Source organism: Lissotriton vulgaris, chromosome 5 (assembly GCF_964263255.1).
Source record: "Lissotriton vulgaris chromosome 5, aLisVul1.2, whole genome shotgun sequence".
Lineage (NCBI taxonomy): Eukaryota > Metazoa > Chordata > Amphibia > Caudata > Salamandridae > Lissotriton > Lissotriton vulgaris.
The window spans coordinates 321,159,295-321,231,383 of record NC_141693.1 but is presented as its reverse complement, the minus strand read 5'-3'; positions in this window follow the sequence as shown (position 1 = coordinate 321,231,383).

The following is a 72,089-nucleotide window of genomic DNA, read 5'->3' as shown; positions in this document are numbered from 1 at the left end:
ATACGTGACAGCATCACATAATTTGGTATAAAGAAACATTAATATTGAATTATTTGCAAAGACGTCCAAGCTCAACGGAATTTGGAATGAAAAACACCTTCAGAGTCGTGATAAGAAAATGCTGTACACAGCAAAGAAACGTCTCTAGAGATGAGGGTATTTCGCACACAAGAGACATATACACGCACAGTAAATTCCTTTAATTTATGTTTTAGTGCAAAGCGCACATAAATCCTGTTTACAAATCCTGCTGAGCCCCAGTGTTGTTTTTAAGAGGTTGACAACTATTTAAAGAGTGATTTGTTTACAGGCCGTTGCTTATGGGACTGTGCATGTTCTAGGTTAGCACATTTTTATTATTGGTCTCAGTTCATTAACACATGCACAACCCCCTTCTTCGCTGGCAGTTGACTTCCAAGTGCACATTACGCCGTTCTTGGGGAGATTTGTTCCCTGGCTCGCGCGCGGGACTTAAAAAAAAGATATATATTATATGATATTTCTGGCATTCCGTCTTCTGGATGTGTTGCAACTCATGGTGCAGGCATTTGGGACTTACCGGATATTGTGCCTCATTTTCTGTAGTTTTGGGAATGGACATAAGTCTGTATTTTGATGCAGTGTTTACGGTGGTCCAGGGCACTATTGATATGCAGTGCATGGGCAGGACTTTTAATCATTTTGTCTCCTGAAACCGTGACTGTACTCCTCTTTAGAGCCCCAGGCTGCCGGTTCTTTATGTTTGTCCCTTTAAATGTTATGCGTTGTTAAGGCAAAACGTACCTTCTTTGCTACGCTATGGTGGTGATCCTGTAGTACATCTAGCCTTGGACTTCTTCCACTTTCTGGTAAAATCTGATAAAAGCAGTAGATGCAACAGGAGGGAGTGTAATATCCAGTAGCGGCTGCTGCGGCAGTAGTAGCCGCGACCGCTGCAGGTAAGAGCGGCGGGGCCGGCTGGCGGGTATTTCGAGAGACGACCACGAGGGAAAATTAATTATTTATCTAATTTTCCTTTTGGTCGTCTCTCGAACCCCCACCCTCCTCCCCCCACCAGCGTCACCGTTCTTACCTGCAGCAGCAGCAACTGGGGAGTAGTGGTGAGGCAAGATTAAAAAAAAAAAAAAATAAAAGAAAAAGAAAATTTCACTTACCTGTCAGCCGCCGCCTCTCCTCCGTCCTTTTCAGTCGACTCAGGAAGCACACAGGCTCCCAGACTCCCCTAAGCCAATCATGGCGCTGCTGTCATCAGCGTGATAGCAGCATCGTGATTGATCTGAGCGGCCTGGTTCAGCGCTCAGACCGGTAGTATGAGCCTGTTCATGTGCTCTACCTAGCTGTGCAATGCAGCCAGGTGGAGCACATGCTAAGTGAGCATGCATGTTTGGCTGGCCCAAGATCACTGGCCAAACAGTCATGCTCACTTAGAAAGTGCCCACCACTCCTCCCCCTGCTCTGTAGGCAGCCCAGCCCTACCCCGCACCTCCAGAGCCAGTACAGAAAAAATAGAATGATAATAACATGGTGTTATTATCAATTTTTTTTTTCTTGTTGGGCGACGTTTCTTCACCTTAGCGAAGAAGCTCCCGCTGGTAATATAACTTTTATTCTTATACATGAGCAGAGGAACTTCATGACTTGGCTGTGACTGTGCTCGTGGTGAACATGGCACTCCCTTACCAAGCAGGGAATAAGAGTCTGTTGATACACTGCTGACAGGTGCCTTATTGAGAAAAAATGTGTCCAATATTTTTCTTCTTTTATCTTACCCTCCATCGTCTTACTTATTCTTCCGATTCTCTTGTATTTTCTCCCATCTCATTGATCATTTTATTATTTTCTTCCTTCTTCTTATGTCTTTTTTTCTCTTTCCCTTTTGTTCTTTTTATTCATTTATTTCCATCTTTATATTCCTTTCTCATTTAATTTTCTCCCGTTTGTAGTTCACTATCATGCTGCACAAGTAGGACCTGAATCCATATGCTTACGGGATAGAATGTGGGACAGAACCAGTGCACAGAATACTTCATGAGTATGCTATGCATGTCCTTAGGTTATTAGTGGTCCTCGTTCAACTATTTGCAAAATTGGTGAGATTTTGGAAGTTTGTGGATCCTGGTGAGAATTCATCAAGGTTGAGGGTATCAAGGGTTTCAGGTGATGAGTTTCACAATAGAGATTAGTGAGAAGATCTGTAATTGTGCAAAGATATCTGACTGCAGTGGACATAGTGAACATGTGATGTATGTTGCGTAGCCAACTAAGGCAGTTCAATGTAAGATGGGTGAAGAATGGACTTTTACTTACAACTCCACTGAAACCCCATGTGGTTACCTGATAAATAGCTGAATATGATCTTTAATTTTGCACCTTCTGCAGTATGAGGGTTACACCTCTAGTGTTAAATATATTTTTTATAGCTTTGTGTTTTCTAAACACTCGGCCTTGCATTCTAATGCATGTAAGCAGATGTTGGGTTCTATTCACAAAGACATTTTAGTGCATGTAAATCAGTACTCGTGTAGTACTCTTTTACATACTTGTATGTGTTTTTGTGAATTGGCCCCAAAACATCTAAAATGGGAATATGCAGAGAAAATTTGCAATTATTACAGCCATAAAGGACTATGTCTCTTTGCACTTTAGGTAGCAGGGAGTAAGGCACTGAACGGGCGTTAGGAGCATTTAAAAGAGTACTCTGGTAGTACCACTTCCTGTACTTTTAAGTGCTTTGTGAATCAAAACCTAAGTGATGCACAACAACTCAAGGAAGCAGACTGACTGCCAAATGAGATGCTCAGTCTAGTCTGTCCTTGGTGGTTAACCTGTAGGAAATGGCTGGCTGAGAGCAACCTCAGACACTTTGTCTCTTGATCAAGTGAAACAAGTTTATTATTTTTTCATTAACCCTTTCCATGCGGCCGCGATTCCGCTGGTGTGCTGTAAACAACACGAACAGGGGCGGGCTGTGACGAACCCCAGCAGTCATCAGCACACGAGCACCGTAGTGCATGACGGCTGGGGTTCGTCATCAGCATGGAAGGGGTTCATTTCGCTAGTTATTAATAGAACTGTGTATTTGTGCATCTGTTGTTCCTTTTGTGAAATCAACAGTTGTGTTCCATCCTCTCATTATCATATTTTGAAGCTTTGTATCAGTGTAATAAACATATGTCGATCAATCAATCAGGATTTATAAATCACGGCTAATCACCCAATAGAGTATCCAGGCGCTTGCAGGTCCCAGAGACTTATTAGAATAGTCAGGTCTTGAGGGCCATTCAGAATTCAAAAGGGAGGTGTTGGTCTGGGGGTGCGTGGGGAGGCCGTTCCAGGTCTTTGCTGTGATGTGGGTGAAGGAGCGTCCTCCATATCTGCTTTGGTAGATGAGGGGAGTATGGGCAAGTGAAAGGGAGTCGGAGCATAATCGTCTCAACGGTTGGTGGAAGTTTAGGTGGTGGTTAACTCCATGGCTGCTAAGGCAATTCCCCTCCTGTGCTGGGAAATTGCTATTTTCATTGTTTTATGACGAGCTGGGCTCGTCATCAGTGTATGAGGAGGCTACACCATGACGAGCCCAGCTCGTCATGAGTGTGGAAGGGGTTAATGTATGTTGGTCCTTGGTTGTGTAGAGCCTTGTGTGCATGGTTCAGCAGCTTGAATTGGCTTCTCTTCTGTATGGGGAGCCAGCTGGTGATAAGGGTGTGTGTCACGTTGTGACGCATGTGTAGGTGTAGCCACTTGATAAGTTATGTATTAGTCTTGGAGGGATGGAAGGCTGAGTCAGGAAAGCTAAGCTGCCAAGCAGGATGAACGATATCTTAGCAGCAAGCACGTAACTCGTTTAAGAAAGCCTGGTATGAAGTCTTCCAGTGTCCAAGGTAATAATAGGCCCTTGGACCCATGTTTACACTGAACAGTGTAATTTATATCTTTGGCCCCAGGGCAGCTATGCTGCAAGGTTCTTCCAGTTACGGCTCCTCCGCTGAGCCAGAGGAGCGACACTCCACTGCTTCACAACAGTGAAGCAAATGAAATACAAAATGATAATAGCTGACGTTATTATCATTTTATGTTTCCTTCTGCTGCAGTAGCTTTCGGGGCAAGCGGGGCTGCTCCGACTACAGAGGAGCAGGGGAGGAGTGGTTTGCCCATTACTACGTAAACATGACTGTTTGGGAAGCCCTCCCGACACGGCCAAACGTTCATGCACACTTCGCATCTTCTGCATGCAGGCTGCATTACAGCCTGTTTGGAGAACATGCCCAGGCCCCAATTCCCTGGTTTAGCGCCGATCCACAGTGCTCGGACCAATCACAACACTGTGCTGCAGCTTTGTGATTGGCTATCGGGAAGCTGGGAGGGTGCTTCCTGCATTCTGCTGCAGACGTGCAGGAGTGGCAGCATCCAGCTGGGCGTCCAGGTATGTGTTTTAAAAAAAGCTTTTTTCGTCCCCCCTGCACCCACCCCCACCCCACCTACTCGGTTTTTCAAAGATCCAGGCAAAATGAAATTTTGCATTTTTGACTCTTTCTTCCCCATGGGATTGTATTTTGTTGGACATTTTTGTGCACTCTGTCCTCCTCTTGCGGTAGCAGCTCACTTTTGAAGCCTTTTTTAGTGCTGACTATGTTTGTGGTGCTAGGATTCCCCTTCTGTTGTCGAGGAATGAATTTGAGGACCCCCACACCTCCCAGTTTTCCAGGAGACCTGGCTCCATATTACATATACAGTGCACTTTCCCTGTTTGTGCCATGGCGCACCTTTAATTAGGTGCACCATGAGCAAACAAGGAAGTGGGCCCTATTACAGTGAATGCGCTGCCCCCAGGGCAGCCGCAAACTCATGCTGGACTGGACGAGGAACATTGAAATGAAATACAAAGGGGTTGCTTCAAAGCCATTCCGTGTTCCACTGTGGAGGCAGCAACCCATTTTTACTTTTAAAAGTGATTATAGGGCCCCTTGCGGGTGGGTGCAGTGATGGACTGCACCCACCTGCAAGGGGATGTATGGGGGCTTTCATGGGCCCTTGTTGCCCCTACAGAGGCCTGTCATCAGGTGAACACTGACAGCGCACCACCTTTTGTGGTGCACTTTTAGTGAGGCTCCTGACAGCTTCCTTGCCTTTGCGCGCATATCCATAATCGAGCATTTGCACAAAGACAAAGATATTTCTCTATTTCATGGGGCCATGACCCCATACAAATAAAGGAACACCCTCATGAGAGAGCACTGATGCTACATGTGCACTTGTGCTATTTGTATTTCAGAAATGGCCGCCCAAGCATCCGCTGCCTCTTCTGTAATACCAAAATAACTCAGTGGTGCACAAAGCAGGCACACATGCCCGTTGTGCACTCTGGGCACTTTTATAATATGGCCCTTTACATATATGCCAGCAGCACCCCTCAAAATGACACCAGCAGCATGCTGGGCTTATTCGAGCAGCTCCTCCATTCTGTCAAAAAATAAACGTGTCAGTGGAACCAACAGTGTGAAGTCACTGTTCTCTTCTGAAACTAGTGGAACTATGTGTTTTTTTCATATATTCTTAGCCGATCTTTGGAGTACTTTTCACTGTATTTTGGTTAGTTACTTCATTTTATTATCCCCCGCGTCTCTGTGTAAGTTGGAAATCCCTTCACTTCCTTATACAAAACAAACTCCCAAAGTGGAGTTTGTTTTTGAAAAACATTCAATGCCCTTTTCTATCTGAACATCCGGCTATTGATTGATTTCCCTAATCTGTACTGCCAATTTACAGAAGTTTACCCTCTCTGCCAAACTCTAAAGGCCAGATGTAGGTAGCCCTTTACCGATCGGAATCGGCCGAAAATACAGATTTTCGGCCGTTTCCGACCGGTAAAGGGCTATGGAGATGTAGGGGCACCAAAAATGGACATATTCAGTAATTTTACCGAATCGGTATTCTTACCGAATCGGTAAAATTACAGAATCGGTAAATTTACCGAATCTGTAAATTTTACCGATTCGGTAAATTTACCATTCGGTAAAAATACCGAATATGTAATTTGAGATGTAGGTAGCATGTCTAACAGTGCTACAGGGCATTAAGAATTCGGTATTTACCATGCAATACAATTGCATGGAAAATTACGAATTCATGTGTACATGCACATCTGTGCATGTACACCTGTGCCATGTGGCACACAGACATGCCCTAAGGGCATGTCTGTGTGCCACATGGCGCAAAAGCCAGTTACAGGGGTGCAACAGGGTGTCAAAGTGACACCCTGTCCCCCTTAGCAATTCGGTATTTTTACCGATTCGGTAAATACCGAATCGGTATTTGCTATTGAATCCTATATACCGAATTTTTCCCTACATGTCATTTACCGATTTTTGAATACCGAATCGGTAAAGTTTGGTATTTAAAAATCGGTAAATCACATCTGTCCTACAACCTCGGCTCGGCGCATCTAAGGCTCAGAGCTGGGTGTGGTGGCCCCACAGCCTCATCGGACCCAACATGGCGGGCAAGGGCGACCCGGACAAGACATCGAATAAAGGCGTTCGTGGCAAGTCCCAAGTGCAGCAGAACAGGATTCATAGGTATGCTCAGCTGCGCACCTCGCCTGCACCGGGGGCCTCCACCAAAGACTTCTCCTCTTCGGGCTCGCCAGATGGGTCCGAGCCCACCCTCAGTGACATTATGGGTGCCATCTCGGGCATACGAGCCGAAATACAGAAGCAACACGAGGTTTTGACCCACAAAGTGGACACGTTGGCAGTGGATCTCACCCTTATCAGAGCTGACCTGGGTAAAACCAACGATCGGGTGAAATCGTTGGACTTAAAAACTTCGAGCCTCACCACCGACGTCTCGGACCTGCAAACCGAGGTCCAGACTCTACGGCTCACTTCTGACCAATTCTCCAGGAGACTGGACGACTATGAAGGTCGTGCCAGGCGACAGAATGTCCGTATCATTGGCGTTCCGGAAGGGTCAGAAGAGGCATCGGCAGACCTGTTCGTTGAGGACCTGATACAGAACCATCTTACTCCCCCCGGGTTGAGCAAATTCTTCTCGGTGGAACGAGCACATCGGGTACCAGGTGGCCCGCCGAAGTCGGGCGTGGCACCTAGACCCATCATTGCCAGGTTCCTCAACTTCAGGGATCGGGACGCAATCTTACAGGCGTCCAGGAGGCATGGACCGCTGCAGTACCAGAACTCTGAGGTGCACTTCTATCCTGACTTTACAAGGGCGGTACAGAGACAACGCCAGAGCTACGCGGGAGTGAAACGGCGACTGAGGGACATGGGACTCAAGTATTCGATGATGTTCCCGGCCAAGCTTCGGATTGAGCACGAAGGCCGTGCCCTGTTTTTTGACTTTCCGGACAACGTAAGCGAATGGCTAGACACCCTACCACAGCGTAGCGACGGCCGGGAGGACAGCGAAAGGGGCGCTGCTGGTGGCGCTGATTTGTGAGAACTGGCTCTACTACGAGAACATTGGCGGTTGGTGGTCCTGCAATATGTGACTATCGTCCTTTTTCCAGTGTAATAGTAATTGGATCTCCTGTCGTTTCATGGTGGGCGGCGGGAGGTGTCCGCAGGGAATCCTTACTCCTTTTGGGGCTTTTTGTAGACTAGTTAATGGGGCGACAGGCACACTGCTGGTTGGGGGGGCTTTTTAGTCTGATGCAGGGGTGCAGGGTGGGGGGTGTTTTGGGACAAGTTCAAGTGTCTCTTAGTGTGATCTTGTTTTCTTTCTTTCGGCAATGGGTAGTGTATATTGTTGCACTTTTGATTCTGCAAGGGTTTTTCGGGTCGGGCTGGGGAGGGAGTCACGATGATGGGGGGTAGGAAATTAAAAGTGATCAGCTGGAATGTCAATGGGTTGGGTGACCGAATCAAAAGAGGGATTGTGCTTCAAATGCTCAAGCGTCACATGCCTGATGTGGTTTTTCTACAGGAAACACACTTGATTGGGAACTCCTGTAAAGCGCTCAATCGCAAAGGGTACAAGATGGTGGCACACTCGGGGTTCTCTTCGGGCTCTCGGGGGGTGGGCGTTCTTGTCCGGACATCCCTTCCGCTGGAGATTGACGTCACCACGATAGATGATAGAGGGCGCTATGCAGCGGTGGCTGGGCGGTGGGAGGGGAGGGCCCTCATCCTACTTTCAGTTTACGTCCCGCCTGGCCTACAGACCATTACGTTCCAGGACCTTGGTGGCGCCATTTTAGCTCTGCCTGACGGCTTGCTTATTGTTGGGGGTGACTTCAATTCGGTCTGCTCTGGCTCCCTAGACCGACATCCGTCTAGGGACCTTCGCCACTCTCAATTGTGGTTGCCCTCGTTCATAGACTCATTGGGCCTTGTGGATAGTTGGAGACTCCTGCACCCCACGCTTCGTCAGTTCTCCTTTCTGTCCAGTGCGCATGGCAGCCTGTCCCGCATAGACTACGTTCTTACCTTGGCAGCTCACGCTACGGCCGTGTCCGAGGCCCGTTTCCTGGCGCGAGGAGTTTCTGACCACTCGCCGCTCCTGGTCTCTTTTGACTTCGATATCGCCCTGTCGGAGCGACCGGCAACAGTCAATCCCTGGTACTTTTGGAACCCAAAGACCCGCGCTCTTCTGGCCAAGGCTATAGACCTCTACTTCTCTGAAAATGAGGGTTCGGTTGGGTCGTCCGCGACCCTGTGGGAGGCATTCAAGACCGTCCTAAGGGGCGAGGCATTTACCTTAATAGCGGAGGCCCGTAGGAATAGAGATGCCGATCTACTCTGTATCGAGGAAGAGATTTTAAACCTCGACGCCCAGCTGGACCCCGAACCCACCCCAGACCTCCTCCACGCGCTCTCCCTAAAGCAATTGGAATACCGAGATCTCGCTACGAATGCCGCCCAGACCATGGCTAGGGAACAGCAGGGCCGTATCTACGATGTGGGAGACAAGGCCGGCAAGCTGTTGGCCTGGTTGGACAGGAGGGAGTTGGCCAGTCGGGTGGTACCTGAGATCCTGGGGGCAGACGGGACCCCTGTCACTGACCCTTCCGCCATTGCCGAGTCCTTTGCCGACTACTTCAGGGGTGTTTACACCTCCACTTCTGACTGCTCCGAGGCCGACTCGGCTGAACTTCTCTCGACCGTGGATCTTCCCTGTCTCTCTGAGGCGGATCGCGATGATCTGGACAGAGACATATCTGCTGATGAGATTGCCCTCACGATCCGCTCCTTGAGATCTGGCAAGGCGCCGGGTCCCAACGGCATCCCAGCTGAGCTCTACAAGATACGACCTGATGTGGTTTCCCCGCACCTCCGTACTATGTTCCTGGAGGCGCGAGACGTCGGCATTCTTCCCCTTGACCAGAGGATGGCCACTATTGTGGTCATCCACAAAGACGGTAAACCAAGGGATATGTGTCGGTCATATCGGCCTATTTCCCTCCTGAACACCGAACCCAAGGTCCCCGCCAAATTGCTTGCCAACCGACTGGTTGGGGTCATTGGCGACTTGGTGCACCCGGACCAGTCGGGCTTTATTCCGCACCGCAACACTGCCCTCAATTTGAGACGACTCCACGGCGCCCTGGCCAGGGTGCACACTCTTGCGGAGCCGGCAGTGCTGGCATCCCTCGATGCCACCATGGCGTTTGACTCCATCGAGTGGAACTACCTCTGGGCAGTGTTAGCTAAGCTTGGCTTTGGCCCGGTCTTTCTCAGCTGGGTAAAACTTCTTTACGCCAGCCCAATGGCTAATGTATCTGTGAATGGTCGTCTATCGACGTCGTTGTCCTTCAAAGAGGTACCAGGCAGGGCTGCCCCTTGTCGCCTCTCCTTTTTGCTCTGGCTCTCGAGCCCCTAGCGGCCACGCTGCGTTTCCACCCCGACCTCCATGGCATCACCTGGGCACCTGACTTTGAGGACCGAATCTCCCTGTACGCTGACGACATCCTCTTATATCTGACATCCCCGTACAAGTCTCTCATTGTTGCCTGTGACGTTCTTAGACACTTTGGGAGATACTCCGGCCTGATTATCAACTGGGCCAAGTCCTCCCTCTACGTTTTGAAAGGGGACACACCGCGCCTCCCCAGAGGCTGCAACATTCAGGTGGCCACACAGGGCTTTAAGTACCTAGGGATCTACATCTCTGAGAACCCGAAGGTTCGATACGACCAGAACTTACTCCCCCCACTACAGCGTCTTCGGCGCGACGTGGAGGGTTGGCGTAAGCTCCCACTCTCCCTGCTTGGCCGAGCGGCCCTGTTTAAAATGATGTCCTTGCCCAGGTTCCTGTATGCCTTACAAAACACCCAAGACCCGGTACCGGCCCGATATTTCAGGGAAATTGAGGGTCTTCAGCGGGCCCTGCTTTGGGATGGCCGCCCCCGGGTGGCGATCACGAAGCTTACGCTCCCGTGGTACGACGGGGGCATAGCACTGCCGGATGTTCGTAGGTATTACTGGGCCTCCCAGCTCGCAGCCCTCAATCACGGGTTTTATGGCCCGGTGAATAGCCCCGGCTACGCCATGGACAGGTGGCTCATGGGTGGTGGTAACTATTACCGAGCCCTGTACTCCAGGTCTCTTAATCGGCGCATGTCTGGTCCCACGAGGACGGCAGTCTCTATTTGGCGTACGATCACTAAGGTGCAGGGATGGCAGGGCAGACTGACCAGCTTCACTCCTCTGTATGAATCCGACATGTTGGGCAGACTATGGCACACCAAGGGCTTCGACAAATGGGACCTCATTGGCATCTCTAGAGTGGGAGACATGATTTCCAAAGGGACTATCAAGACCTTCCCCCAGTTACAGACTGAGTACCAGCTGGGTGCCTCGGAGTTCTTCCGATATGCCCAGCTGAGACATGCCTTGCTTTCTGCTATGGCCCCCGGGGAGGATGTCCCGGAGAGCTCACCGCTGGAGGACAGAGTGCTGGACGGCCATATGCCCGACAGCGCTATCTCATTGTCTTACAAAAAACTAATTAATGTCCGCACTGACCTTCTCCTTGGGTTGCGCGACCAGTGGGTGGCGGATGGCCTGGAAATCGACGATGAGGACTGGCAGAGTGCAGTGTCTTCCCCTAAGGAGGTTGCCATCTCCTCTCGGCTTCGACTGGTCCAATTTAAAATCCTACACAGGGTATACGTCACTGGCCCCCGCCTTATACACATGGGTTACTCGCCCGACGGACTCTGTCGTCGAGGCTGTGGCGCCCTCGCCACCTTCTTACACATCTTGTGGGAATGCCCAGCCATAGCGTCCTAAGGGAGGAGAATTCACAGGGTCATGAGTGAAGTGTCGGGAGTGGGGATTGCGGCGGAAGCTCGTAGGTGTCTCCTCAACATTTGGGAGCCGACAGATCACAACACGGCCCAGACCCAGTGGGTGACCCTAGGCAATATGGTGGCCAAGAGAGACATTGCACAGAGGTGGGGTGCCACTACGGCACCCCTTGTGGTACAGTGGAAAGCCAACATGGATTGGTGTATGTTCCGGGAGAAGACTGTCTATGTTGCCAGGGGTAAGCCTAATAAATGGAACAAGGTGTGGGGTGCCTGGAACTCTTACCGAGGGGATGTGTGTCTGCCACCTGAGCCTGCTTCATTGGATGAACATTTGTCACTGTGACCTATGACACCGACTGTTTACGATAACTGATTGATCCTGTTTTTCCTCCCCCCTCCTATCATCCTCCACTCTTCTGTATTTCTGAGCCGCTGTTCTCTCTCTCCTCCCGGCTTTCTACTCCTTGCTGCACTCTTCATCCCATTGCCAATTTTCGGCGCCAGTTGGCGTCTTTTTCTTCTTATTGTTATAAAATCATAAAATAAACCTATAATTTCCTGACGTAACTGATTTGCACTATTATGCTCTGCTTACTATGCTGCCTTGCCTCCGGGATGTTAGGCTGAATAGCTGTGTGCTCTTGTGAAATAAAGGTTTTCAAAAATTTAAAAAAAAAAAAAAAAAAAAAATCGGTAAATGACATTTACCTACATCTGGCCCTTAATGAGAGTCTTGCAATGTAGAAAACAGAGGACCTACAAAATTGATGTTTCTTTTTTTCACTGATTACTGATTACTTATAAGTTCATTAAAAAGACACCACACAATAAAAGGATATTATCAACGAAGTACTTGAATTACAATATTCTTGTGCTGATACTCCCATTCTTGATGGCTTGTTTTAGTTGTACTACTGTTAATTTTTTTTATTGGCAGCACCTGATTAGTCTGATTACAACAAGGCTGCCTGCTGATTAACCATATTAAAATCAATTGCCATTGACTGAGTCAATCAAACAGCTGTTCATATACCTTTAATATAATGTTGAGACCTTACGGCACCAATTCTGGCCTGAATGAATGTATAACAAAGCGAGTTAGAGAAAGGTTTTTTTTCAGTAATATAAGTAACTTTATTTCTGAATGTTAGATATATTAAGACTCCCCCATTTCTTCTCATACATCCTCTTTTTTTTTAAACAATTAAAAAAAGTTTGATGATTTTTTTACATGCTGAATTTTGGGCATCACAGACATTTATTTGGATCAGGTGAGGCTGGTACTCGTCGTACTTCTCCGTCTCATTGACTTCGTAATAAATATTTCCCAGACAAGAGATCCTTTTTCTGCGTTGCAAAGTAGGTGTTCACACAACTGTTATTTATCGAACTTGTAGACTACTTGAATCTATGATAATTAAAAAGGGAAATTTTTGTATGTGGCATCATTTAGCAAAACCTACATAAAAAGTAAAGGAATCAAAGTTCGTGCATTACTCAGAAAAATAAATAAAATGTCTGATTTTTGGTAAATAAAACTTGAATATTGTAATTTGAAATGTAAAAACATATCTTTAAAATTCTAAACAAACATCTTTAGCAGATGTGATACGCCTGCATGTGGTGAATTTTAGTTTCGACCATAATCTGCTAAACCAAGATGGTTGTTGAAGAATCATAGCCAAATAGGTGATAAACCCTTGACTGAGAGTTATTAGATGCTTTTCTGAAGATTATTTTTAAAGCATCAATTTTCCTTTGCTTACAGTCTTTCACTCTAAAGAGTACTCTGTGTCTTTATTGTTAGTGTCCCCATCAATCCATGTTTCGGTATATAACAATCGCTGAAAAAAGAATAAGATCTTTCACTTGTTATTTCTATTCACTGTCTGGGTAATGAAAGCCGCCACATCCACTCAACATGAAACTACTGTCAAAGGTGCACTGTAGAAAATAGCCAATCCTACAGTATATAGAATCATGGGCCATAAAAAAGTTTAAGTCTGCACTTGCCAACCGTAACAAACTGAATCGTCAGATGACGAAACCCCTTAAAATATATACGGCCGGATTCATTAACCTCAATTGCGCTCGCAAAGGGCCAGATTCTGAGAATCTGGCCCTTTGCGAGCGCAATTTTTGCGTTTGGGATTCATCATCCCAAATGCAAAAATCGGTAATAGCGAAGTCGCTAATTAGCGAGGAATTACATTTACGGAATCTCTATTTGAGATTCCTTAAATGCAATTCATCATCCATTTTCAAATTGCGAAATCGCAATTTCGGGCCGCAATTTACCGCGAGGTCAAACCTCGTGGTAAATAGCGAAAAATTAGAAAAATGCTTTCAAAAGCATTTTTCTAAGTTGCATGTTGCACACACACATGTCCTTTGGACATGTGTGTGCGCAACACCAATGTAGTTTACCTTTCAGGGGTGCTACAGGGTGTCCTTTGGACACCCCTAGCACCCTTTAAATCGCTATCTTATTTGCGATTAGCAAATTGCTAATCGCAAATAAGGAATACTCCCCATTCATTCCTATGGGCCTTTTGGCCCATAGGAATGAATGGGGAGTTATTCCTTATTTGCGATTAGCAATTTGCTTATCGCAAATAAGGAATGTGTAGGAATCGCATTTTTTTTTGCGATTCCTACATGAATCCCGTTTTGCGAGTCTGTAATAGCGATTCCTTATGAATCGCTATTAAAGACTCGCAAAACGGGTCTTTGATGAATCAGGCTGTATGTATTCATTTTGGGGGTTTGGAAAATTGTTGCCCTCTGGATATCCTTTAATTTAATTTTCACTTTTAGGGAGAAAGGTGAGAAAAAAGTTAGATTGACTTTAATTTATCATTTTAGTTACACAAAATTAATTGTATATTTCACAAACACTGCTTTTTATCAAAACCTATTGCTAGACAGTTTAGTTCATCAAATGTTTGGATTCCAATGTTCCTCTTACTTCTGCTGAAAAATTGTTTATGACACAAGGCATTAGGAAACCTTTGTACCGTTACGAAGACTGGTACAATGCTTCGCCTGATGGCCATTGTTGGACCTGGCCCCCTCTACAGGATCACCCCCAAACATTTTGCTTCTACTCCTCCTATTTTTGCTGAATTCATTTTTGTTGCCTTTAGGATTCTCTGCACTTTACCACTGCTAAACAGTGCTAAAGTGCTTGTGCTCACTCACCTGTAAATGGTGTCAACATCTATATGGCCCCCTCACCACCATCATCAGAAAGCACGTACTCAGCACAGTATCCTATGCCGATGACACCCAGCTCATCCTCTCTCTCACCAATGACCTTATCACCACCAGTCCCAACTTCCAGGAAGGAATGAAGGGCGTTACATCCTGGATGAGCAGAAAATGCCTTAAGCGCAACTGGAGAAGACAGAAGTCCTCATCCTCTGGCACTCCCCCTCGGCAAGGGACAACACCTGGTGGCCTACCACCCTCTGTGGCCCCCATGCCCACGAACCATGCCCGAAACCTCAGCATCGGACTCGACTCCTCCCTCTCCATGACCCGACAGGTCAAAGCTGTCGCCTCCAGCTGCTTCAACGTCCTCATCATCAGTAGACTGGACTAGGGAAACACCCTCTACGCCAGGATCAACAAGTCTCTCATCCGCAAGCTCCAGACCATACAGAACACCTCAGCCAGACTCATCCTTGACATTCCTCGACATGAGCACACCACCCAACACCTACGGAACCTCCACTGGCTCCCAGTTGAGAAGAGAATCACTTCCAAGATACTCACCCACTCCTATAAATGCATCCACAACACCGGACCCCAATACCTCAACGAGAGAATCTCCCTCCACGTACCCAACAGAAACCTCTGATCCGCTGCCCTCACCGAAATCTAGTGCATCAGCAGACCCAGAACACGTGGAAGAACCTTCTCCTACATCGCAGCTCCTTAGCACCTTCTCAACATCAAACGTGCCCCCTCCCTGAACATCTTCAGGAAGACGCTCAGACCTGACTCTTTGACTGAACGGAGCTGCTACCCGCCCCCCCTCCCAGCGCCTTGAGCCCCTCACGGGTGAGTAGCACACTTACAATTCCCCTGATTGATTTATTTAGTGGCCCCCAACTACTAAATGGGATGAGAGGACTGTGAGTTAAACTGAATAAGAGCACCAACAATTTCTGTTGGTATTCCGGCTCTGCCTTTCTCTAAATGAGGTCCATTGACTACCCTTCAGTAAATTCTGAAGCCCAAGCTCAGAGGTTCAGTAAAATGGAATTTTCATTTGTTTTTGGGTCAAGCATGGCTTTGTCCCACCCGAGTGGTCTTCCAATGAGTGTGGCTCAGAAGGAAGCGCTTTTGAAAATGGAATTACTTCCCCATCATGTTCTACCAAAGCCCCTCAACTCTTAGTAAGACTTTATAATGGAATATTCTACTTTATTGCTGACTTGGCAAAGCTCATATGGCTGAGATACCCGCCACCCCCTCTCAACACAATCCCCAAAAAGGAGGGAAACCGGAAACAGTTCTTGAAGTTTTTGGAAGAGGGAGGGAGTGACCCTCCCCGGCCGTATTTATTAAAACAAAAAATTAAACGTTAAACAGTTCATATTAATGTACAATTTCATAACCACATTGCGATGTTTGGCTAACCTTAACAGATTCTCTAATACAGAGGTTCTCCTAGCCGAACTACCAACCTGCAAAACATTTTCTTGAAATAATGAAATTGTACATCCTAACGTTTAAGGGCCAACGGCAAGGTCGTAACCGGTGTCAAGATCCCTAACCAGAAATACCCCCCCCACTTGGGAGGGGCGACAGCACTGAGGCGTACCCCACGTGCAACTACCAATTTCCCTTTGACTTGTCGGGGGCCCCAATAAACTCGACGCCACTTAAAGGTCGTTCGAGGACTCGTGTGAGTATCTAGAAGGTAGCGTAGACCTCCCCCCAAACCCCACACACTTACCACATCTGCCGTCGCAGACGTCACTGGCCCCGGGAAATTCCCCAGGAGGGGGCTGTAACCCCTCCTACACAGGAAGGGGCCTTGACCGCCTTTCCTTTCCTTCCGGCGGCCTCTCCTTAGACAGGACCGCCTCCCCGTTGAGGGGCCAATGGCCACCTCTCCCGGGCGCTCCCATCCGTGTTGGGTGACGCCCACTCATAGGGATCTTCCAATTACTGCTCACCGATCATGACCTTACCGCCTACCAAATAAATACGACAATGCTACCTAAACCAACAATCCATTGGCCACTATGACCCGAATAGGCATGCTTATAACGGACACAAAGCAGAAAATCTTAATCCCAGAACATCAAAACTTCGTCCAACTTTATTACATACTCAATATCAACATGATAATACCAACGGACACAAAACAGAAAATCTTTAATCTCAGAACATACATAAACGGCCAACTTTATTACACACTCAATATCAACATGCTAATGCCACAACCTGTAAACGAAAAATTAGAAGTATCGAACCATCTTAAAACAACTAGCTGTCCTCAGGGGCTGGTGGGTGGGTCAAAATTGGCTCTTCGTTCCGTCTCGAGCTCACGTGCAGCGAGGAGGTGCAGCTTCAGAGCACAGGAACAAGAGGATGTCTTCCGGTCTTGCGTCCCTTTTTATCCGTCTTCAGGGCGGGCGTAAACCCGCCCCTGCCTGCCCCGAGGGCGTGGCCAGCTGCGTCAGTGTCTAGGCCAGCCCACTCCAGGGCGGGAAAGAGCGCGCCCCGGCTACGCCGCTACGGGCATACCAGCCGAGCCGCGCCTCCCGCCCAAAATGGCTTCCCGGGGGGATCGAGGTACTCTGCCATAAGTTCGGGGGGACCGAGTGGTCGCCCCTTTCCATATGGCTGAGATACCCGCCACCCCCTCTCAACACAATCCCCAAAAAGGAGGGAAACCGGAAACAGTTCTTGAAGTTTTTGGAAGAGGGAGGGAGTGACCCTCCCCGGCCGTATTTATTAAAACAAAAAATTAAACGTTAAACAGTTCATATTAATGTACAATTTCATAACCACATTGCGATGTTTGGCTAACCTTAACAGATTCTCTAATACAGAGGTTCTCCTAGCCGAACTACCAACCTGCAAAACATTTTCTTGAAATAATGAAATTGTACATCCTAACGTTTAAGGGCCAACGGCAAGGTCGTAACCGGTGTCAAGATCCCTAACCAGAAATACCCCCCCCACTTGGGAGGGGCGACAGCACTGAGGCGTACCCCACGTGCAACTACCAATTTCCCTTTGACTTGTCGGGGGCCCCAATAAACTCGACGCCACTTAAAGGTCGTTCGAGGACTCGTGTGAGTATCTAGAAGGTAGCGTAGACCTCCCCCCAAACCCCACACACTTACCACATCTGCCGTCGCAGACGTCACTGGCCCCGGGAAATTCCCCAGGAGGGGGCTGTAACCCCTCCTACACAGGAAGGGGCCTTGACCGCCTTTCCTTTCCTTCCGGCGGCCTCTCCTTAGACAGGACCGCCTCCCCGTTGAGGGGCCAATGGCCACCTCTCCCGGGCGCTCCCATCCGTGTTGGGTGACGCCCACTCATAGGGATCTTCCAATTACTGCTCACCGATCATGACCTTACCGCCACAGGTCCGGATAGTTGACCGGCTATCCGGACCCCCCACAAAACTCCTACCTAAAGGTCATGCTTCAACGTTTTTAACCATGCTAAGAAGTCTCCTATGAGTAACTCATTTCCCACCCGAGACAAATGCACACCATCCCCCGAATACATACTGTCATCATTAATACATCCATGCGAAATAGAATGCAATGTCCCGGAACGAAACAACCTACTCACTTTGTTATTAAGCTTCCTAACAGAGTGATTCAAAGCAGGAATAGAAATAGCCCCCCGCCATACCTTTCGTGGGATCATATGGGACCACGCAATTGTGCACCCCGGAACTCTCCTCGCCAACCAACTTACAGTGGAAAGCATTGCCTCAAGGAGAAGTCGTCTACCGGTGGTGACCAAATCATTGCCCCCTAGATGCACTATGACTATAGACGGCGGTGACCTCGTCCGCCCTAACAAATCTTCAAAATATGCTTGAAACTGGTCAATACAGAGACCGCCTCTTCCGTAGAAGGACACCCTGTACCCGTATTCCCCAGCTACGTGAATCATGTCACCTGCTTTGAATACGTCCGCGGCACGCCTCACGTATGAGTGGCCCACGACCCACACCTCCTTTTTCACAGCCGGTGATGTCTGACCGCTGTCCCGGTGTTGGGTCGACTGCAAAGTCCGCCTCGCCTCGTAGGCTTGCGCAACTGAAAACCAAACAAAAACAAGAGGCGTGAGCACATCATTACAGCTTTACAACATGTGTAACCGTACATACCTCTTATAACAATTGGAGGACCAACGCCCCACTCGTTTCACTTGTTCAACATTAAGACCCCTGGCTGTAGCTTCTGTAGCAGCCCCTATCCGAAAGGAATGGGTCCCAAACTCGCCCGGGTTCAAGCCCGCAGCGGCAATTGACATCGCAAGCACCCGCTGAAACTGAAACCTCGTCAGTGGGGTGGCGTCCGCGTGTCTCAACAGGGTCCCCCCCCGTACTGCCACCCTTCGTGCTAGGTAATCTTCTAAACACTTTACCGGGCATATGGAGGACCCGGGAATCCTGCGTATGATTATGCAGTCACCCATCCCATCTTGATCGGTCTTGGATTTGACAAAGGAGACCGTCATTGCCTCTCTTCTGATCTGAACGTGTTCTTGGCACAAACCCCCCGCCACATCCTGTTTATTCCTTGCCACCAGTTCGCTTACTCGCATCGCCCCGTGAAATGCTAGCGTAAAAGCGGCTCGGAACAACACCGCCTCAAACGGAGATGAACATGTGGCAGGGAGTGTAGCCAACAACTGGGCCAACCTATCCAAACCTATCGGGCGCCTCTCATCTACACTGCGACCCTCAAGGCGTTGCCACCCACGCAGCGCTTTTTGTACAACGAAAGACGCTGTCGGGTCCTGGATACTATGAGCCCTGGCAACAAAGGAAATAGCAGCACGATGCCTCTGAGCCGTAGCCACAGATTTCCCAGCCCTACGTAAGGACATCAGGAAATTCACCACCCATTCCTCATGGCCCCAAAGCTTCTCTCTATCAGTCCCCAAGAAGGATAAATAGGACCTAAACGCCCCTTCATATGCCTTCCTCGTCCGTGGTGCTAGACTCTCTCCCACGAGGTGACGAAGTTCGGGGCACCGAGAGACCAGAGAGCTTCGGGGAAGGGTGCCGGCTCTGGGTCCGCTGAGGGAAGGAAGCCCGAGAAAGCCTGCATATGAAAACGAGACAGTGCATCAGCCGCCTGATTCTGTACCCCTGGGACATGTTTTGCTCTGAACAGCACATTCAGTTGCATGCACAACAAAACAATCTCTTTGAGTAGTCTTAACATCAGCTTACATCGTGCTGCCTGACTATTGATGCACTCAACCACAGTCATATTGTCGGACCAAAATATCACAGAGTGATCCTTGAACCCTTCTGGCCAGGTTCTCAAGGCCACCAAAATGGGAAAAAGTTCCAAGAAAGCAATATTACTTGTCAGACCATTGTCGTGCCACCACGTCGGCCACCTTTGTGCTGACCATTTTGTGCCGAAGATGGCACCAAAACCTATGCTACCTGCAGAATCTGTCCACAGCCCCAGCTCTTCAGAAGATACGGCTGGTTTGTTCCATATGACTCGACCATTAAAGTCCGCCAGAAATGCTAACCAAATACGCACGTCCTGGCGGACCTCAGCCGATAGTCTCGTGCGGTGGTGGCCCTCCTGTAAGCCGACCATAGCTTGTGCAATTGAACGAGAAAAGGGGCGGGCCATTGGTATAACTCTTAGGGCAAAATTCAACTGTCCCACCAACTGTTGCAACTGATGCAGCGTAATTTTTGACCCATTTAGACACTCTTGCAGGGTTGCCCTGAACTTTAACACTTTGTCAGCTGGCAAACGAAAACAACCTTCTCTGGAGTCTAACTCGATCCCCAGAAACTCGAGGCGAGTCGCAGGACCCACCGTCTTACCTGGTGCCAATGGCACACCAAACTGTTTCATTAACAAACAAAATTCGGCCAAGGCCCGGCCACATTCAAGATCCCCGGCTGCCCCAAGGAACAGAAAATCATCCAGGTAATGCATTACATGTTGGAAACCCGTCTTCTTTGTGAAGACCCATTGCAGAAAACTACTGAATTTCTCGAAATAGGCACAGGATATAGAGCACCCCATCGGCATACACTTATCCATGTAAAAACAACCCTGAAAATTAAAACCTAGGAGACGCTGATCGTCCGGGTGTACCGGGAGCAACCGGAACGCTGACTCGATATCTGACTTCGCCATCAGCGCCCCGGGCCCCAGGCGATTCAAAATGGCTACGGCCTCATCGAAGGATGCGTACCGCACCGAACACACTTCAGGGTCTATTGCATCGTTTACAGAAAGACCACGTGGAGCTGACAAATTATGAATCAATCGAAACTCACCCGGGTCCTTCTTGGGGACCACCCCTAAAGGAGAACAAACAAAATCCTGTACCGGGGGTGCAGTAAACGGGCCGGAGACACGACCTCGGATAACCTCTTTCCGGATCTTCTCCTGTACTACAGTCGTATGCTGCAGGACGGAAAGTTGATTTTTGCATATCCCGACACCCTGAAAGTCCCCCACCGGAATGCGGAAACCATATGAAAAACCGTTTCGCAGCAATCCAGCAGAAGTACGATCTGGGTATTCACTGAGCCAGGGAATCATCGCCAAGGTATCAATCGGGGTTGGTAAAGGCGCCCCTCGGACTATGTTAGACCTGTTTGGCGCCTCCCCTACCCCCATTCTCACCCGTTCTGGCTCTGCACGAGGACTCAGGATGGGACGAACCGCAACCACTACATTCGTGCTTGAATTTACACGATCCCTGTGGCCTAGTACATTTACCTTTGTTGAAATTGAAGCAGAAACCCTTTTTCCCTGAATTACTGACAGATCTCGAGTAATCGTCGGTACTCGTACCTGACCGAAAGGGCGTCCCCGCATATTGGCGGGAGGACTCGCCAACATTGCTCCCCACCAACGGCATTTTCAACATTCCTGACTCTTTCATTTTATCCCATGTCAAAGAATCATAACAGTCCCAGGTTAAACCTTTGTTATGCTCCTTCGCCTTCCTAAAGAGATTATCATAACAGAACCAGTGGTTACCCTGGTGAGACGTCGAGTACCCCATAATTCGTGACTGATAGATTGGTAGCTCAGAAAGCAATTCAGGCCTACGTTCCCCTAAGATCGACGTAAAAATCCCCCAAGCATTGCCCCAATTGCCAATATTCTCATTTACTTTAAAGGCGGCCATTTTTGCGCGCCAAACACTCGGATGCATCAAATCCTTCTGACCTTTAACATGCTCCACCTCATAATGGTCGACAAGCAAGGAGAAAATGTTCACATATTCCCCCGCCCATATCTTTTCCTTTATTGCCAAAGGAACATGTTGCCCCAACTTTTCTCTACGAGAGGGTGCTGACTCGTCCCTCGCGATCGGCAATGGCCGCTTACCTGCACCGGACGTTGCTTCTGTGGTCGCAACCGGGGCCTGCGGCTTGTCTATCACTGCCGCCGGCGCGGGCACCTTGGCTGCATCTCGCTTCTCGCGCAACTGTTTGATCAGCGCTTGTGCCTCGGCAGCCGTGGCGCCCTCACTACTGTCGCCCAACCACGCTGCTAGCTGTGCCGCCAGCTCGGGGGGCATATCCTCAGTGGATGTCGGGGTGACCACGACGGGAATCGGATTCCCCTCCACCGGTACCGGGGTTGGCGCCTCGAGCGGGGTACAGGGAACAGGGACGTCTCCCCCGGCTGGTCCCCTTCTAGGCCTCTTGGCTCTCCCTCCAGGGGTTGCTCTAGCCGATGGACGCTCCGATCCCCCCTCCCCATCTCGCTTCGCCACCTGCTTTCTCAGTTCGGACATCTCCTTCATGAGGACCCGAACCATCTGATCCGTCGTCATTCTCTTCGCGCCTTTTTTGGGCATTGTTTCCGACCAAGTATCTAGAAGACAAAAAAGAAAGATTAAAACGCTCAAAATTGGCTCTTCGTTCCGTCTCGAGCTCACGTGCAGCGAGGAGGTGCAGCTTCAGAGCACAGGAACAAGAGGATGTCTTCCGGTCTTGCGTCCCTTTTTATCCGTCTTCAGGGCGGGCGTAAACCCGCCCCTGCCTGCCCCGAGGGCGTGGCCAGCTGCGTCAGTGTCTAGGCCAGCCCACTCCAGGGCGGGAAAGAGCGCGCCCCGGCTACGCCGCTACGGGCATACCAGCCGAGCCGCGCCTCCCGCCCAAAATGGCTTCCCGGGGGGATCGAGGTACTCTGCCATAAGTTCGGGGGGACCGAGTGGTCGCCCCTTTCCATTAGTAGCAAAGGCACAATATTACCCCAGTAGCTCTTAGGTTTTGTGAAATATTCCGTAGGTAAGGCAAAGACAAAACACAAATGCTGCCTTTGCCCTACACAGGGAATATTTCAAAAGAGACACTAATTTTTTTGTTCACTATTTTTTATCGCTATAACTGTTCAGCAACTCATTTCTTAAAGTGGGGGTGCACGTTTTGTTTTTGTTTAAGTAAAAGTGCACTGCTGGCTCAGACTGTTTCATTCTCTGCCAAAACCTGTAAAATTACGCAATATCGCAGCGCCTGCCTGGTGAAAGAGGTGAGAGGGCAAGGGACACCGCAGGGACCCGTCTCTCAATGCCCCTTTCTTATTTTGGATGCACCCTTCCCCCCCTTTCACCATCACGGGCCATTTAACCCTAGTCCTCCCCCCAATTATTCTTATCTGCAAGTGATTTAAACTCCGAGGATTACTGACGATTTACAGAGTGTGAACACAGTTGGAATGTTTTAAACTAACAGTACAAGTTGCATTTTAAGGAAAATAATTAACTCCCGGGGGGAGGCGCGGTTCCTGGAGTAATGACAAATTCAAAGCTGGCTTTCCCTTCGACGGACTTTCCAAATAATAAAATATCTTCGATTCCCCGCTGGTGTCAGCTGAGAACCTGTTACTCTGCTAGTTGCTAGCAGAATGTCATATTTTTAAGTGGGCTCTACCGTGGTATAGTTTGGTTTAATCCCACGTGCAAGCTACAATATATGACCAAAATATTAATGTTATGAATGAAGCTGCTCACAAAACCAAATTTCGATGTTTCCCCATTTGCTTATTTTAATCCCCTCACTGATTTCTGTTGGACATTTTCTGTGGCTAGCCTGCTGGCTGGCATTTTAAGGCTCAACTTTGATTTCTACCGAACCAGCGTGGTCAAAACATTTGTTGTAGTCGCGTGATATTTAAAATAGCAATAGTGTATGGAATGCAAGTATTTACTTTTAAAACCCAAATATGTTGTAAATTAAACAAATGTGATTTTCTATTAAAAAATAATATTTTAGTCCGCTTCCTGAGGCCGCAACATTTATGTTTTGTAAAGGGAATCTTTGCTTTCTTGTTCTTAGAAAGTTAAATTGGGGTGAGGTTTCTTTTATGAGATGAAGACGCTGTTAACTTGCATACATGCCAATAGACGTGATTCGGTAGGTAGAAGCCGAATGTTTTAAACCAAAACAAATGGCTTTATTTGGGCTGTCTCCCGCCTGAAATTTCCTCTGATTCAATAGAAGTCGATTGGGAAAATACATACTGTCGAATATTTTTTGAAATCTCCCTCTTACCTCTTCAAAAATGCTAGGATGTTTGAACTTTGCACACAAAAGTTTAATCAAACATTTTTACAGATAAAAGTTAATGAATTTCTTCGCTTTTTTGTATGTCTTTATGTACTACTCCTTTCTTACAATTTCAATAAAATCTTACTGAACAAAAAAAAAACATTTTTACAGATGCCATGATTTTTTAAAACTTCTACTGCAATATTTAACAAGAGTGACTAATGTATTTGAATCATCGAGTTACAGGTGATTTTTGAAACTTTTATGTTTGTACTGGGAAACCCTAACCTCCAACTCTATTGGTCGGAGCTAGGAAGTGAGGACGGACGTTCTGTGGCATTCCCTGAGTGACGCAATTGTGTTGTGGCGTTTGTGAGATCTGAATCACTGGTTTATTTAGTGATGTGCATGAAACGGACTAACGTCTTCCAAAAACTTCTCAATTTTCGCAAACTTGGTTAAAGTCTTTCCTGAAAGAACGCAGATGGAATTAGAGTTTCCCACAAAAAAAGAAACACAAAATCTGCTTCTTGTGTGAACATTTTTAACAGGAAATATCGCCTGATTAAAAAAAAAAATAGAAAAAATGCTTTGGTGGAATTTTCACCTCAGGTAATGCTTTACGGAGTTGCCACACTTTGGGCCTCATTTATGAGAAATGACGCATCGCTGCGTGAAAGCAGCATGCGTCACTTCTCAATGCGCACTCCTTGCGACATTCCTGATGCGTCATATTTAATTTATGACGCATCATGTCACAAGGAGTTACAGATACGTCAGTATTTCTGACGTATCTGTAAGCGCACAAGTGACGCATTGCTGGAGTGTGTCACAAAAGTGACGCAACTCCAGCAATGCGTCCTTTCACATGGGGCAAGCCCCATGTGAAAGGGCCTGCGTAAGTCTTACGCCTGCTGTGAGGCAGGCGCAAGATTTTGACGCAACGGCGTCCTAAAAGTGACGCAGTGAAATCGCATAGATTTAACTGCGTCACTTCTACGACCCTTCCTTGCGTCAATACGCCCTCCTTGCATACATTATACCTGGCGCAGGTATAATGTGGCGCAGGGGTTTACAAAGTGACGCATCTACCTAGATGCGTCACTTTATAAATATGGCGCAACAAGGCGCATTTTTTATGCCACTGGTGCGTCACAAAAAGTGACGCACCGGTGGTGTAAAAGTGACGCACAGCCTCATAAATGAGGCCCCTGATACCTTCATAAAGTTGAGAAGTTTGTTAACTTCTTACAAATGAGACAACATTTAAATTAGATACATTTCTTCATTTGTTTCTGATCCTTAAACTATTTTCGCAATCATGTCTTACTTTATTGGTTAGCACAAATGTAGTAGCCTTGTTAAATGAACTCTCACTTTTTCTCCCTATTCACACCAGGAACCTCATCCCTGGCTGGCCATGTGAAGGGTGGTTTACAGATGCTGATCTCCATCTTATTACTTGGTATGATTAGAAGATCTGTCTTGTCCTCTCCGAATGATCAATTTTGTGTGATTGACTTTTAAGGGGTGTCATTATCATCATCAATTATTATAATAATGTATTTGATTCTACTCGTTGTGAGGTCGTTAGAGCTCTGGAAGCTGACCTTGATGTGTTTCTTTCGCAATTTAAGCACGTTTGTCCAATTGGGCCGGGATTTTAATATTCAAAGATGTTGCTACTTGGCAAGGTGGGTGTGTGCTTTTACTAATTGGTCTGGAGAGGGCTCCTTATGTTTTCAACACAGCAAGTATGGAAAGTGTTTGTTTTGCTTCACATAGAGGATTTATTGTTTGGAGAATTTACTCGTCTGGGCAATATTCAGACTCAAGCGTTTGGGAGGGATAAAGGGGGGCAAGCACACCGACCACCATTTGTCTGTCTAAAAGGCCGCTTTATTGAAACAGGTGCACATCACACTTAATAACACTGGCAACCGCCTTACAAAACTAAAACCTCTCTAAACATCGAGTTACCTTGATGGAGCAAGGATTCGCACGTGAAGCGCCTTGCCCAGTGCAAGAACCTCGCCAAATGTATAATACTACTAAAATCATTGTTTGTCGTTTATTGTACGTTTTTCCAAACACGCGGGTGTCCCCGGATGCTTGCTTGTATGTCTTTTTCATATTAACGAAGCTTGCATTAAGGAAAATGGCTGCTTCGCTGAAATTCAGTCTGCACATGCGTCGGTCATACCCATGTGATGTGACGCACTCGCATTCTGGAGGGAGTTTTGTGCTCATGCGCACTGTTGCAAACATGGCCGCTTGTCTCTCACCACGCTCTCTGCTTGCTACCGCTGCTTTTGCTTATCTATCTTTTCGCACTAAACCATAATGCTATAGTCATTAATAAAGTAAGGGTTGGTTAATGTTCTTTCATGGTATACAGTGTAATCATTTTGGATGTGATATTAATTTGTTCTCGCTTACTTTTCATGTACCGCGTCTTGGTGGGCTGGGGCATACGTGAGCAACGCCATCTTGAGGCTCCTCTGAACCCTGTCAGCTGACCAGGGAAAGTCCTAACTGCGCAGAAGCTGAAACCAGCTCAGCTGGCTTCTTGCTCATTTTGGCTTAGGCTTCTATGGGTTAGGTACGAGAAACGTCCCGGGAGATTGCTGAGGGTTTGCGTCCGAGGAGAATCAGGGGGAGGTTTCTTGCTTCCACGTCATATCTTGGCCACATTCCTTTGAGGTCTTGTGAAGGGCGGGCTATCTCACTCCCTGCTTGCTCTTTAGACACAGACAGATGCAGAAGAACAGCTGATTAAATAGAATTAGATGCTAAACTTCAAGTTATGCTTAGACAAATTAATTAGGTCTGAAAAGATTTATTTGACTTATGCATTTATGTTTCTTAATGGGAGATTTTTGCAAACTATTTGATTTTTGATTAGCCTTGCAAGACTATATTTTTCTTAGAAACTCTTTGAGTCTTGAATGACATTTTGCGCCACATTCCTACATGTTATGCCTATATGCAGACTGTAATGTGTTCTGTATTAATGCTATTTTTCCTGTTTTCCAAATTCTGTAACCTGATTGATATTTTATTAATGAATAAAGGGTCAGAGAAAATTAACTTTTTACTAGAAAATAAAACCCTTTAAATACTCAACAACTCTCTTTATTGGCTTAAAATAATAATTGCATTTTTCACTGTTCATCTTTATTTAAAGTCTCCTGAAGGTATTACATGGTGTGAAGGGCCCAACACCTTTTGAGCGGTAAATTAGAGGTAGCATGAGGGTTTTGCATTGAGAAATTACCAGAAGAAATTACCGCTCCATCAACCTGACCCCCTTTACTTTTCCTCCCCCCACCCCTACGATCCCCACATAATAAAAATCCCCCACCCTGCAATATACAAATATATAACTTGAAATACATTCCATAATACACAATTTTATCACCTATATCATAATTCCAAACCTCCCAAGACCTACAGTCCTATTTGACTTCTTGCAACTGTAACTAACTACCCTCTAATGTAACTTCCAAACTGCTTACCCTTTCCCTGCGCCCGTTCCCCAACTCCCCAAACTTAACGATAAAGTACCGAACTCCAGCCAAACTTGGCCAACATTCAAAACAACTCCGCCTGCACCTGTCCCAAGCGACAACTTACAATATATCCCCCTATGCACCTGTCCCAACAAAGCCTCCATAACAAAAAACTCCTGACCGAAAAAACCTCACACAAAAACCCAAAGCCCAGGGAGGGTGGGCGGGGACAAAGCAAAAACCTAACTGCCACGCTCCCAGCCACCAGGTCACCAGTACCTAAAATGGTGGCTGGGCAAGCGTGTAAACCCCTAAAATAGCCCTTGGGCTTGCAACTGTCAATTTGGGCTGCCTTTGGGCTACTCCCAGGCAGCCCAACGCGGAGAAATGGCCACTCTCACTCTCGCCCCCCTTCCCCCTCCCAAAACTGCCCGGGGGGCAGACCTCATGGCTCGGCTGCCCCCTAAACCCCTCTTGGGAGGGATAAAGGGTGGCAAGCACACTGACCACCATTTGTGTGTGTAAAAGGCCGCTTTATTGAAACAGGTGCACATCACACTTATTAACACTGGCAACCCCTTACAAAGCTAAAACCTCTCTAAACATCGAGTTACCTGACCCCATTTAATTTTCCTCCCCCCACCCCTACGATCCCCACATAACAAAAATCCCCCACTCTGCAATATACAAATATATAACTTCAAATACATTGCATAATACACAATTTTATCACCTACATCATAACTCCAAACCTCCCAAGACCTACAGTCCTATTTGCCTTCTTGCAACTGTAACTAACTACCCTCTAATGTAACTTCCAAACTGCTTACCCTTTCCCCACTCCCGTCCCCAACTCCCCAAACTTAATAATAAAGTACCGAATTCTAGCCAAACTTGACCAACATTCAAAAAAACTCTGCCACCCAGGAAAAGGTGGAAGGGTAGGTGAATACACCACCTCCCCCTTTTCTTGCCCCCCTCCCCTCCACAGAAAATCCCAACTCCCACAGGCCCCTACTCTCGGCGCACCCCCAACAACCTGGCCAAAACTTCCCTGAGTTCTAACAAATACAGGTCCATCCCCATGCGGGAAAGGTGAACCCCATCGCCCCTGAACAACTCTGGCGCGTCAAACTTAATATCCTTATGCCAAATACGGGAAAAACCCAGATGTCTACAGAAACGCACCATCTCCACATTAATTTTGCAACGCACCTTGTCCACCGCCTGCGGCTTCACCGCACCCCTCCAAACTCTCCTTGGTACGAGCTCGGTCCAAACCACCGTACACCCCGACCATGTCCTCCGCAACTCTGCCAAATCCCTCCGCATAGCCCGCATCAAAACAAACCCTGTCTCCTGCACCATATCGTTCTCCTGCAAGTAGAGAACCAACACGTTGGGGCACCGCCCCCCATCACCAGACCGTTCAGTCTCGTTATCAGCTCCCTCCATCTCATGCCACCTCTCCCCAACCATACAACTTTAAACAATGCAGGATTGAACCCCAGGTTTTCACCAAGAAAACTATCCTGCGCTTGTAACTTGGCCCTCTTCGCAAACGAATGCCCCACAATCCATATCAACATGTCCCGGGCTAGGGTCCCGGCCAAAGAACCTGAAACGAGAAACAAATGTAAATACATAGGTCACAGAAGCACCGCACGTTCAGAGCATCTCTTCGCTGTGCACATACCGCTGGTAACAATTGGAGGACCACCTCCCCAGGCGCATGATGTCCCCCTGCCCGCACTCCATTCTGTGCGCCTCTGACGCCGCCCCAATACGGAACGAGTGCATGCCATAATGTGTCCCGTCCACTCCCACCTTGCCCAAGGCTTTCCGCAACACAGCTAACAGCTGGTAACTCGTCGCCCCTCTCCCATCCGCATGTTGAAACACCAGCCCCTCCGCTATCACTCCCCCTCCCATCTCCAACCCCATCGCACCGGGCACACGGCCCCCTCCTCCGCTTTCCACAACACTACCCATGCCCCGACGCTCCTTTGATCCGTCTTGGACTTACGCAACCACAGTCGCACCTCCTCCCGCGGCAAACTGCACTTCCGTCCACCTCAACCCCCGACCAGATCTCGAACCCAGCAGCTCCGACACCCTGAAAGCCCCCGCAAACATCCATGCCATCAAGGTAGGAAACAGGCAAGCTTCCCTTCCATCCCTACAAACAAAATGCAAAACCCCCACAACCTTCTTTAACATATCTTCCGACAGAGGCCGCCGAACCGCCCCCGCCCGCCCGCATTTCCGGGCCCAACCCTCCAGCATCCGAGACCCAAGCTCCCCCACAGATGGGGCGTATCCCCATAACAGCTTGCCCATGAAGGCAATCCCCGCCAACTTTCCCGCTATGGTAACCCGCGATAGACCCTTGCTGGTCATGGCCAATATAAACTGCACTACATCCTCCTGTCTTTCCAACCCCGGGGGCCTTCAAATCGCCCCCTATGCCATAAACTCCCCCCATGCAGCCACATACGTTGTTTTCGTCGACTCCACCAAGGATCCTATAACCAGCTGCAACATCCTGTCTTGCCTATGTACCACATGTGCGGCGGCATCGGCGTCGGGTCCCGCTCCGCGTCCTCGGCTAACCCATGGAATCTTGCCCACTGCGAACGAGACAAAGCATCCGCAATGTCATTGTTAATTCCGGGGACATGCACCGCACGAAATGCAATGTCGTGCCGCAGGCAGCCCAAAACAAACACTCGCAGCAGCTTCAACACTTGCTCATCCCTGAAAGACTGGCGATTGACCACCTGGACCACCGCCATGTTGTCCACCTTGAAAGTAACCCGTCTGTCGGCCAGCACTTCCCCCCACAGCCATATCGCCACCACCAAAGGGAAGAGTTCCAGGAACGCTATGCTCCTCCCCCCAACCATTCAGGGGGCCACCGCTCTGCGCACCACTTCCCGTTCCAATAGAGCCCGACACCGTCGCTGCCCGTGGCGTCAGAAAAAATGTGGACATCCCACACCATGTACTCCGCTCTTTGCATGGGGACCCCATTGAAATGCCGCAGAAAGAATTGCCACATCCGCAAATCCTCGCGAATGCCAGCCGACAACCGCACGTGGTGATGCGGGGGCCTCTGACCCGCCAAGGCTCGGCCCAACCTCCGGCAGAATGTCCACCCAATGCGCACCACTCTACACGCAAAGTTAAGGTGCCCCAACAGTGCCTGAATTTCCAACACTGTCACTTTGTGTTTTGCCACCATGACCCCCAGCAGCCCCAACATCTGCTGCTTCTTCTCTGTTGGCAACCGTGCCTCCATCGACACAGAGTCCAGCTCAATACCCAAAAATGACAGCACTGTGCCTGGCCCCACTGTCTTTTCCGGCGCCAATGGCACCCCAAGGTCGTCCATGATCCCCTGAAACCTGTCCAGCGCCACCTGGCAGTCCGTGGAGTCAGGGGCCCCAACCAAGAAAAAGTCCTCCAGGTAGTGCGTAACTCCTTGGTGACCCGTCCGTTCCATAAAAAACCATTGCAGGAACGTACTAAAACATTAAAAAAGCACACAGGACATCGAGCAGCCCATCAGCAATGCCTTGTCCGCATACCAGCGGCCATTAAACTGGATCCCCAGTAGGCACCAGTCGTCTGGGTGAACCGGAAGCAGCCGGAAAGCCGACTTGATGTCGCACTTAGCCATCTGCGCGCCAGCGCCTGACGCAACCACCAAGGCCATGGCCTCCTCCACCGAGGAGTAAGACACAGTGGTTTCCCGCTCATCAATGTAGTCTTTAACCGAACCACCCTCCGGCCACGACAAGTGTTGGATAAGGCAAAACTGCCCTGTCTCCTTCTTGGGCCCAACCCCTATGGGGGACACCATCAATTCCTCCAAAGGCCAGTCCTCAAAAGGTCCCGCCATGCAGCCTCCTTCTCCAATTTGCACTGCACCACCTCCGGGTGCTCCCTGGCCGACCGCAAATTGTCCACCCATCTCCTCCGCCTAGGCCCCTCGTAGCCCAATCGAACCCCCTCCTGAAACCCGGTCCGCAACCGATCCGCGGCCCCCTTATCTGGGTAATTAGGCAGGGCCGCTATCAAACAATCCATCCTAACCGAAGTACGAGTCCTTAGGCCCAGATCCCTTACCTCCTTGGATGCCGCCCGACAGCTGTGCGTTTCCCGAGCGCGCATCCCCGGCCGAGCTCTGCTGACCCCCGTGTTGCTGGCCCGGGGACCCCCAGCATCGTACCACTGGGTGTCCATATTTGCCGCAACCGGAACACTCGTGCTTAAAACGGCAGTGTTCCCTGGTGCACACCCCTTTATTGAAGTCCCAACAGACACCCACCAATCCAGATTGGTTTCCAAACCCAGCCCCCACCCCTCCCCGGGTAGGGCGGCCCTGAAAGGGCTGATATATGATCGGTAAGCCACTGGCCGTGAATATGGTGTTACCCGACCCCACCAGACCCATCGTATGTTGCCATAGATCGCAATCCAACTCACCCCACTTCCCCTCTGGGTCCCACTCCATCCTCGCCTGAAACTCCTCGTCGTACTGCACCCACGCATAACCGCCCCCGTGATCTGCACCTTGCGAATGACGTCCATATATTTAAACAAGGACACCGAACGCTCCGGAAATTTCTCACAATAAACGCTCCCAAAAATCAAAAATGCCGCAGTCAAATTTTCTATCGTCAAAGGCACCCTCGGCCTCTTCTTCAGCTCGTACTCTTCTTCCTTCGAACCCTCTTTCGCCCGTACCTCGCAATGCAACAATTTGAACAACTCCACATATTCCCCCTTCCATATCTTTTCTTAAGTGGACAACATCAAATGCGCCCCTGAAGGCTTTGTGACTCCCATATAGGGGAGCCGCTTAATCTTTATTTCCTTGCTCTCCGGCTTCGGGGTGCCACCCTCCACATCCTGAGCCGCTTCCAGACCGCCAGGAGCCTCCACCGCACTCGCACCGCCAGCACCCGGCTGCCCCGACACCCCAGGCCCCCCACTTGTCTTGCAATCCCCTCCAATCCCTTCACACCAGGCACCAGCACGGCCTCGTCCGGCCCCCCACCCCGATCTACCACATACCTCCCTTTACGCAACCGATCACCCCCAACCCCCCCCCCACTTCAACTGAGACCATGCGCACCCCGCTCGTACCTGGCGCCAAGGAGTCCCCTCGCCGCTCTTCACCTCTCCGACGCTGGCCTCTCCCAAGATTGTGTCCGGGCTGTCGTTGCACCCAGGCCCCGTGACACCTGCTAAAAACTACTAACACCATTATTGGACGCCCTGCCATCCTCACCATCCCTTAATTCCCCTTCCTCCAAACTGTCCCCATCATCCACCAACTGCACCCCACCAAACACATAACTCCGGCCGGCCAGCGGCGCAGACTGCACCCTGCCAGCCGCCCACACTCCCTCCTGCGCCCCACTTAATTCACAACAACCCTCTGTGCTCCACATCCGCCGATGCTCCCCAAGCTGCTGTGGCCCTGTGGGTGGAGGGGCCGGCGAGCCTGCTTGGGACCTTCTTGAGTCAGCCGTGACGTGCTCCCTCGCTGACTCCGGGCATGCCGCAAGAGGCTCAGCCCTCCCTTCGCCTTGGCGTCGCAGGGCCTCCCCCATCCTTACCAAGTCCGCAGCCCACACCGACTTTCCCCCTGCAAAAGAAAAGGTACGTCTGGTGTGCCGGGCCCCTCTCGCTGCGTGACCCCCCATGCCGCCCCCTCTCCCCTGCCCCCCAACTGCCCCCCGCTCCCCCCGGCCTCCTCAACCTTGCTCCAAATTAACCCCCCCACCCCGCACCCCCCATCCACAGAAACCTCCCCCCTCACCCATTCTCCCTTCCCATAAACCCCTCCCACTGCCTGCCCCCTCCGCTCAGCCATTCCCCCTCCCCATGACGGACCCGCCCCTTCTCCTCTGCGCCACTCCCTGCCCCTGACATGCTCTGCGCCTCCCAGACCCCCTCCTCCCACGCCTCAAACACGTCCAGGCCCTCCCACTCCCTCTCACTATCCTCAGATTCCAACAACAAAGGGGGACCCCTCCCGCATGCATCAGCTCCCCCCCTTTCCTCCAGACCCTCTGGGCCCCTACCTCCCTGCCTGCCTCCTCCAGTGCGCCTGGAGCAAAACCCCCCTTTCCCCCCCTACCACCATGCCCCACCCCCCCAGGGACCCTCCGTGGCTCTGTCCTACCCTTTCGCCTACCTCTCCCTCTATCTGAAGCAGACCCCTGCCGGGCGGGTGATGGGCTCTCCACCCTCCCGTCCTGCCCTTTGCCCTGTTGTTTCCCTTTGCCAGCCCCCCCTTTCTCTGCATCCCCCTTCGCCCACCTGCCCTCCCTTCCCGCTCTGTCAGGGCCACTCCCACTTCCCCAACACCCGATCCCGAGGCCTTCCCGCCCGCTCCCCCCTTCCGCTGCCCTCCCGCCCCCTTCCTCGCCTGTTTTTCCCCCTTTCCGGAGGCCCCGCTCCTCTGCAGGGCCTCCCCAACCTCGCCTGATGGATTGGGGCGGCCGCACATCTCCCGGCGCGGCCGCGCCTCCCTCTCCGGCACTCCCACCACCAGCGGCCTCCTCCCGCCCGCCGCCCCGCCCCCAGGCTGCCCGTCACTCACTACCAGAAGCAGCAGAGAGGGGCCGGTGGCAGCTCTCCTCTCCCGCGCCCCGGGCCCTGCCTGCACATCGCCTCCCGACCCCATCAGGGCCGCGCCCCTGGCATTCGCGCAGCCCTGTGGACCCACCTGCAAACGCGCCGTCTTGCGAGGCGGTGAGCAGGCGATGACCCCTGGTGGCTGGGCAAGCATGTAAACCCCTGAAATAGCCCTTCGGCTTGCAACTGTCAATTTGGGCTGCCTTTGGGCTACTCCCAGGCAGCCCAACGCGGCAAAATGGCCGCTCTCGCTCTCGCCCCCCCTTCCCCCTCCCAAAACTGCCCGGGGGGCAGACCTCGTGGCTCGGCTGCCCCCCAAACCCCTCTTGTGGGTGCGGGTATTCACTCCACGACTGATCGTATTCCGATTAGTTCAACACTTATACAGATAATTTGCGCAACGCTTGTGTGCAGGCAGGCGCTTTCAGGTCTCTCCCTAGAAATAACGCGATAGCGCTTTTAAATTACCTTTTTGTGTATCTAGGTTAACTTTATTTTAGAATTGTATTCCCTGGTTTTAACTCGCTCTACACTTGCACTGTAATCGGCTACTCACCGCCCTTGGCGGGTCCCCGACATCGCGTCCCGAGCAGAGCGGCCATTCTGGGGGTAGAAGTGGACGCCTGGCGGCGCCATTTTTGTTAGCAGGCTAGCTGTCACCAGGACAGGCTAGACCTGCATTTAAGGCGGGCATTCTAGGCGGGCTCCCTTGAACAGATAATTTGCGCAACGCTTGTGTGCAGGCAGGCGCTTTCAGGTCTCTCCCTAGAAATAACGCGATAGCGCTTTTAAATTACCTTTTTGTGTATCTAGGTTAACTTTATTTTAGAATTGTATTCCCTGGTTTTAACTCGCCCTACACTTGCACTGTAATCGGCTACTCACCACCCTTGGCGGGTCCCCGACATCGCGTCCCGAGCGGAGCGGCCATTTTGGGGGTAGAAGTGGACGCCTGGTGGCGCCATTTTTGTTAGCAGGCTAGCTGTCACCAGGACAGGCAAGACCTGCATTTAAGGCGGGCATTCTAGGCGGGCTCCCTTGAACAGATAATTTGCGCGACGCTTGTGTGCAGGCAGGCGCTTTCAGGTCTCTCCCTAGAAATAACGCGATAGCGCTTTTAAATTACCTTTTTGTGTATCTAGGTTAACTTTATTTTAGAATTGTATTCCCTGGTTTTAACTCGCCCTACACTTGCACTGTAATCGGCTACTCACCGCCCTTGGCGGGTCCCCGACATCGCGTCCCGAGCGGAGCGGCCATTTGGGGGTAGAAGTGGACGCCTGGCGGCGCCATATTTGTTAGCAGGCTAGCTGTCACCAGGACAGGCTAGACCTGCATTTAAAGCGGCCCTTCTGACGCGCAGCGTTTGCGTGCAGCGTTAGCGCCGCAGTAACGCCGCAGTAACGCCGGAGTCACGCCAGAGTCCAGCCCGTCTGCGCCCGTCCGCGCTAAGGACGGGATAATGGACGGGATCCTTGGGGAGATATGCAGCCCAGAGGTAGAGTTGCCTGCCAGCCATTTATATACTATTCACGATATGCTTGCCTTAAAACCATCTCGGCGACCATGCCACTTCTCCTGCTCCCCTGAGGCACTCCGAAATTCCCCGTGCTGTGGCTGCTCTTCCAGCCATGGTCGACTGCCGATCGGCGACCTCCTCAGACCTCCCCCCCTGCTCGCCTACCGTGTACCAGCAGTCCCATGAAGGAAAGTGGTTTTCTCATCAATGCGAGATCTTTGGTGAGAAACAATATCGCTTTTAACTATTTTGTTTCAGCAAGAAAACCCACTTGGGTGTTTTTAACGAAAACTTGGGCCTCAGACCACTCCGGCCTGGATCTGGTGACTGCGACACCGGAGGGATATGCGCTGGCTAGGCTGGATAGGGTTGGGCGTAGAGGAGGAGGACTAGGAATACTTTATAAGACTTCATATTCCTGTCACATCTCTGAACTGTCTGGTCCTTCTGACCTCTTCCAAGCCCTTCACTTCTCAATTGCTCTCCCCAGGGCCACCCCTTTTGTGGGGGTACTGATTTATCGGCCCCCAGGTCCCAGGACTGATTTTACTCAGTCCCTGCTTCACATCTTGGAACCCTATTTTGGTTGCGCCCAACTAACGGTCCTGGGCGACCTAAACTTCCATTTGGATAATGTTACCTCCAGAGATTCGTGTACTCTTCTGGACTCTTTATCCGCCTATGGTCTTCAGCAGTTGGTCAAATCCCCCACTCACCAGGCGGGCCACATCCTGGACGGGGTATTCTCTAACGATCCCGGGCTACTGATAGGCCTCCCCATTCCACTGAGCTGGTCGGACCATTTGGCTGTCCCTCTGGAACGTCAGGAGGTTCCCTGTAATTCTAAGTGGACACGCCCCAGTAAATTGGTACCCAGAAGAGACTTTAGGAAGGTCACTAATGCCTCTCTTGCCCCTCTGATTCAGATCTCTGCCATTAGCTCAGCCAAGGATGTTAACATAGCCACTGCTGAACTGACGACTGCTGTCACGACAGCAGTGGATTTGTTGGCTCCTGTAACCTTGCGTTACTCCGCCAGGCAGAGACCCTCTGCCCCGTGGTTTTCGGAGCCTCTAAGACTCCTGAGGCAGGAGTGCAGGAGGCAGGAAAGGCTTTGGCGGACGAGATGGGATCCCCTAGAGAGGGAGAAACACAAATCTCTCCTTAAGGAATACAAGATGGAGGTGATCAGGGTGAAACAAGAGTACTTCGCTCATCTTACGACCACTCTCACCTCCCCGCGAGATCTTTTTAAGATTGTCGACTCCCTCTGTACATTGCAGATGCCCGACCCCACAGTATGTTCTCAAGTCCTTTGTGATCAAATCGCAGGATTTTTTTCATACGAAAATTGTAGACATTTACTTGGCCCTTGACTCACAAAAGGCTGTAACTCTTCCTGTCTCTCCTGATGTTGTCCTCCCCTCTCTCGAAATTGATGTCCCCGCCACCACTGTGAGCCTATCTGTGTTTCCTCCGCTCTCTCTCCAGGACATTGACTTGCTTCTAAGCAATCTGAGGTCAGGGTCTCCCTTAGATCCCTGTCCCCTTAAAGTCCTGAAGGAGTGCAGAGACACCCTATTGCCCCCGCTCTTAGACATCATGAATAGAGCAATGAGGGATGGTATGTTTCCCGACCAATGGAGTGCTGTAGTTAAGCCCCTCCTTAAGAAGCCCACTCTAGACCCAGATGTGCTCAAGAACTTCCGCGCTATTTCCTTGCTCCCAGCCCCTGCCAAGATGATGGAGTCCCATCTAAACAAGCATCTGGCGGCGTTCTTGGACAACTCGGGACAGTTAGATCAATCCCAACACGGCTTCAGGAGGGCTCACAGCACGGAGACGGCCCTGACGATTGTGCTTGATGACATCCGCACTGAGGTCGACCAGGGCCATACCTCCCTGTTGATTCTTTTAGATCTGACAGCCGCCTTCGATACCCTGTCTCCCTCTGTTCTAACATCTCGTCTGAGGGAGATAGTGGTAGATGGCGTGGCCTTGAGCCTTCTGGCTTCTTTCTTGAATCAGAGGGAGCAAAGGGTCAAGCTAGGAGACTTTCTATCTCCTCCCACTCCTGTGCAATGTGGCGTCCCCCAAGGGTCGGCATTAAGTCCGACCCTGTTTAACATCTATGTGGCCCCACTTGCCAGGTTGGTGAGATCATATGGGATGGAGATAGTCTCCTATGCGGATGACACACAGATCTTGGTGTCCCTCCCTTGTTCGGTGCACGTCCCTATACATCACTTTAGAAGTTGTATGGAGGCGGTCGATGAGTGGATGATTAACAACTCACTCAAACTGAATGGGGAGAAGACAGAAGTTCTGGTGTTTGGTGGCAATGTCAACATCTGGACGGCCGAATGGTGGCCTCCTTCGCTGGGAACCTGTCCTACTCCTACAGAGTCTGCTAAGAACCTGGGAGTAATCATGGACCGGGACCTTTCAATGGCACAGCAGGTAAATAGAACAGTAGCTACCTGTTGGGGCATCATTAAAGTACTCCGCAAAATCAAGCATTACTTGTCTCCGCAGGCTCGTAAGCAGGTCGTCGTTGCATTAGTGGCCTCGCGGCTTGATTATTGTAATGCTCTCTATGCAGGAGCTAACAAAGGTCTCTTGCAGCGCCTCCAGACAGTACAGAACGCGGCGGCCAAATTTGTGCTGGACGCTCCTAGACTATCTTTCGCCACGGCGGCCAGGAAAACTCTACACTGGCTCCCTATTGAGTCTAGGATTGCCTTTAAGACCCTCTGTCTGACCTACGGGGCTCTCACTGGTAAGGGGGCTGAGGGCGTGAGGAAATTGCTTCATCCTTACGCTCCGGAGAGAGCTCTCCGATCCTCAACCAAGAATCTGCTGGTGGTCCCCCGCGTTCGCAGAACATAATGGGGTGGGAAGGCATTTTCAGCTGTGGCCCCTAAATTGTGGAATAGTCTGCCGCATGGAATTAAAACACAGCCATCAGTCCAGAACTTTCGGAAAGCCCTGAAAACGTGGCTTTTCTCCAAGGCGTATCCGTAGTGCTTGTTATCTGACCACTTTTGTGATATTGTTTTTTAGGCGCCTTGATGCCTCTGGGCTTAGTTGCGCAATATAAGACCTATACCATTACCATTATACCATTACCACTTGATCATTCTGTCTCTAATATATGAGTTAAACGAACCGCAGTTAACGATCACAACCCATTAGTGCTATCCGTGACTGCGCTGCACCAAGATCTCACACATTGCTCCCATTAGACCAAACGGAGTATGTTTTAGATGGTCGGGAATTGACCCAATATGCATAATGTGGAGGCTTTTGTCTAAAGTGTCAAATGAGTTTCACACATTCTTAGCCCATGTTGTGGATGACGTTACCCGTTGTCTCAGCCTTCGAGCTTATCACTAAGGCCCTTCATTCCCTCTTGGTGCACCTGACTAAAACGGGGTTGTCTGTAAGGCAGGGCTGGGTCAGTCAAGCGTGCACACAGGCTTCAAAATTTCAGGGCTGCCCTATATCATGTTCCAAGAGATTACATCTATGTCAAACTTTTAAAGAAACAGTATATCGAGGCCCTAGCAGCCAGGAAACAGTATTTAAGGGCAAGGGCATGGCTAATCTGGTACAGACTGCTGAGACTAATGGCATAACCCTGTTCTGGAACACCGTACATTTTTGCAGAACAACTCATACTGTTTTAACATCACTTGTCCCCTTACAAGCATGGGTTCACCACTTTGAGATTATGTTTGATACTTCATCCACTAGTAAGGTACGGTACTCCTCACTGGCCTTAGATGGACCAGAAAGGAGCTCCTTTCCTATGAGCAGGTTGCCATGCTATTTACATCAGATGAGATCTTGGATGCAATGCATAAGTTTGCAATAAGGGAAAGCTCCTGGACCCAACAGGACTAAAAGGTTGATTCCTTTTTTGGTATGGGCGAGCTGTGGGCCCCAATGCTTACTTACCAGAGTCTTTAATGAAGCAGCAAGGCGGTTTATACCTTCTTCTTGGGCTAAGTCCATTACTGTGCCTATATACAAGAAAGGCAATAGAGCAGACCCGGAGAGCTACCGTCCTATCACCCTCCTGGATTCATCAGCATAACTCCTTGGCAGTGTTGTTTCAAGGAGAGCCAATGTGGATTCAGAAAATGACTTGGGATTATGGAGCAATGCCTAAATCTCAAACATTTGATTGGGAAATACACAAGAGCCAAAGCCAGGATTTCTTTATCTGTGCTTTGCATACCTTTCTAGTGCATTTGATTTAGTGAACCATTCTAATCTGGGGAACACTTTGCTCTCTTATCTGGTCCCTGGGGATATTGTTTGCCTTCTTGCATGGCTCTATGAGAATCTTTCCACCAAAGTTTGATATGATCCCAATGGTGAATTGTCACCTCCTTTTAGAATTTGAAGGGGTGTAAGACAGGGGTGTGTGCTGGCACCTTTTGATTATCCCTCTTTATAAACTGGATAGACAACACCTTTTGGCCCCTGCAGGCTGATGCACCAATCATTGCTGGTTGCTCGGTACCTGTGCTTTTCTGTGCAGACGACGCAATCCTTTGTCAGGGACCGTGGTTGTGTTGCAGAGCTTAATGGATTCTTTCGCATGTTTTATGGAGTCTAAGAAATTAATGATTAACAAATCTAAGACATTCATAACGACTAGTGGGATCACTCCCAAGAATATGAGACATTTTGTTTAGATGGCACTCCCATAGCTAAGTTTAGATCATTTTGCTACCTGGGTGTCTTCTTTCCTGGTAAGGGTTCTTAGGTTGATCATATCCAGAATTCCAGGCTGAAGATGAAAAGAGTTTGTGAGGGACTGTTTAGAATCTCTAGTAAACTTGGCTGTCAACCCATCAAGGAGATGCTTACCATTTACAAAAAAGGGCATTACCTGCTGCAACTTATGGCAGGAGCGTGTGGGGCTACACACCCTGGAACCCTTTATAGTCTGAGGAAAATGCCTTTCAAAGACGTTTGTTATGCACCTCTCCTTCGGCATCATCTTCCATCTTACACAGGGAAGTAGGGCTGAGTCATTTGGAAGATATATTGCCATCCAAACCCATTTATTTGTGGTGCTGTATATGGGCCAAATCTGAGACTGAATTCCAAAATTAATGGTACAGGACTGCTTAACACAAGATTATGTCTTCCATATACTGTCACTGCCTTCTATTATCAGCATACTTAGATTGGTGTTCGATTTTTCTGGGTTGCAAGACTCAACAAGAACCGGTAGGATCCTAACACTTGAGAAGTCAGCAATGATGGCTGCTTTGCTTGATGCAAGGGTAAGAAGAGAGCCCCAAAGATAAGATGAAACAGATGGTGGTGACTTGCATTTCTTATGCTTTTGAAGTACTGGGTTTTTAGGAACCCAGCGGTGCCAGGGAATACACCCTAAGACTTCGAGTCCTTCCTGTTTCAGAATACAGAAACACAGAGTCTTCTTGGTGAAGTCAAAGATTGTATTTATTGGCGGCAGCCAGTAACAGGTATCCTAGAAGTACAACACGGTGTATATTCTCAGGAGACTGCTCAATCTTACAAAGCCAGCCTTCTCTTTTATACAAAATATTATGCTTAAGGCAAACATTCCTTATTTTACAGTAGACCATTCACATATTTTTACTACAAAGGAAAAGCAGAGTCATGATGACAAGCCCATATTTCAGTTTGTCCAGCCCACAATCAATTATCTGGCAAGGCCCAGTATTTCATCAGATATCGACGGACCCCCAATAAAAACGGGCACCTCCTCCTCGTAAAGCTAGTCATAAAGAAAGAAACAGGGACAGGTGTGTGTAAGATTAGGCATGGTTTGTGTGCAATGAAAGGTTTATGATATGTTGTGCCTTGATACTAATCTCATTCGGCCACTGGGAAAGGAACTGGCCGAACAGGTTTGGCTTCAGGCAGTGGAGTCAGCTTGCCCAGGTCACAGAGGAGTCAACAAAGGTGTTCGTGTCCCACGGACTTGCACGGACACAATCATCCTGCAGTCATCAGTCTAATGTGAGGGCAACCTACAAAATGGCTGCCGTACACAAAATGGAACCCAAGGGTTCAGACTAGATCGTCAAATGCACAGTGAATCCATCGGTGCAACATGACGAAAACACTCATACATACCGCATTCATCATTTGCGGTTCGCTGATACCAAAATCGTCTATTTCCGACAACCTTTACTGAACGGGTTCGGAACACCAAACCACAGACCCTCAAGCTACGGAACTACAGACTCTCCTTTTGCCCTTACATTAGGCAATAACCTAAACTCACTTCAGTCTGAATCTAGGTCTATATTCATCAGATCATCAAGATGTTGCTGTAGCATCATCCTGGTACTTAGTAACTCTCTCTGGACAGGTCTCCTCGAACATGAAGTAGCACAAAGGCCACATATAGCAGGAGCACACTGTACACAGAGACAGAACAGGAAGAGGATAGCTAATACCATCCCAATGACCATCAGAATCTTCCATCCCCACGTGGATAACAACTCCCAAAACCATTCCATCAACGACCAATCACCTTCAGCCATATGTACAGACTTGGAGATCTTATGTAGCTTGGAAATGGCTTGGAAAACAGTCGGAGCGTTGTCTGGGATGAAAACGCAGCAGCTCGATTGTATCAATTTACAAACCCCTCCTCCATCTGCAAGTATGACGTCTAGAGCAACTCTATTCTGAAGTGTCATAAGTCTATCCGACTGGAGCTCAGCAGTCAAGTTACTAAGGGCACCGGCAGTTTCGACTATGGTGGACTCAACCACTCTCGTCAATTGGCGAATGTTTCTGCTGTTTGCCATCGGTCCCCAGAACGGCAGAAAACCCTTAAAGAAATCTCCCAACTCTTGCCCTGCGGTATCTTCCTTATTGAAGACACCTCTAGCAACTCTCATCATATGGTAATCTGCCGCAGCTGTAAAAGTGGGAGGCAACAGGAAAGAAACAAAACATGTGCCCGAGAAGTCAGGGGGCAACCATGTATTCGCCTTGTCATAACAGATGAAATAGGTACCCTTAGCTGCTAGAAACGATGGGGAAGTCTGGGGCGCAAAAACATGCGTCTCAGTGCAAACATTGTTCCCTAACTGAGCTCTCGGATTCTTGCCATTACCTTGCAAACAGTAGTGACCCTGATGGGGCACTATCCAAATCGGAGAGGATCTTTTTGCTCGCTGGTTAACACTCAGACTAACTCCGTATCCAGTACCGTTCCATCCAATATACGCTAGTGTCTCATCTCTCGGGATAGTCTCATAGGAATCTAGTCCTCTAATCATGTCTACTATACCCTTAACTAGAGCACTATTCTTTGGATTATCTTTCACAGAACGTAGGGGGTTGGCTTCACGAGCAAAAAGGAACATCGTTCTGTATGCCCATACTGAGCCATTGTAGCTGAATGGCAAAACCAGATAAGGAATACCTTTATCGGTAGTATGGGGCATAAGGCCACACACCCAACAATTTGTCGTGTTCATTACTAGCTGGTGTTGGTGCAGAAGCTGAACGAAGGAATTATTAGCGAATTCCATTCTCCTGACTATTTTATGTTCGGGCAGAGGGTGAAAAGAATGCGAAGAGACAGTAGGAGGAGGTGTAGGTTGCACAGTAGGCATAAACGTTACTTGAAAAGAGATTGTCACATAGCCAATTAAAAACATCATTAAACTCAATAGCAAAAACAAACAAAGTATTATAAAACGTTTCGTTGTGATCAATTTGCATAAATTCTGTCTAAAAATCATTGTCCGTGCAGGTCTCTCCAACTCAAAGAAATCCATCCTAAACTAAATATGCTGCTCGCGATGGTAGGTTGTTTCTGCTAAGGAGTGCTTCTGTCTACCCAGGGCAACTCCCTTAGGCTAACCAGAACCTTCGACCTAGTGTCTCAGGCTTGCACTCCAAAGACTTTCGGCAACCGCGACCCTACAGCTGTACCCGGACGGCGGTTCGAAAAACAAAAATGAGTAGATCCTTGGTGGAGAGTTAACCTGCAAACAAAAAAATCATAAAGACTTTATTTATTCTTTATTTGTCCATGACTCTCGGTCGCAAATTGTAGCACTCTTTGCAGGGTAATGTCTGTTCTTTGAACAAAAGATCAGGCTCAGTAATGTCCAAACGATTCGAAAGAGGTACAGCTTCTTGAAGGAGATCGTCACTTTCTTGCTCAGTGTTCATTCCGATTAAACGGGCATCGTTGAATGTCGAAAATCGCGGCACAATTTCTGTTTCAGAGTCTGGAAGTCCTTCCTGGACCCACCGGTCGTACGGTAAGAGCAACGGAGCCCGTTTGGTGTATACGCCGTGGATCCAGTTTTTCTTGCCGTGAACTCGCACTGCAGAACGGGACGCCAACAACACCAGATAAGGTCCTGTCCAGCGGGGCTGTTCATTCTTGGTCCGCTGAAAATTCTTTATGAAGACCCACGAGCCGGGTTCAATGGCATGGCCTGGGTCTTCAGATGCTTGTGGCAGTGTATCATGAACCTGTTGGTGTAAGACACGCAATTTAGCCGTCAATTCGTGCAAGTAATCAAGTAACACAGGGTATTCAATCTCACTAAACTTTGTTGGTCTTGGCACGCCTCAAATATTCGCTGGGTGGCCAAACACAACCTCATACGGACTCAAACCCATTCGCGAATGCACAGTCATTCTTGTGGACAGGAGAGCTAGGGGCAAAGCATCTGGCCATTGTAAACCAGAGCTAGCTTGAATTTTGGCCAATTTTAATTTAAGGGTGCCATTATAGCACTCGACTAAACCAGCTGATTGGGGATGATTTGCAGCGTGGAACTTCTGCCGGATTCCTAATCCCTCACATACTCTCTTCATCACTTGACCCACAAATTCACTCCCATTGTCACTCCAGATAATTCTCGGCAAACCAAACCTCGGGAACAATTCTTTGATAAGGGCTTTAGCTGTGGACAAGGCAGTATTGTCCTTGACAGGGTAAGCTTCCACCCATCTAGAAAAAGAGCACACAACCACTAACACATACTTTAGGTTGTTGCATCTCTCCATGTGGATGAAATCTAGCTGCAAAGCCTCGAACGGATACGTTGGAGGAGCAAAATGACCAGCTGGAGTTGGAGTTCCCTTACCAGGATTGTACATCAAACACACCATACAATTCTTAACCAGGTTCTCTGCACATTTGGGAATTCCTACATTCTGCCATACTGGGCCCAACAACTTGCAAATCCCTTTCACGCTGATATGAGCCATTCCATGAGCCATTGTAACCACTGAAAGTACATACGCATCGGGTAACAACCATCTCTGATGCTCTGACAATTCAACCCAACAACCATTCGAGTCCAATTTATCCTTGCTTTCTCTCCATTCATTCAACTCTTTCTCTGTAGCTTCAGCTTGGATGGATTTCACATTCTCAATCATGTCTTCACACATACTTCTATCTGGAACCCATCTCGCAGGACCCGCAACATGCATTCGACGCATCACATCTCTCGCAGTTTCTTTCGCGACTTCGTCTGCAAATGCGTTACCACGACCAACATCATCAGTAACTTTCTTATGCGCACTGCATTTCACAATCACAACTTGCAATGGCAAAGTAAGTGATTCAAGGAGTTCATTCACCAGCTGACCATGTTGGATCTTTGTTCCATGCGAGGTCAGGAACCCACGTTCATGCCACAAACGTCCAAAACTATGAGCCACACCGAATGCATACTGGCTATCAGTGTACACAGTCACTCGTTTTCCTTTCGTCAACACACACGCTCTCGTTAATGCAATCAACTCTGCTGCTTGCGCTGAATTATGTGGGATACGTGCAGCTTCAACAATCGTATGCAAAGTTGTAACAGCATATGCCGCAGTCGTATCACCATTCGGAAGCTTAAAGCTCGACCCATCAACCCACAAAGTACCATCACATTCTGCAAGAGGAGTATCTTTGAGATCTATCCTCCCTTGTGTTTCTTCCTCAGTTCTAAGGAAACAATCATGCTGTTCAAAACCATTTTCTGTCTCAGCTGAAATCGGCAACAACGTGGCTGGATTCAACGTGTTGCATCTCTTTATATGCACATGACTCGCTAACAAGGTCAATTCATAACCCGAAAACCGAGCACTAGTTAAATGCTGTGTCTTGGTACGGTTCAACAAGGTATCCACTGCATGTGGAACCATAACAATTAACGTGTTGTCCATCACCAAACCAGCAGACTGTCGAATCGAAACAGCCGCTGCCGCTGTAGCTCTCAAACAACTCGGCAACGCTCTAGCTACCGGATCCAAAGTCGACAAAAAATAAGCACATGGACGCTGCTTATCGCCAAATTGTTGAGTCAAAACTGACAATGCACATTCCTCTCTCTCGTGGACATACAATGTGAAGGGCTTACTGTAGTCGGGAGTACCCAAGACAGGAGCCGAACACAACGCATTGCGCAATTCTGAAAAGCTCTTCTGACATTCGTCAGTCCAAGGAATAGGATTTGGAGTATCTTTAACAGTAAGAGCTATTAAAGGCTTCGCAAGCAGTGAGAAGTTAGGAATCCACTGTCTGCAATACGATGTAATACCTAAGAAAGCACGTACTTCTCTCTGTGTCGTAGGCACACTCATTTTCGCAATCGCTTGAATTCTTTCTGGGGTCAGTTTCCTTCCCTCCTTCGATAAGAGGTGACCTAAGTAGGTTACTTCTTGTCGACAATATTGCAACTTTGAAAGAGAAACCTTATGATGGAAATCAGACAAGTGACGCAACAACGATAAGGTAGCCTCTTTACAAATCTCTTCATTGTCAGCAGCAACGAACAGATCGACAACATACTGAATAAGGGCAGCACCATCAGGTAAAACAAACAAATCAAGTTGTGTCTTCAAAGCCTGACTATAGATTGATGGACTTTCACAATAGCCTTGAGGAGCGCGCTGAAACTGGAAACTTCGGCCTCCTAAAGAGAAGCCAAAGATATCCCTACTCTCCTCGGCTATTGGGATGCTGAAGAAAGCATTCTTCAAGTCAATCACCGAAAACCAAGTAGCAGAAGCTGGAATCAAAGTCAGTAAAGCAGTGATATCTGGTTCAACGGGAAATTGCGGAACAACGATCTTATTCACCTCGCGTAGATCGATCACAAACCTATATACAGGAGGCTGTGAAGAATCAGTTCTTTTCATAACAGGCAAAACAGGACTATTGCACACATTACCTCTTGTTTCCTCAATCACACCCTTTTCAATCAGGTCATAGATAATCGCCAAAAGTGCTCTTTCACCATCGCTGAAAATGCGATATTGCGGAATACGTGGCAACCTAGCATTCACTTTCAATGTCACAACATATGGCAGAATCTCCAAGAGACCCACATCATTAGGACCAGTAGCCAAAAGAGAATCAGGGAGAGAAGACAATTCATGTGGAAGTCTATCTTTAGATAAATACATCGGAGAGATCACTCTCTTACCCAATGTAAGCTGGACTCCTGACGGAGAACAATAAAGCGTTGCATACAAGCTCTTCAATAAGCCCAATCCCAACAAATTCTCGCCGCAACCTGTCGTCAAAATGAGGGGTGCTTCGAATTCACAAGGTCCAACAGAAATGGACAACGGACTAGAAATCGGATTCGTAACCGGGGCGCCAGAAAAACCTACTGAAACATTCTTTAAGCCAGACAAAGGTGCGCCAGGGAGTTTAAATCGGACTAACGGACTAGAAATCGGATTCGTAACCGGGGCGCCAGAAAAACCTACTGAAACATTCTTTAAGCCAGACAAAGGTGCGCCAGGGAGTTTAGAGTGCATCATAGAACTCTTCGCAGCACCAGTATCCAACAGAAAAGGCTCTGACACACCTGATGCAATCACTTCAACATAGGGTCTACTCTGATCTACTGGAACTGAAACAACTCCCTCTCTTTGTCTATGGCCGTCCTAACAATCATTACCATTCATATTCTCACCTTCGACGTAGTAATTGTCCGCATAGTACTGTGGCGTCCTACCAGACGCACCACTCTGCTGATCAAAACTATTCATAGAATTCTGTGGGGGCAAAGAACGCGCATTCTGAGGAAGCACACCACGTCCTCTACCTCTAGGAGCTTGCTGAATAACTCGACCTCTTACACCAGAAGCACCATTCGTGCGCTGTAACAGAACCGGACAACTATTCTTGAAATGACCCTCTTCTTTGCAATACGCACACTGATTAGGGCCTACAGGAAAACGCTGTTGAGAAGGCTCGAACCTTTGCGAGTTTCTCTGATATTGCTGAGGTTGATGATAGTCGCGCTGATAATTACGAGGCGGATAGGCTTGCTGCAACAGAATCTTAGTCTTCAATTCTTTAGTCTTTTTGTCCTTTTTCACTTTCTTATCTTTATATCTATTTTCATAGTACTGGGCAGTAGCCAAAATCTGCGCTGATGTAGAGACAGCCCAAGCACTCTCAGAATCTTTCAACTTATTACACAACTCAGGAAGCAAATTATGTATGAATTTGTCAACGAACAATCTCTGGCCACCCTATGTAGCCATGTCCTGACCACTATGATCTACAAAGGTCTCTTCAAACCGCGTGAAAAAGTCAGACACCGTTTCATCTTTCTTCTGCTTACACGCAGACAACTTGTCCCAATTAACGCGCACTTCAGGCATCAAAGTCTTCATATAATCAATAATTCTACCAGGGAGTTGAGTAATGATATCTTTAGGCTTAGCACCTCCTACTTGTCTATCATTCGCAGCACGAAGATCAACCCACGTAGCACCCAATTCTTGGTCATGATCCGCATGACGAATCTTACTCCAAATTGGTTGTGGAACAACATTCCCAAACAACATATCTATATCCGCCAGATTCATAATGCACAAACCCACAGTCTGAGTGAGCTCTTCATAATATCCCGCTGGATTTTTGCGCGGATCAGGCAAAGACTGCGTAATTGCCAACACTTCAACACGCTTCCAAGGAACATGCACCCAAACACGCTGAAAGTGTGGCCGAATCGCTGGATTAGCAGCTGCATCACCAGGTCTCCAAACTGGAGGAACCTCTCGCATCGGATATTGACGCGCCTTTCTCCTAACTGACGAATCAGACTCAAACAATCGCTCAGAAGGAGTGTCACTACGAAACGACAATATAGTCGCAACTGCTCTCCCAACATCATGAGGACCCACAACGGTCCCTTTCGCAAACTCTGAACGTATACGATACAACTCATCAGGAGCTTTACCTACTTCTTCAACCCATTGTTCATGGAGGAATGCACACATCGTTTCAAAAACCTACCGTTGCTTTGGTTCTTCACATTGAAGGAAGACATCCATAACACCCTCAAGATCATACTGAGAAGCGTACGTAATCCATTTACACGCCAAATGATCCAAAACTGTACGTTCATTAGCATCAGGCAACTGACTACGTGATTGTCTACGCTCACTAGCTGGAGACATACCCAATTGTCCCAACAAAGGAGAAAGAAAACCTGAGAAAGCAGCAGTCATTTTCTGTCTAGCAGAAGGAGAAGGTGAAAGAATAAGAGAAGACGGAACAGTAGTACAGGAATCATAGGTCGAAACTGAAGGAGTAGTGTAAATAGGCGTACGAGTAGCAGATGAAGAAGAAGGCAAAGTTGGCGGCCCTTGAGAAGGCTGCGCCAGAGGAACAGTAGCCAACGGAAGAGGAGCTGGCTGTGGAGGAATTGCAGGTGGCACAACAACTGGATGTTGCGCAGCTATAGGTGGCGGTGGTGCCGTAGCACTCTGTGCATAAGGGGGTGGCGAACTCAATAGATGTGACATTAAAGGATCTTTGTCAAGATCTTTCTTTACTTCTTGCTCTTTAGGTGGCAAAACTGGGTAGCACTTATCTACCGCTAACTTCCTGACCCTAAGCATCTGTTCGCTCTCTTGCTCTTCCTCATTATCCCTAAACTGTATGGCAGCTTGCACCATTGACAAACCACGCTCTCGTTTATTCTTTTTCGCTAACCTAATTTCTTTCTGTTTGGCTTCCTTTCGCCATAGGCGGAAAGAGTCAAACATTGCCGGCCGGGCTTTCTTCTTAAACAGTTTAACTTCGAGATTATCTAAAATCTCTGTTTCAAAGCTACCATAACGGGGCCACTGTAGGACACCGTCTTTCCTCGTGTATTTTACCCAGATATTGTTATAACCAATGGGGCCCACTCCATGCTTCACATATAATTCATATGTCGGAGTTCCAACCGGAGGAACCGGCTACGAGTACTCCAATCGGGAATCTACAACCACAGCAGAATATCTTTCCAAGTCTACCAAGACCAGGCATCTTCGCTCACTAGTCTAGCTTCAAACTTGAAAGGATTATCGAATACGATAGCCTCGTGAAAACACGAGTCCCTCGGCTTTGGGGCCTGCAGGTACCAAATCAAAGCGATCCCGAAGGATACCAAAACAAAACTAAGGACTGGGAGACGCTCCACTCATACTTAACTGAGGTATCGATGACGTCACCAGAAGACTCGTCTAACGTTTCGCTCTACCAATCATCAAGGGTCCAAAACAGGGCGATAGTCAGGGCAGCAGTCCTTCGTAGCCATCGGGAAGCGGGGAACCTCTCAGCAAAGACTTTCCGACCACGTCGACATACAGGGGTCGATGACGTGGCGGCGTTCCTCCAGAATTTTCACACGAAGCTCCTTACGAACCTCTGGCTTGGACCGGTACCGCTGAAATCGGCCCACGTTGGGTGCCAACTGAAGTACTGGGTTTTTAGGAACCCAGCGGTGCCAGGGAACACACCCTAAGACTTCGAGTCCTTCCTGTTTCAGACTACAGAAACACAGAGTCTTCTTGGTGAAGTCAAAGATCGTATTTATTGGCTGCAGCCAGTAACAGGTATCCTAGAAGTACAACACGGTGTATATTCTCAGGAGACTGCTCAATCTTACAAAGCCAGCCTTCTCTTTTATACAAAATATTATGCTTAAGGCAAACATTCCTTATTTTACAGTTGACCATTCACATATTTTTACTACAAAGGAAAAGCAGAGTCATGATGACAAGCCCATATTTCAGTTTGTCCAGCCCACAATCAATTATCTGGCAAGGCCCAGTATTTCATCAGATATCGACGGACCCCCAATAAAAACGGGCACCTCCTCCTCGTAAAGCTAGTCATAAAGAAAGAAACAGGGACAGGTGTGTGTAAGATTAGGCATGGTTTGTGTGCAATGAAAGGTTTATGATATGTTGTGCCTTGATACTAATCTCATTCGGCCACTGGGAAAGGAACTGGCCGAACAGGTTTGGCTTCAGGCAGTGGAGTCAGCTTGCCCAGGTCACAGAGGAGTCAACAAAGGTGTTCGTGTCCCACGGACTTGCACGGACACAATCATCCTGCAGTCATCAGTCTAATGTGAGGGCAACCTACAAAATGGCTGCCGTACACAAAATGGAACCCAAGGGTTCAGACTAGATCGTCAAATGCACAGTGAATCCATCGGTGCAACATGACGAAAACACTCATACATACCGCATTCATCATTTGCGGTTCACTGATACCAAAATCGTCTATTTCCGACAACCTTTACTGAAAGGGTTCGGAACACCAAACCACAGACCCTCAAGCTACGGAACTACACTTTACCCGAGGGCTTTCAACCCTACTTGGCCTGGGTGACAAACACATATCATTTAGCCCTGACCAGATTGCGGTTGAGCACTGTACACCACCTTATTTCCCTTCCTAACATTATTCAGTGGAAACAATGACTGTCCGTTGCCCATGTAACCTCTAAACAGAGTTCTTTGCATTTTATGGTATTTTGTCAGTTTTATACGAAGTTAAGGAAGCACTTCCTAAAACCCCATTATTATTGCATGTGACATTAGGGACCTCAAAGGTGCTGTGTGCCTTTTGTACACTTTGAAGTCCCCTGCTATATGTTTTAAGGTTGCATCTTTTATTTGTAAAGCAATTTGTGCTAGGAAAAGATAATCCATTAATTTTTAGAATCGTATTGCAAATTTATAATTGCGACTGGAATGTATGTTCTAATGTTTAAACTCTTTTTAAGATGCATTGTATTTTATTGCATATGACATGCCTTTATGGCCTATGCTGATAGCGCTGAAATAACGATCTTTTGACTTTGTGTATGCAACTCTGTAGTTTGGTGAATCTGACAATCACTATTTTTAAAACTTCGTCTTTAGCTTTTGCTAGTTCTGTTATCGGATTGTTTCTTGCAAAATTGCATACTAATAAATAATCATAGCGTAATCTCGAACTTTTCATAAGGAATTCTACAAGAGCACAATAGTGCATTATCCTGTGGTGTTGCTTTCTCTGATACCAAAGGGGAGAGTGATGTGACTTCAACATCCATGTCTTTGGTATGTATGTATGTATGTATTGGCATTTATATAGCGCACTACTTACCCGTAGGGTCCCAAGGCGCTTCGACCGCTGCGAAACCCTTCCTGGCTTCCCTGAGAGATGATCCCTTAATGGGTATCTCCAGGGTGAGACCAGGCATCCCCGGCGGTCTGGTGGGGCCGTTAGTGAAGATGAGGCAAGCTAATGCCCAGAGTTGCCGAGTGTGATCGCTGATCAGAGTGGGCACCGAGGCGAGAGAATTATCGAGTCCGCTGACCCTGGTCCAGAAACCTGCAGCGCCGGGAATCGAACCCTGGTCCCGGGCCGTCCTCTGCTCTCGGGTCTGCCGCCTCTAACCAGTGAGCCACACTACTTCACTTTGGTGACACAAGACCACTCTGTTCTATAGGCAGTTCCTTTATCTATTTCTTCAGGCTGTTCTGTTACTTTCCACAATATTTGGCTGTTATTCTTTAGAAACATACTACCATAGAGCGACTCTGTAGCCACCCTTCTAGAAACCTTGGTATGTAAAGTCACCACCTCTCCAAGTACCATCTGCCCTCTAATCTTGGCTGCCTGTGCTCGGATATGTCCCACAAGGTGCTCAAATCCTTTATGGAACTATAGGCTAAAGTGAGCGTATGCCCTAAATTCAATCCCCTTCACCCAGATCTTCCGTCCCTGGGTCTGAAGCAAATAGTGCAGGAACGTACCCACAGGGTACATGCTTGATCTCATTGTTACCAATTCTCTGGCATTTTCTGCTTTGGCAACTATCTCCTTATACTGGATAGACCACAATATAATCACTTTCAATGGACTCAGTCTATCGTCCCTTGGGGGAGGTAAATGGCCCCTATGAAAAAATAAAGGACTAAGGATCTTTGGGCCAGATGTAGGTAAATCATATTTACCGACTCTTAAATACCGAATTTTACCGATTCGGTATTTAAGAGTCGGTAAATATGAAGGGGGGAGATGTAGGTAATTCAAATTTAAGAATTACCGAATCGGTAGGATTCGGTATTTACCGATTCGGTAAATACCGAATCGGTATTGCCCATTGATTCCTATGGGCCATGAAGCCCATAGGAATCAATGGGCAATACCGTTTCGGTATTTACTGAATTGGTAAATACCGAATCCTGCAAGGGTGCAGGGGGTGTCACTTTGACACCCTCTTGCACCCCAATTCCGGACTTGTGTGCCATGTGGCACACAGACATGCCCTAAGGGCATGTCTGTGTGTCACATTGCACAGGTGTGCATGCACAGATGTGCATGCACACCTGAATTCGGTATTTTACCACCCAATTGGATTGGGTGGTAAAATACCGATTCTTAAGGGCCTGTGACACTCTTAGGAGTGTCACCTACATGTGGATTTACCGAATCTGTAAAATTACCGATTCGGTATTTTACAGAATCGGTAAATTTACCGATTCTGTAAAATTATGGCCCCTACATGCCAAATCCTAAATACCGGTCGGTAACGGCCGAAATCGGCCATTACCGACCGGTATTTTCTCTCCTACATCTGGCCCTTTGTAACCAAACCGGTCCTAATTCATCTGAAATCCTTTTCTCTTGTCAAGAGTGTCAGGGAAATGAAGACAACTGTGGCTCATCTCAGTCATAGGTGTTTCAGATTGGATGAAAATTGTGTGCCTCCCTCATCACTCAGACCCCTGATCAACTGGCAGGTATCCTTTGCGTTGGTTTACACCAGAGCTTAGAGACATGTGCTTAGGGAAAAGAGAGGACAAATGAAATTGTGCCATGACGACTCTCTAAAAAAGGGGCAAAGTATAGATCATAGCTCAGACTTTGTAAAACTCAACTTCTGGAGGCCAAAGCCAATTATATTGCCACAGAGGTGGTATCTTCGATAAATCTTGCCAAGATAATAATACACCTTGCTAAATCTTTTATGATGTGACAGTGCTGTATCACAGCAATTGTTCCCTCATCTTCTCTTTCTGAGGAGTTCGCCCAACTTTTTCTGTCAAAAAAATTGATAACATCTACACAGACATCAAGGCCAGTTTGACTATGATCCTTATGTCTACTATTCAACCTTCAGCCTTGCAATCTCCCAAAATCTTGTCTTGCCCCGTTACCTGTGAGGAGTTAGAGGCAGCTCTCTGCAGACTTGCCTCAGCATATCCTTGTGATAACATCACAATCGCTATTATGTAAAGCTCATACTCATCCTCGCCCCACTTTTATGTGAGGCTATTAAGAAATATCTGAACACAGGCAAAACTGTCACAGCCCTCACAGTGATGAAAAATGAATGCTCATCAAACTACCCCCACATTTGCAAAGGTAATGGAACAACACCCGGCCAAGTGGCTGGTGCAACATGTAGAAACCTCAGAGGCCCATGACTGGTCCCAGGCAGACTTACGTATTGGGCATAGCACAGAAACTGCCCTGATGTCCCTTCTACAGGTACTTAAAGTCTGAGAAGATAACAAAGGTGCATGCCTTCTTCTATTATATATATCTGCAGCCTGTAATATGTTCAGTTAAACCATTCTTATACACCAATTAGGCAATTGTGGGCTGTGGGCTGTGCTCTGGGCTGGTTCAAATCATTCATACAGGATGACGCTCAGGCGGTTTTGCTGTCTCTTTTGGGCTCCAAAACAAGGCTGGTAAATGAGAGGTTCCTCAAGGCTCTGCTCTCCCGCCTATTTTATTCAATGTGTACATGCAGCGCAAGACATAAATGATGAGGAGTTTCAGTTGTCAATCCCTTTTATATGCTGATGACTCTCAACTCTTACTCTCCTTTGAGAAGAGCTCCTACAATGCGGGCAAAATGCTAAGGGACCACGTACTGACAGTCCATAGCTGGATAGCCAACAAGTATTTAAAATGAATGGAGGCAAGACTGAATTCCTCTTTATTGGTGGGACCGTCTTTTTGGCCCCCTCGTGAAAAGGGTGTTTCCCTAGGGATCCATCCCCCTCCTACATCCCAAGTAAAAAACCTGGGGGTTTGGATTGGCATCCAGTCCTAGCACTGATTCAATTTAGCGTTCTCTGTCTGATACTGAAAGTGAGGCACTCAAGCCTCAAACTGGTTTATTCATGTAGTCTCCTCCTATCTGCCAGCAAGATGTCTTTTCTCGCTCAACCATACTTCAGAAGATTCCTCACTATTATAAGGAAAATGGCAGAGGCACATACTTTGAGATTTTAGGACCCAAACTTTGGAATTCCCGCCCACTTGACCAGCGCCTGATTGTCAACTTTTAAACCTTTCGTAAAAAGAAAGACTCACCTCTTTGTTAAACAGCCTTTTTATTTCCTTCCCTGCGCTGTGTCTCTGTTTTAGTTTTTCTCACCCTTTTCTACTACTCATCCGTTTTTTGCTCCCTTCTGTTTACTAACTGTGAGTTTTAGACGGTCCTAGAACCGTGTTGCTCTTGGATAACTGAGTACTTTTAAAATAATAAATAAACAACCTTTGGAAATTGAGACATTTATTTTGCAAAAGAATTGATGTGGTCCATCCGTATCAGTCATAGCACGTTAATAGTCTTGTATGAATTTACAGCTTATTTTTATCATCTGCAAGAAGAAGAATCCATTAAACATAGCACTGCAAGCAGTAATCATAAAGACATTTTATAAAATAGCAGACACATTAACTTAGGCTTGCACTGTCAACCATTTCATTGATAGGCCAGATTTTCGCTTTTGGAATGTTTCTCTTCTTTGCGATTAGACCAGAAAGAGGACAAACTTGAAGCTCATCTTGCATATATTAATCCAACTCATCACATAGATCTGTCAAAGAAAGTGATGGTAAAAGAGGTAAGTTCAGTGGAAACAGCTGAGGATAAACTTGAAGCACCCAAAGTAGACAAAGTCACATGTAAGAAGAAAAGAAGAACGTCCATAAATGGGATTGTTATTGAGTTGAATACCCTTTACTGCAGGCAGAATCCTCAGACTGTCACTAAATACATACATTGTAGCCCTAAATAAAAAAATGCCAAGGCTTGAGATGGGGCGTCCATTGTCCAATCAGCTATGAAACTGAATGTATTAACTGTGTCTCTAAGACAGGATCCTGAACCATTCAAGTTCAGAAAGACATTTAAAATATTGCTTTTGAAGCTATTAGGATCAGAATCTAACTGACTACTATCAGTGCCAAAAAGCTTTGTATATTTATGGTTTAAACCTTAACATAGCACGTTTCCTCGGACATAAAGACCCCAGTCTGATGCAAAACTGGCCCTAGTGCTCATTACTATTTAACAAATCATTATAGAGAATGACATGTTTTGAGATTGGTACCTTGACCCCGCTAAAAATCAGCAAAGGCAGCTGTGTTCTGTTCCAATGTAATGAAAAAGATTTAGTGTGCCTAAATAGGTGAACCTTATGCAGGCATAGTTCAAGGTCATTAGCTGGTACTTATGCAAACAATGGCATTGTCATCAGAATAACATAAAAATAGTAATAATAATAATAATAATATTAATAAATAAAAAAGAAGAAGAAGAAGAAGAAGAAGAAGAAGAAGAAGAAGAAGAGGAAGAAGAAGAAGAAGAAGAAGAAGAAGAAGAAGCTGAAGAAGAAGAAGAAGAAGAAGAAGAAGAAGAAGAAGTAGAAGAAGAAGAAGAAGAAGAAGAAGAAGAAGGAGGAGCAGAAGAAGAGGAAGAAATGTCTTTTGTCTTCTCTGAAAAAGGGGATGTAGGCAAAGAGCACTTCATTGGTTCGAACTGGTATGAGAATCTTATTTACATAGTGAATTATATTGGAGTCTCAATTACGCAGATGAGATGATCCATGTCAGAGAGAATTAGGGATGATGATATTAGAAGTTGGAAGCACGCAATAATAAGACATTTAAATTAGAATATGAATATGTTAGCTTTGGACAAATGACAAACATCCTCTTTGAGTTTGTTCACACCATGCTGTTTCATTGTTACAGCCAAGGCAAGATACAAGGGAAGGTGGGTTTATCTTCTGAGCTGGTTCATAGGAAACTTTTGATCAATATTTATTTATTTTATTTATTTATTTATTTATTTATTAATAAAGCGCCAGAATCGACCCCCGAAGGACTATCTCTACGCTCTAGACAGGCCACGAGAGGAAAGACCTAACAACTAACGATTGGAGGTAAACCGAAAGGTCTTAAGCTGTCCTGAAGAGGAGATGTTCCGTGCATTGTCTTAGACAGACCGTCCAGGATTTCGCGATTTGCAAAAAAATCGTGACATCGGCAGTTTTGTAAAAATGCCGTGATTTTTACAAAACTGCCCGCAAAATTTTGGACGATTGGTGAGCTCACAGAAGGATGCCCCTTTTAGGTGTACAGCTCTGCCCTAGTGGCTGAGAAGTGCATGCTTCGGTATCAGATGTGTCTTGCTAATGTTTCAGGTGCTGGGGGGGGGGAGGGGGAGGTTTAAAAGAACTCGCTCAATCTGCTGGAATGTCGGCCCCCACATGTCTATTCCTGCATTTTGCCCTCGTGGGGAACAGGGGGCGGCTTCACTCCTAGAAAAAACTGCGAGGGAGGGAAAAATGTGCAGCGTGGAGAGCGGGAGGAGGTGTGGGGCTGAAAAGTAAGATTTGAAAGAGCTGCGAATGAGACCTGAGAACAAGGATTTGAGGGGGAAGGGAGGGAGAGGGAGAAAGAATGAGGGGACGAAACGGGGAGGGCAGAAGGATGCAGAAGCGAGGGGAAGAGAGATTGGAGGAGGGGGAAAGGTGAAGAAACAAGAAACGGAGAAAAGGGTGAGTTCTGAAGGAAGAGTGAAGGAGCTAGAAAGGGGAAGGTTGGAAAGAAATGGAAGGTGTGAGTTGGTGAGGGTGGGAAGGAAGAAAGAGATGGGATAGCAGAATTAGCGGCGCACCACTGATCTCGGTGGCAGGTCAGAAAGGGCCATGGGTTTAGGTGGCACTGAAGGGAGCTTTTAAAGGGCCACTCTTTTGTTGTTCTGATTACTTTTTGTTTTATTTTATTCTCTTATGACTTTGTGATTTATTATTTAGTTAACATCCCATCCTGGAGAAATGTTTGAATTCCGTGCATGCTTTCCTTCGATTCCTGGAGAGATGTCACAGACTGGTCTGGCGAGAGATCCCAGACTGTGACATCACTTCCGGAGCCTGAATCGTCCAGTTCCCATGCCAAGGCCAGCCGATCTCCAGATATGAGACCATTTTCCCGAAATACGTTAAAATGAAAGATGGGTGCAGCCAGTCTTGAAACTACTAATATTTTGCTAACTCAAACTGCATTCTGGCATTTAAAAGTGGTTATTTCAATTTCTGCGGCTGTTTGTGATTTCACAGATTTGAGACACTGTCGAGTTTTGTACAAAAGATAAGGAGCGTTATCTGTTTACATTGAACTGCTTGTCATAGAAGGCGAACATGTCATGTTTGCATTTCATTGATTGTTTATGACGTCATAAATGAAAACTGTTCACATTCGTCTCTCTGATTGTGATGTAATAGAGAGCGCTGTTTACATTCCACTGTTTGCGGTGAAATGTGAACACATTCTAACATTTCATAGCCTGTGACGTCATGGAATAAGAGCACAACGTGTTTACGTTCAACTGTTTGTGATTTCACAAAGGGAAAGAAGAGAGAGATGGGATAGAAGAATTACGTGTGCAAAAAGAGGCCAAGGCTAAAGATGGGAGGGAAGAGAGAGGCCTTGAGGGGGGCAGAACGAGGTTGAGATGGGGAAAAGAGGAGCAGAAGAGATATGAGAAGAAGGGAGAAAGAGTACAAGATGTAGAGAGCGGTGGGACAGGAGAATAGAGATGCGAGGAGAATCGGAAATAGAGAGGGGGAGGGAGAGCTTGAGAGCTGAAGTGGGGGAGGAGGGCAAAGAGGATAGAAGAGAAGAGGGAGAGAGGTGGTGAGATGGAATATAAATGAGAGACAAAGATAGAAGAGATGGGAAGACACAGGAGAAGTGTGGGAAGTGAATGAGCAAGAGAGGAGAGAAGGAATAAGTGAAAGATAGGAAGGGAGCGAAAGATGCAGAGGGAATGGAAGCCAGAAGGTAAAGAGGAGAGGAGAAGAGAACGAAGAGGACTTGAGAAAGAGTGAACGGTGTATAGAAGGATGAAAGTGAGAGGAAGAGGAGGGATGCCTGGGAGGAGGAATAAAAGGGGTAGAGGGAAAGCTAGAGGGCGAGACGTGGGGAGAAGAGGAGTAACCCAAGGTTCAATGCTCTTAATTCATGAGAAACGCAGACTCTGTTAGACTAAAATGTCCCTAAGAGCCCTGACAGGCTGGCTGAGTCTTTATTTCAATTATTTATCTACTTGATACTTTGCGGCAATTCTGATTTTGTGGGGCAGTAACATGTTAATTGTATTCCTTAATGCACAAAAATGTGCCAGTCCTGTACATACCATGCCTTTTCCTCTGGCTAAATTCCCGCAGGGTTGCTTTGCTGAAATCGAACAAAGGGTAATATTGAGCTTGATAGGCATCACAAAACTTACAATCTCGGTCTCTAGGCAAACAGGTTTTTGAAGGGGGATCGCAATTTAATGGGCGTGTTATAATCAGGCCGTATACTTTTATGTATTCACTATCCAAGATACATAGACAAACTTATGGCTGCAAGCAATGTTACTTAAATGTAAATACTAATCGGGGCCTATTTCAAAGTGGAATACTCTGCTAAAACAGTTTTCATTGTTTTAATGCTGAAAATGAATGATTAGGAGTAAAATAAAGTGTCGCAAAAATGCCGCAAAATTTCCATATTTGTGCCGCTAAATGTCCATATTTGTGCCGCTAAATTTGCTAATCCATGCCGCTATATCCTGGGGGGTCTGCTTAGATGTACAGGAAGCTTGTTCCAATGGCAGGGGCCCAGATAAGATAGGGCATTCCCACCTTCGCCAGCTCGTTTGATTTGAAGCACTGTAAGCAGGTATTTAGATTGTGAGCGGAGAGACCGCTTAGGAATGTAAGGGATACATTTATCTGCCAGATAACTAGGGCCAGAGTTGGCCAAGGCCTTATGAATGGTGCAGTAAACCTTGAACTGTACACGCTTCCGTATCGGGAGCCAGTGGAGCTGGCAGAGCAGGGGCCGAAAGGCCGTCCTTGGTGGTGCTTTCAGAATCAGACGAGCCGCCGTGTTCTGGACAACCTGTGGTCTGTCAAGGGCTGCCTCATTGACAGACAACAGAAGGCTATTGCAATAATCCAGGTGGCTTAGAATAAGTGCCTGGGGTAGCATCTTCCTGTATGAATCAGGGAGCAGAGGAAGGATACAATGCAGTAGACCCAACACGTGAAAGCATGAGCCAGCTGTCTGAGTAGAAATGCTCTTTCATGATAAGGGTCTGTTCAAGGCGAACACCTAAGTTTTTCACACAGGTTTTTGGAGCAGGGGGGGGGGGTACCTAGATCTAAGGGCCACCAGTCGGAGGTTCACAGTAATTGAGCTTTCCTGAAAAGCATTATTTCTGTCTTCCCCACATTGCACTGAAGGAAGTTATTCCTCATCCACTGAGATATGTTTCTCATTCCCCGGGAGAAGGCGGCTTGCACTGATGGAGTAAACTTTGCAAATGGAAAAAGCAGTTGGGTATCGTCCGCATAAGAAACAGGGACAAACCCACTGTTCCTCAACAGATTGGCCAAGGAAGCCACATAGATGTTAAACAAAGTAGGGCTCAGACAGGAGCTCTGTGGGACTCCCTTGGACAGCTCTGTTGCGGAAGAATGATATGAACCCAGGTTAACCGCCTGGGATCGAGAGGAAAGAAAACCTGTCAACCACCGAAGGGCCAAATCTTTAAGTCCGACCTCCTCCAATCTCCTGAGCAGAATCCTATGGGAAACCGTGTCGAACACGGCGGACAGATCCAACAGCACCAGAATCGTGGACTGGCCTCTATCTAGGGTCATCCTGATGTTATCGGTTACCTCTAGTAGGGCCGATTCAGTGCTATATTTTGGACGAAAGCCTGATTGAGATGAATCAAGGCTGCCCGTCCATTCGACATGGTTGGAGAGATGGGTGTTTATATGTTTCTCCAAAAGCCTGCCCAGGAAAAGGAGGAGAGAAATAGGACGGAGATTGGAGAACTCAGTTAGCGGGAACTTGGAGTTCTTTCGGATAGGCATAACCTGTGCTGCCTTCCATTCCAATGGGACCAGTCCTTCTCGCAGGGAGAGATTGAGGAGATGTGCAATGGAAGGGGACAGGTGGCTGGCAAGAGAAGCTGTAATTTTTGCCGACATGAAATCCCGAGGTGAACCAGATTTTACTGAGTATATCAATAACTCAGTGTCCTCTTGTGTCACCGGGGGCAAGCTTCCTAGCAGTTGAGTAGCTACCTGCCTAGATTCTACGGGAATCATAATGTTGGCAGAGTGTTCTCCCAATTGAACAATTTATGATAGATGGTCTCAATTTTTTGCGAGACGAAGGTGCCAATATCATAGCACAGTTTTTGTGTAGGGACCATTGGGTTCTCGCATGCCTTAGGGTCCGTAAAGGACTTTAGGATGCAATATAGCACCTTAGGGTCGTTTTTAGCCTGGGCTAACTGTAGGGCTATGGGGTGTTTACGTGCCGTTCTGATTTTCCCATGGTATTTAGTCAGGGCCGCATGAAACCGGACTTTATCCTCCTCCTCATGAGTGAGGCGCCACCGTTCTTCATACTTCCTTCAGATTGGTTTCTGCATGCGAAGTAGGAGAGAATACCAGGTGTGCTGAGGGAGCCTGGGCGTGCTGGAGAGGGGTTTCAGGGAGGCTAATTGGTCCACTGCAATAGAGACTGCAAGATTATACTTGGCTACCGCCTCTTCTATATTGTCCGATTCTAATATCCGCGGCTCTACAGAAGTAACTTTAAAGCCCTCCAAGGTGACTCTCTTCCACTGTCTGAAAAAACCAGGGGGAGTCATTGGTAGTATTAGTCCTCTTCCTTGGTGCCTGAATACAAAATTCAATTGACGCATGGTCAGACTAAGGCAGGAGCTGAGGGGATTTACAGAAGACATTGGGGGAGTTGGAAAAAACAATATCCAGGGTATGACCCGCCATGTGTGTGGGGCCCACAATGACATTGGTGCTCTAAATCTGGTGTTTACAGTGCAAGCGACAAGAACTAGGACCTAGAGATAAGTGTCTGAAATTTCAATAAGGTGTGTCTGTATTACCAGATAAAATTAAGGGCTGGTTTATTTTAGGCCTTTCTTTAAAGATACTTACCAAGAAATGGAAGCAGCATGTATTGGTACCAATGTTAATTGGTGCTTGAACCACTCCATTTAAGAATATATATATATATTTTTTAGAGGAGCCAATCTTGCAATGGCGAGATGAGTGCTGATTGAACCACAGCATCATCCATCCTAATGTAGGCCAAGGTACTGATCATGCTTCAGTCTCTTGCCTAATTGAACAGGAAGGTTTGAAAGAGAAAGTGTTGATTTCAAACTACTGGCTCTGTGCAAATGGTGTTCAAACCAGGTTTGTGCCCACAAACTCACTACAGTGCGGTATGTAGATGTGGCGTGCCACCAAATTATTAGGGAGAGCCGAGTAAAAGTGGGTTCTGGCTCTAAGAGCCTGTGCAAGATACAAACCATGAAAATATCTGGCCTGTAAATCATGCAACAAACATCATGTTAGATTATGATAAGGTGCCTTCAAAATTCATGAACGTGTATTTTTTTAACACACAAAAGCTTTTTAGCCTTAGTCCATCAGTTTAACTGAAAAATGTGTATTAAAAGTTATAGTTTTAAAGATGCATTGTGTAACAATTTACCCCACCCTGATGACAATGCTATTAGTGCACTGACGGAAGGAATTATACACGCAAGGGGAGTTCAGGACAAAACTGAAACAACACAAAGTAACAATAATGCGTCCTTCTTCAATTTCGGCCACATATGTGCGTCGACGGCGTTTCAACCATTGTAAAATACACGGTCATCATCAGGACAAGAAAAGCATTTTACTCAGTGCTACACTCTGCTCCTCGTAAATGTAATCAAGTCACCCAGTGTTTGTTTCGATGGAATATTGAATCAGTAAAGGAGCTTCTTCTTAGACGTTTGTGAAAGTAGTCTGTATTAGACTCCACCTGTTTGCTATTATCTAGCAGCAGGCCCTCTTCAAATAGAGGGCAGAAAGTGTAAGAGTACTATAAAAGTATGTTTCAAAAATGTCCTATGAAGCATTCTAAAGCAGCCAAGAAGGAAGACGTTACCACTGCCATTAAGACAGCTTTTCATGCTAAGGCAAGACTGGGCATGTTTAAATAGTCTTAAGGCCTGTCGAAAAGTGACAACTATCCTGTTCACCATATTAGACGTACCATAGGTTACAATACACTTATAATGGGTATCTCCTCTTTCAAACGCTAAAAAACATTATTAATTTTAATGTTCAAGGCTATTTATAGAGTTTAAGGGTTAAGATTGCAAGCCAGAAAGACTGAATGAGAGATATAATTATGTAGCAAAGCTGTTAAAGAAGTGGGTTTTTGGAAACTTGTAAAATGAGGTATAGAGCCATTCTCTGAGAGACAAGTGCACAGCTTCCAATAATGAGCATCAAGACAACTAGAGTAAATAACAACCATCTTGGACTTGTGTGATCTGAGGAACTTGAATGAGCAAATATACTGCTGAGTGGATGAGAAAGCAAGATATATAAGTAATCATTTTCATCTACAAAATTCAGGGCCTTGGTGTGATAGAACTGATGAACCACAAAGAGTGCCAAACAGAGTGCATAAAAATGATGGTTGTGACAACTCAGGAAAGAATTACTCTCATCCCATACCAATTAAAGGCAGTTTATTGAAGCGTTAAGAAGACGGTCCGGTCCCTCCTGTAGAAATACCCGAAAGTTCCTCTTGTGGAGTGAATATGATCTGTTATGCACATTCTATGTCTTAGTCTGCAACACATGTATGATGGTCAATGTGAAATGTGGGCTGCTTTATAAAGAGGCAGCTACAACCCAAACAAATGGAGAATGCTTACCTACAGTAGGCGCTGGTTTGTGAGCTCTTTGTGTGCTTTGTAATGTTTATCTCTATTTTTTGCACTGCTGCTGTACACTGCGCAGGGCTTATTTTACTAGATGTTATTGTATTAGAGTTGCTCCGGAACTAGTGGTGATTCAATGAATTTGAAGGCGAGGTGCTTGGGGATAAGTAAGAGAGGTAAACACATAGGGCTTCTTTCAGCTTTACTGACCAAGTAACACCCAACACGGGAGCATAACAATTCTGGGTGAAGCACAGTGAATGTTACCTTTGCAAAGTGGTAGATGGAGACCAACTGAGGCCTGTAGAATGGAGCATGATTGATGTACTCTGCAGTCTTTTTCTGCCATAACGTTTTCTGCTTCAGCACTGCAGGTGGTGAACTTCCTGAGGGGAATACCAAACATCTTAAGCAATGTTTACACTAGAACTTCAAAATCTGAAAAAATGTGCACTGTTAATGGGCACTGAGTTCTTTTTTCAGCCATGCTTTGAGTATTTCTTTTTAACTTTTTGTCTTGCCTTTTGTTGTAAAGCAAGTTTTGTTTTACGTTTATTTTTGATGTTTTCACGAATTCCTCAAGACAATTGTTTAGGTATAATCAGAGATTTAACAAATGCAACTATCTGAATCTGAAAATGCAGGCTACAAGTATTTGAACTACTTCAGTCCCATCAAGTTTGGTTGAAAGTGCTTGATAATGAGATTAGGTGCATGTCAATATTTTGTTTTGATTCATATCTTGAAGTGTATGGCTGTTTAGTTGTTATTTGTGTACGTTATACTAATATTGTCCTAATCTCATTTGTCAATTATTCATTTAATATTTGACATTACTTTTGTGCTTCAGAAAGTGAACATTTCACCTCATTTATTGATTTGTAGCATGGATAAATTTCATTATATTCATTAAATGAAATTAAATAATTATACAATAACATGAATCCCTTGTATTTAAATGTCAACTAATAACACAATGATACCCTTATTAATTTAGGTATCCCTCTCCATGAGGAAAGCTATGAAAATTAAAACATTCAGAAGACAAAGGACCCGATTTAATTTTTGGAGGTCGGGTTGTCCTTCCCCAAGGCTATGGAGCAAATTACTCCATCGCCCTGGCCAGGTAATCCCGAAGATCAAATGTAGAAATGTCCACCAGGCAAGCAGACATTTCAACCATCGTCAGGAACAACTGTGAAGGCAGTTCCTGACAATGTATTGTAACTTTGGCCTACAGCGTTATCTTCCCTGGTGAGGGTGGTGTTTTGCATTTTTTACTGACACTTACTGCCAAGGTTTTGCTGCCTGTGACGGGCAGTGAAATCTAATCTGAATGTCTGCCCATCTAAAGGTGACATCTAGACAGGTCAACCTCCGACAATCCTTACTCTATCAGGCAGGAGGAAGGGTATAATACGCCAGAAAGGGAGTAGCCTCCTCCTTGGTTACACCAAAGGTCCACCTGTATTTAAATCAGGCAGGCAGACCATTATGTTTACAGAAAGGGTACTCCATAACCATTGTGAGTATCATTTCTGCCAACAAATACATCAGACTCAAACTAACACAAAAAGAAAACAATCCACAGGACAATATTGGTGTAAGGGAAATTACATATAACCACCAACTACAAGGTACTACAGCTGGAAGTAAATTCTGATGGTGGAACAGATGTGCAACTTGCATAGACATGACCACTTCTGCACAAATAGCTTCTCTATAATCAGCTGAGCGCCGCTTACACTCTTGTGGCTTAAAGTGCAATAGCATATAGTGATGTGGCTACAATGGCATGGCATATGGACGTATGTGAAATTTAGCAGCAGTGTAGATTTTGTTGTGCAGAGTATCACAAAACAGCTATTTGCGCTGCTTTGCCCAACTTTACATATCAATGAAGGGCCACGCATTGTGGCTTTGCGTTCCTTTGTAAATCCTAAGTATTGCATTGCCTAGGCAACACCCCTTGTGATGCAAGGGTACCACAATCCAATAATACAGCTAGGCCTTAGTTAATTTTGGGTCATGGCATACCATGATAACTTTCCAGCATTTTGTGGTACATGGCATTGACAAGCCAGTACATAATTGTGTAATGGCTGTTTTTTTTAGAGAATAAAAAGGCTGCCATATTGTTTTTACTACACTTTGAATGTGTTCAGTGTTAGCACCACAGATATAGGTAAGTTGTAGGGCCCTACCTATTGCCACTTTCTGAAAGTGGAATAGTTAGGGAAATGTATTTATATATATTTATATCTTTTTAAATAAATTACGGTCATGTACAGCAGTAGTTTCCCAAAAGGTTTATGAATTTCTGCAAAACTACTGCAGTGACAGATATCACCAATAGCGTATAAAATACCTATCTTACTTAACTGCAGTACCCAAAAAGCATAATCTCTGAACCATAATGTATAATCCTACCTAATTACATGTGAATCCATTCAGCTGTTTTCACGCTATCTCAATACAATCAATCAATCAATCATATCATTTGTAAAGTGCACAACTCACTAGTGAGGGTCTCAAGGCGCTGGGGTGGGGAATGCTGCTACTGCTCAACAAGCCAGGTCTTGAGGAGTTTTCTGAAGGTCAGCAGGTCTTGGGTCTGCCGTAGGTGGATGAGGAGGGTGTTCCAGGTCTTGGCGGCGAGGTGGGAGAACGATCTGCCACTGGAGGTTGCTCTTCGGAAGCGGGGGGACTGTGGCGAGGGCGAGGTCCGCAGAGCGGAGCTGGCGGGTGGGGGTGTGGAAGCTGAGTCTTCTGTTGAGGTACGTTGGTCCGGTGTTGTGGAGTGCCTTGTGTGCGTGGGTGAGGAGCTTGAAGGTTATCCTCTTGTTGACTGGGAGCCAGTGCAGGTCTCTCAGGTGGGGTGTGATGTGGCTGTGGCGAGGGATGTTGAGGATCAGGCGTGAAGAGGCGTTCTGGATGCGCTGGAGCCGTCTCAGGAGTTTGGCCGAGGCTCCTGAGTAGAGGGAGTTTCCGTAGTCCAACCTGCTGCTGACGAGGGCCTGGGTGACCGTTCTTCTCGTGACAATAGTCCATGGAAAATACATTGGTGGAAAAACAAGTTTTGGGACCGCTTTTATCTTTGGACCCCATAATGATTGGCCACAGAAATGTACATGATCTCAAATGTAGAAAATTCTATAGGTCTGGAAAGTATTTTGGTGGTTCATCAAATGGGTGGAACGTTATTAGAGAGCTAATATCCAAGGAATTCCTATCTTTGGGAATACTAACTATAACTACAGAGTGACAATCAGATTAAATGTGATTTCTTTCTTTTTACCTATTCTATTTGTTATGTTTTTGTGTATTGGTTTACATAATCATGTGACCATAAATGTGTCTTTTAGTTGTTCATATCGTAATTCTGAAACTTTACATATCCAGTCTAATATATTTTTTTTGGTTTCCTTGCTACATTTAGTAGGATTGTCCCAAAGTCCAAAGAGAATGAAATCCAATAATTGATGTTATAAAAGTTATGATATTTTTTTCCTTATGGACAATTATCATGTCCTCCATATAGTAGTTTGTGTAGCTCACTGCTAGGTCCCTTTTCTGTTTTGTTGCACAGGACTACATACGGAAGATTTGTGTTGCAAACCTTATGTAGTTTAGGGTGTTTTCTATTCCTTATGTATTTGTTTACAGGTTTCCATTAGCATGTAACTATAACTGGGTTTTTCAGTTGTTCGTGTATTAAATCTGAAACTTTGCATTTGCAGTCCAGTTTATTTTTTGGGCTTCCTTGCTACTTTTTGTATTATTGTGCTACAAGATATCACTAAGTTGTTGGCCCTTATAACTTCATAACCACTTCATAACATCAAATGCAGCAGCAAAAAGAATCATCTACATAGTCTAATGTACATTGCTGTGAAATTTCATTATAATCCGTTCAGCCGTTTTACCAGTATGTGAAATACAAAAGTCTATGCAAAATGCATTTGATGTCGTATGTGTTTTGGGACCCTACTTTTTATTCTTTTCACCCCTTTGACCAAATGCTGGTAAACTTTCAATGTAACGGGTGCAGCTGGTCTGAAAAGTCTCACAGCGATTCGTCACATGGGTGAAAGGTTGTTAAGAGAAAAAAATCCAAGAAATACCTATCTCTGGCGATCCTAACTATAACTACCACCGATTGTTACTCATTTATAAATATTTTGCTTTGATACACAGTGTACATTGGGGAATAAGTGCATAGTGTTTTTATTAAAAAAAAATAGTTAAATCATAATTGAAAAAGAATTGAAATAATTTTGGTATAACTGAGTTTATTACTTTTCTTTTCTGCTTCTTGGATATGTTGCGGAGGGTTGAGGGATGCTTAATTGCTTTGATTTATTAAAATCAAAATAATTGTGTCCATTTCTGATATATTTCTTTACTATTTCTAATATATTTAGGATTACATTTTTAACTTAACCCCTCAATGAATGGATTTTCCCCATTGTTTGTTCGACTGGAGTTAGAATATTCAATCTTACCCTCCCTCTCCCGAATGTATGTACTTACCACAAAATGTGTAAGTTTAGAGTTAGAATAGTGTTAGAATAGTAATTCTGAACCACCCAACATTAGCACTTTCCAGAATGTTGGTTAAACTTGAGTTGGGATAATAAGTTTAAACCCTCAAATATATGTCATTGCCCAGTGTTTGTTGGATTGAAGTTGGAATAGTAAACCTGACCTCCAATGTACATAGTTTCCCCAGCATCTGTTCAACTGTATGCTTTTCCCCCAATATTTGGTAGAGTGACGCTAAAATATGACCCTCCAACATGTCTGGCCTTTTGAAAAATGTTGTTATATCAGAGTGAAGATAATAAATATGATCCTCTCAATGTATGCACTTCACAATGGTTGTAATATTTGATTTAGAACAGTAAATCTGAGGCCCCAATGGATGCACTTTCACAGGTGATTGTTAGACTGGAGTTGGAATGATAAATGTGACACAATTAATGTATATCTTTTCCCATTATTTGTTCAACTGGAGTGAGAATATTGGATTTGACCCCCCCCCGCCCCAGACTAAACTGTCTTCAATGTTTGTAAGAGTTAAAATAGCAAATCTAACCCCCCTTTGTAAGCACTTTCAAAAATCTTATTATACTGTATGTAAGATTGTATATATTGCCCCATCAATGTATACACTTCTTCCAATGTTTTGTTAGACTCCAGTTATCATAATAAGCGTGACTCCCACCACAATGTATGTACTTTCTCTCTGACCTGGCTTCCCCCATTGTATCAATGTATGCACTTTCCACAATGTTTGTTAAATTGGAGTTAGAATAGTTACATTGACCTCCCCAATGTATGCACATTCTCCAATGTTTGTTAGATTGCAGTTTTAAAATGTTACTATTACTCCTCATACATTTATATTCCCCAATATTTATTATTGGAGTCAGTAAATCTGATCTTCCCAATGTATGCACTTTCTCCAATGCTTTTTGCAGTTAGAATAATAAGTATGACCCCCCACCTCATTTATGCTTTTTCCAAATGCTTTTTATATTGCTGTTAGAAGAGTAAATATGACCTCACTTCTGCTGTTGTTTTTCATTTTCCACAAAGTTTGTTCGATTGGAATTAGAATAGTAATTCTGAACACCCCCAATGTATGCACTTTCCACAACATTTTTAGACTGGCGTTAGAATAGTGAGTATTGCCACCCCATTGATAAATGTTCCTCAGTGTTTGTCAGACTGGAGTTATTGTAGTAAATTTGAATAAACTCCCCAAACCATGCACTTTCCGCAATGACGGTTAGATTGGTGAAAAACAAATAAACATGTTCCTCCCCATATATGCACATTCCATAATGTTTGTTATACTGGTATTAGAATGGTGTATCTGATCCCCACACACCCTGAACCAATGCACTTCCCCAGTGTTTGTTAGACTGGTATTAGAATAATGAATCTGTCCCACTTTCGGGGGAGGAGCCAAGCAGGCATTCGAAATGGCTGCATAGTCGCTCGGCTCCGCGAGCCCTTTCGCCCCACACGTGTATCCTGGTGTTTATCCTGAGCCACGAAGGAGTACTTTAATAGGAGAAGGAGAACGAGCACTTACCGTCTGTTCCCGAAGCTCCTGCGTGCGGCAGACCCTGAGAACTGTCCCCGACTGCTCTGCGGCCCGCGTGGTGATAAGACCGGGGTGTTGATCTGGACGTGCATCCGGCCGCGACTGGAACAGCAACGGCCGCTGGTGGCGGTGAGGGGCCTGCCGGTGGGTGCCGTTGACATGAAGGGCCGCTGATGGCGGTGAAGGCCTGGTCCACCTGGCGGTGACCCTTGAGGGGCAGTGTGGTGACACAGTATCAGAGGGGGCGCATGACTCCTGCCCCCTCCTCAAACTCTTTGCCCGGGCATAACCAAGGATTGCCCCCGATATAGGCGGGCTACTCCCGGGGTGCGGCAGGGATTTTAGCCTTTTGGTGACTCTCCTCCGGGGAGCCTGCCTCACAGTTCTGAGCCCCGGGGGTGCACCCCATGGCGCCCCGCATTGGGGCCTGTCCCTGAGTGAGGTGAAGAGGGACGGGGCCAAACTGACTAAGATGGCGGCTGGTGCCCTCCACTACGGTCCATGTCCATGTCGGACGGCTGTCACAATGATGGGGCCGGGATGCTTGCAATGTACGCAGGAAATCACATCCAGGGACGTATTGGCTGCCCTAACAGTTTTGCACGAGACCCTGCTTTGTCATGCCCGAGACCTGGGTAGAAGAATGGGCACCATTACTGTCTCGCCGTCTCTAGCGGCCACAGTCCGATTCCAAGGGATTGCTGACGAACCTGCAGCTGTGTCTACGGAGGAAGTCCCAGCTCCGCATAGGTACCAGGAGCCGCTGAAAGACCAGGTTCCCGTGACCGCTCGGGCCGACATGGTTGCACGTGTGGATGTTTCTTTGGGACACATGTTCAACTGGCGGCTGGGGATAAAACGCTATTTTCCTTCTTGGACTGTCCTAGCTATGTCGTGGCGCTTGCCGGACTGTGTGACTTTCCTTTCCTGGAGGGTACTACTGAGTGTAAACTCTGGGAAGCTCCCGGGGTCGGCGTCGACATTACCAGATCTTTGCTGTTGATATTTGGATGGATTTGGATTGTTGTACTTTCCTGTGGCTACGCTCCGGCAGGACTCGCCCAGACTGTTTGGATCCTTAGGGCTGTTCTCTAAACCGATTGACGAGTGGACTTCTGGCGGTACCATTGCTAGACAGGGTCAGGGATGATGTGGTTCACAGTCTACTGGCTTATTGTTGACAGACGGTGCAGTGGGTATGTTTGACCGGGATTTCATCGCTGTTGTGACCAGGACTTATTGTTCTTCATTACTGTACTACTTCATTTCTGGGATTTTCCTAGGTGTACGGGTGAAGGGCGGGGCCGGGCGGCACGACCGAGGGCCCTCCTCCGCTTATCCTTCTTTTCTCTTTCCTCTTTCTTTCTATATTTCGGGTCTCTATTAGGGCGACAGGCACGCTGCTGGGGGGGTAGGCCATGGCCTTCTGCGGGTGTGCAGGGTGGGGGGTTAGGGGATGGATGTTCGACCGGTATTTGTTTCTATGGCCCTTTAGTCTTTCTTCTCTTTTTTAGCGTCGTTGTTGTTCATGCTCTCTGCAATATGTTTAGTTTTGAGGGGTGGGGGTTAGACTCGCTATGCGCCAGGGTTATGTCCGCATTTCTCCTGCTTTGTGTATCTTACCCCCGATATTTCCTTCGTATCTGTACTGTTTGTAGATATCCTGCTTCACGCGCAGTATTGTAGGACTGTGTACGACTGTGCGACACCCCTTCCTTAGTTCTTTATTTGAAAATGAACCTCTCGAATCCTGATTTCAAGTTTGAGCATCTGATTACAAGATATGTTCTGGATTTTATGACCCCGGATTTCGAACTGCTATAAATTTTATATTAATTG